This window comes from Cydia amplana, chromosome 3 (assembly GCF_948474715.1).
Source record: "Cydia amplana chromosome 3, ilCydAmpl1.1, whole genome shotgun sequence".
Lineage (NCBI taxonomy): Eukaryota > Metazoa > Arthropoda > Insecta > Lepidoptera > Tortricidae > Cydia > Cydia amplana.
Genome location: NC_086071.1, coordinates 6,200,862 through 6,271,439, shown reverse-complemented (window position 1 = coordinate 6,271,439; position 70,578 = coordinate 6,200,862). Strand labels below are relative to the sequence as shown.

Genomic DNA, 70,578 nt, shown 5'->3' with positions numbered 1-70,578 from the left:
GGACATACTGTTAATGAGCCAAAACATTAGTGCTACCAGTCTAACCGCACGCCTTGTTTAATTGAACATGCCATCTCACAGATTGAAACTAAAAAATAAAAATAGGTAAAACGTTGGTGAATAGGTATATACCAAGTAAGGTTTATCTGTAATCCCTACTTTATCCCTACTTATATAATTGAATATTCAAATTCTTAATGCGAAAGTAACTCTATCTGTCTGTCTGCCTGTTACCTCTTCACGCTTACACCTCTAAATCCTTTGAAACTTCTTAGAAATACATGAAAAGTAATTTCAGATTTTTTAAATTCATCCCATAAGTGGGTTAAAAATACCTACTCTGATATTTAGAAATACGTACCTATTATTAGAATAAAAAGTAAGCTATTACCTACATAGTTTCTGAAAACTCATCTCCAAATGGAGTTAAAAAGGGGTTGAAAGTTCAAATCGTTCCCCAAGAAGTTGAAAAGGAAGTGAAAATGTGTATGGGATACGAAAACTTTTATGAGTGCGAGACTTTTATTTTATTTGCTTTTCTTTATTGGAGAAACAACAGAAGTAAGTACAGTAAAAGTTAATGATAAGATATACAGTTCAGAAGATGTGCAACTACCTCCTAAAACACTCTCACTAAGAACTATACATAATATAGGTAAGGTAATGCTATAGTAAGCTTAACTAAACTTAACGCAGACTAGCGACTAGACGCTTTAAACTTCTAAGAAAATCATAATATTAGAATTACAAGAAAAAACATTCCAGCAGTATTGAATATTCATTCCTCGGGGGAGGTAAAATGGGGTTGAAATATTATTTTCAAACGAGATATTATGAACTTCGTAAAAAGGAATTACTTATATTGGAATATAATAATGTGAGCCCATATGCGTCCCACTGCTGGGCACAGGCCTCCTCTCATGCGCGAGAGGGCTTGAGCTATAGTCCCCACGCTAGCCCAATGCGGATATAAGAAAAACAATTTCAGCTGTTTGGAAAGTTCTTCTTCTAAAACAGGTTGAGGGATACTTCGGGACCATTTTTCAGCAAGGGTTCGTAAGCAACTTCGTACGTTGTGACTGACAAATGTGTTGTAAAATTATAAATAAATTCGGAACCCTACTGTTATTTTCAACTCAACAATGTTCTATGCTCATGTAACCTATATATAACAACCAACACACATTCTGGTAGGCTTCCGTAGCTCAGTTGGTTAAGAGCGATATGGACGGTTTCCAAAAGGTCGCAGGTTCAAGTCCTGCTGGAAGCGGTAAATTTTTCTGTTTTACCTTTAACATAAAATCTGTAAAACCAACATACAAAACTGTAAAACCAGCGTACGTAGTCTCAGGCAACAGCTAAAAGTAAATACTTAATAAAATAATGCAATGGCACTTTTGTATTCGGCAGACTGACGCAATCGAAAATGCCCATTGAAATAGGGTTTTATTTGTTTTCTGCGTCATATAAGTAAATAGGGACACAAACATTTATTTTTATTCTGTGTAGCTTTTTAGTAACGGCTCTGTAAACAAAGAGAGCCAAGGGGCAAATATTTGAGCATTCATGGTTTATGCACACATCATCTTTTAGTACTGAACTGAAAGCGTTGGTAAGAACTGCTTATCTTACACTCGCCTTGCATTTCTTACTTCAGATAAGAAATAGATATAAGTAGATAACATAATGTAACAATAAACAATAGGTAACTATCATTATGTTAACATTGTTTAATAAATGGTTAAACATTACTTGCTAACTCCGCTCCACTTGAAAGCGTTGCATGTTCGTCTACAACAAGTAGATATTACAGAACGGAACGGGGTGAATTTTAAATTGTACTTTTATGCAATACATGCTTTCTCTGAGTCCGGAAAAGCCACGAAAAATCGGAGTAAAATATAACACCTTCGCGTAAAGTATTTAGGAAGTAATTTCGGACTTTGTTTAAGTATAGGTTTTTATCTGAATGAGCTACACCTTATATTACTGGTTGTATTTATAGAAAATATAAAATGTAGGTATTAACTGCGTTTAGACTAAACCTTAAACCAAATCTAACACAACAACAACAAACAATCCATATGAAAGGTAAGACCATAAGACAACAGACAGGACACAATACAACCACTATTCATTATATTCGATACGCATATTATAAGTCCCTTTAACCGGGTGAACCTTGGGGTAAAGTTGATTTTAACTATCAATCACCTCGTACTAATTTTAGTAGTAGGTTTTTAAACCGAAAGTAATCATCAAACTATCCTCACAAATAGAGTCATCCATTTTAGCGTCACCGCACTATAGAGTTCATGTATATAGGGTACCTATGTCCCGCAATGAACGTATCAAATTCTTTTTTCGCACTTTTATTGTACGTCTATACAAGAGGACTAACCTCATGTTTTTGCAGTGGATAGGGTAGAGTGGAGCGCTCGCGGCGAGTGGAGTCCCGAAAGTGTCCGGCCGCACACTTGTCCACATTATGCAGATGAGGCCGCAGGTGCTCGTTATGCCCCTGCGCCGCGCGTATAAAAACTTCTACAGCCAAACGACCCAAGCTCACTATCTCTAGGTGATCCTTGTTTTCAGAAATACTTCAGATGTAACTAGACATTACCGACAAGTAAGAACTAACATAACAAGTTATTTAAGAACTAACATAAAGTATGTAATGTAAGTTAAAAGCTATACTTTCTGAAGTTATAACAAATTAAAGCGAACATTCCTCGTTCAAAGTCCTCGGGTAAAAATCTATTTTACACCTCACAAACCTGTGTGCACTCTTTAATGTAAGATTTTTTTACTAAGGATAATGAGGAACCAGTGAGTGTTTTTAATTTTATTCGACACCGCCGCCGCCGCCGGCCCTACTGCGTTTAATCACAATCACGCGCGCGCGTGTCTTCTTACGCGCGAATGAAGAGAAAACATCTAACGCATTATTTTTCCCCTTACTTACCCTCTGTATTAATCTTTTACCCGCTGCTTGATTTTCCTGTGCGATTATGATCTTCATTTTAATTTTACACTTTGTAATTTTAATAGGTAATTTTAGTAACCTACATACATACCTGCCTGTATGTAGCATATCTGCATAAGATATAATTATAGTTTGTATAGGTACACATTATAGGTCACTCATAACTTTAACTGAAAGAATACTACCCAATCATGATTTACCGTCAAGTTCACCTTGATTTTCTTATTGTGCAAAAAGTATAGGTAGAGGTTAAACGGCCCGGGGGCGACGGGGACGGGGATTTAAAAATATTAGTTTTGTAGAATCGACCTCCTGTACGGCTACCACCAGTTTGACACTAACACATTCGCTAACGTCTGCGTAACTTACTTTGTGTGGATGACGTATGTACTGGCATATTAGTGCGAGCGAGTCAGTTTGACACTGATAAGATCAGACTGGAGATCAGTCAGTCGTGGTAAGGCTACTGGAATTTAAAGTTTACCTACATTGAGAACTAGTATTTGCAAAGCACCGAATTCAAATGGTGTTTTATATCATTTATTGGGAGCAATATAATATTGCATTAGATTGTTTATTTTGTCCAGCGTATTCTGGCAGACGTTACCAGAGACGTTTCGTCTTATTCGCAACTTGTGCCGATTGAAAACACTCCCTTCGGTCGTGTTTTAATTTATCGCCACTCGTTGCGATTTTCCTATATTTCGCATTTGTATCGTAATGAATTAGTAAATTATTAAATTGTCTTTTCACAATAGCGATTTTTACTGACTTCAGTTTTAGATACTTAGTAGGCATTTTCTACTTTTACCTATTATGATTTTTTATTTATTTTGTTGTAGTATTATTTCTACTAAAGATATAAAAGAGTTGTTTCAAATTTAGTACCTACTAATTAAAAAAATACATCCAGTAGATCACAAATATCACGATTTTATCAAACATCGTATTTATATTAATAAGCTTAGCATAATAAAATAATAACTCAAATTCTACCACGAACCTGCCAAATATTTCTTAACTTTGTTACTTGGCGGTAAAGAAATAACGTAGTAATTAAATATTAACAATGTGTCAATCAAAGCTCTTTTTTCCGTCTGGAGTTCTAAAAATGTCTATCAGTCTTACTTAACAAAGTTACTTCGCAAATTTTGTTTGCACAAATTTCGCCGGACTCAGACACAGGTGACACGACTGACATTGATAAACGCTGTAGGTAGCTACACTTCCAATTCACTTTACAAAAGTTACTTCATTGACCTATAAAGCCTACACTAGTTAGGTAATTTATTATTGGTTGCTACTTATCTAGGTAGATATAAGTATATTATACCTATAGGCATATTATGCGTGATGCAATAGTGAAACTGAACGGTAAGACGTGGTTCCAACTTCTCAGGTCGTGGGTTCAATCCTGCTCGCCTAATGACTTTTTGGAGACTTATTTTTGGTGACGTCACATGCCAATTCTTGTTTAAAGCGAGCCTGTAACTTGCCTGTTAATGCGCATGTTTCACCTGCAGCAAGCACACTAACGGACCTACTTTAATATTTACATAAGGGAAATACAAACATCAAACTATTTGCGCATTTTCCCCAAAATGAAATTTCTTTGTTATGCGAACGATAAATATTACACGAACGATGTGACAAAGAAGTCAAACGCCCGGATTTTATACACGCATTGCATATTTAATGTTACGCGTCAAGAGATAGGCAAACGAAACTAAATACGCGTAGGAAAGAGGAACTAAATGTTTTAGAGTAATCAAGGAAGAGTACAATCGGCTCATTTGCATTTATACGAGGCGCTTACCCACGCTCGCTCAAGCCGCATCAATAATTTGTATTTGGGCCCTCCGCTGTAATAAACGTTAAAACTCTTAATAATTAGCTGCACTAGGTTCGCGATCCTTTGTAGAGCACACCGCGACATAACACCAATCAGCTTTGCAATACTAGATTTAACATCGCGTTAGAAAAAGCATGTAAGTAAATCAAAGTACATATTAAGTACTAACCATTCACTATTGAAATGATAAACAGGTACGTAGTAAATAAAATAACATCGATTTTTTTGTCTGTACGAACTGATTCGGTTGTTACATTCAACACTTATTGAAACTGTTCTTAAGTGTTGTCCTTTTATGTAGGTACTCTATAAATGTTTGATAGGGCCATCTCGGGAAATCTCTGTCTCCATTCGCAGAGGGTCTGCACTCAAATAAAACGGGAATCCCAAATATTATTCCCCGACATTTTCCCTGTTCCTTCGATGTGAACTTTTATTTTTATGTTCTTACGTATTCTTTCTTATCACGAGCAGAACACACTTCCAGTAAGATTTTGAGGCACCGACTTAAACCCTTTCTATGACGGTCATTTCGAACACACCTTCAAATGTGTTCAACTCTGTATAGAGTTTTATAACAAACTTGTCCCGTCAATCTAGACGCTGAAAAAATCTGCTGTTTCATACAAGCCATCGACATATGACCGGCCAAAACCCAGCAAGTTTTCCGCGATTTTGGGATTGTCCCGTAGTAAAAATTGGTCTGTATAACCCACGTATGAATTCATCTGTCATTGCTGAGTAATGGCTGGGCAAGTAGGCATAACAAAACAAAACAATCCAGTATACCAACCTACTTACTAAATACTCAGGTAAGTACCTACATACTTGTGTGCATTGCATTTATAACAAATAATCATTTGTCGAAATTCTTCCTTTATTTGGGCTTTACCTACATTCCAAATTAAATAATCTTTCATATCACAATTAATGAAAAACATTGTCGGAGTACAATAAGCCACATCTGTAAAATTATCCCGAACATATTTCGGCTTTACTTGCCTCATATTAGTATGCCGTACCGCAGTAACCGAAGTCGAATCACAAAAGATATCCGGAGCGAGACTTGCACAAGGGATGAAAGCCAACATTGTGTAATCAAAAGGGTCGCAATCTCACCTCACCCGCGCCGTCGAACACAGCTTCATCAACTACGACTCTTTCCACTCATTGTGACGTTTCGTTTTCAAAGCTTCATTACTAAACCTTTCGGGAACAACATACTATCTATATAAGACATCCTGTGCTCTCTATTAGGTGAATGTACTACGTGAATTTCCACAATTGAGATCGCATCGCAAATTTAGATCAAATCTCGACTTCGCGTGTAAATAGCGCATGTCATAAATAATGAGCGGCGCGAGCCGACAAAAACGTCAGCAAAATATTTTTTGGGCCAAACAATCTGATAACGCGACATTTCATCAAACATTCGAATACTCGTACGAGGACGAAATAAATATTCATATTGTTATGTTTCTATATCCCGACGATCGAATATTTGTGCAAATGCCTTGATAGGCGAAGGCGCGACTCAATATGGCGGAGACGTTTATGCCACACCGCGCACTCCTCACCTCACCAAGTGCCGCAATAGTTTTACGTTGAATTTCTTGAACAAACATTATTACTGCTCCACTGGCGAAATGTTCCTCTGAAACAATTCGCAATAGCGGGAACTTCACTGTCAAAGGAAAAGAAGAATAGCAAATCTCAACACGCGCGTTTAGTTCGCAATAAGGTTTTCGTTCAATAAACAAAACATGTGTGCGTTTACTTGGCTGACTTTTGTTCTATTCAGTATTGTTTAAGAATTTAGATAAATAAACGAACTCGTAAAAATACCTTTCGGACTTCGTATTTGGCGATAATATCATAGACTCCGTTATGAAATAGGAAATGGTCAACTGGCAACAGGCAGTCTCTGCGCAACGGCGTATTCCCCGAACTCGTTATTGTTTCGCATCATCTTGATAGTAGTTTATTTTTCTTTTAGTTAAGTACTATGATACAATACATCTCCTCTCAAGTCAGTATAGTAGGTACTTAAATAAATAAAAAATCCTAATCAAAGTAACAAAGTAAAACTGTTTTGCGTTTCATTATTTCTCTGAATTACGAGTAAAACCTTAATAAAGCAAATTAAAGGTACCAAACCAAAGGAGTTACTAAAGAAACGACTCGTCTTGCCACTGGCAGTAATTAAGATTTCGAAATACCCGGTCTTTGTGATATAGTTAACTCGCTCAGAGTTATTATTCAGTACTTCATACCAGCTTGAAAACATTTTATAAATGTTCTAATTTTATGTCAATTTTAAGAATAGGTATGGTAACTGTGGTGACTAAAATGAATTCGTCTCAGTCCATCTAAATGAATAGTTGTCTGTTTAAGGAAGGGGCAATGGGAAGCAATACCTACTATACCTAGATACAATTAAAATTACGTTGAACTTTAAGGAGACGAACGATTTTTGGCTCACTTTATCGCGATCACAGTTCATACTATTTTGTAATTAATATTATATGTGAGTATAGGTATTAAGTACACTAGTATGCAAACGAATACATAAGTATTATGGTTTTTACCATATTTAAGATAAACCGTAAAGATATTTTTTCATAGAATTAAATGACGCAAGAAAACAACGTATGTATAATCCAGCGTAGAACAATGTAGGTAAATTGTAAGAATGTATTTTGTAAAGATTGTTACTTCATTTACTTGAAAAGTAGCCACGGCGAAAATAATCAAGCTTTATTAAAAGCCGTTCGGATTAACCCGTGTTTTACGGTGCTCATTATTAACCACTGCTGTTATATTAGCCGCCCTAGCAAACCCCGACCCGGACTCCTTCCTTAGAGTCTCGAGAATCGACACAACTTCGATTGTAAGGAACAATATTGGACTCAAATGGCATATATTATTAGACTGTGGCATGGATAACGATGATAAGATCCACAAGCACGTAGTTAATGCGAGAGGGCTCATTACATTGTGTTGACACCGACAAATGCCCTTTTACATATTCTCAGTGAGATCCCGAAGATTGAGCCATGAAATTGAAAACGATCCCTTTGAAGAAATTTATTCCAGGCACGAACTGCTCTCCCACTCCGATGAGGAGGAGATTTGCTCGTTTATTTTTATGAAATTATTCAAGAAACACTCCATTCTTGTTGAGCTGTCGAAATAACTACGTGCGTACTCATTATGACACCGCAAATCACCGATTTTTGTATATTTTAAAAGATGTATTTATTATGTAATGTATTAGATGGATATTCAAATGTTAATAGCTGGTTTGCTATTGCACGACACCTTGCACTTTATGACTATGCTATGCACTGACCCTTGGCACTTTTATACATATATTTATAGGTCGTATTTACGCGTAGTTAGATATACTATTTGTATGGGTACATTATAAGAAATTATCAGGTAAATTTAATTCCCGGTTTTTATCTCAATTCACCCCACATTCCCTATTTACCCCGGATGACGGTATCGAATTCCCCACAAGATGGGCTTCCACTAAGAGCAACATTGATGTATAGTAACAGCACCAGTCATGGGACATTTAAGAGGAAATTTGGAGTATTTGTGATATTTCCCTGATACCGGCAAAAGTTCTACCGCTTAGCGTGTTTAAAGATGAAAATCCTATCCATCTTTTATGTTTCAGGCGTGTTATATCAAAGATACTGCAATTAGTTTCCACATAATTTACAAATTAAAACTATGCCTTTTTTCTCCAGTCATGGACACCAAAGCTCCAGTAATGGTACCCCGGTAATGGACGTGGATCCAGTAATGGGCCCCCTATAATGGACATACCCTATCAGTATAAGATATTGGAACAGGGAATAAATTTTTGGCAAAAAACTAGTTATTAGTCATATTTGGTATAAGCTTTTATGTAAGAATGTATTTTTCTTTTCAAGACAATTCTAACAAACCCAAACACAATAAGGTTGCGTTTATTACAGAGTTCCCATGGCCACCTCCTGTCTCCATCATGAGATCAGGTCCATGTTATCATAATATTGCATTGTCATCCGATTTGCTTACGTATCCAAAATTTCAACTCAATCGGAAATCCGAAAGTGGCTCAAATTCAACTTCCAAGATTTGAACCACACTAACTAACAGGCATGTTAAATAAAATTTTGTAAAAACGATATTAATTTTTTCTACTCCCGTACTTTTATTTGTCATTTAAAGGGTCGTGCACACACCTTTAAACCCCTCTCTTATAGTTGTCAAGACAAGTCTTTAGTCTATTCCCCAAAAAAGTATTTGTGCATACACGCAGTATCTTTTTGGCACTTTTACGATACTTCGTGTAATCACCACTTAAAAAATATTGTATGGAATACATTGTTGCCAACCTAATTTTAATTGTCATTTCTGCCAGATGAGTGAACCATAGACATGTTTTGGTCACATCATCATCATCATCATCAGTTTTCATCTTTATAGGGCTGTATCTCCTAAACCGTGCGTCGTAGCGCAAAAATAATCAAATTTTCGTTCCCCTTTGAATCCCGTAAGTAATATTTAAAAAACACGAAAAACAAAAAAAAATTATAAAAAAGAAAGAAAAATGTTTATGGGTTGTATCTCCTAAACCGTGCGTAGTAGCGCAAAAATATTAAAATGTTCATTCCACTGTAAGAAGCCCCTAATTAATATAAAAAAAACACAAAAGAGAAATAATAAAAAAAAAACAAAAAAAAAATTATAATGCTGTATCTCCTAAACCGTGCGTCGTAGCGCAAAAATAATAAAATGTTCATTCCTCTGTAAGAAACTCCTAATTAATATTTAAAAAAAACACAAAAGAGAAATAAATAAAAAACAAAAAAAAAACTTTATAATGCTGTATCTCCTAAACCGTGCGTCGTATCGCAAAAATAATAAAATGTTCATTCCTCTGTAAGAAACCCCTAATTAATATTATAAAAAAAAAAAATAAAAAAAAACAAAACAAAACTTTATAATACTGTATCTCCTAAACCGTGCGTCGTAGCGCAAAAATAATCAAATTTTCGTTTCCCTTTGAAACCCCAAAGTAATATTTAAAAAAACACGAAAAACAAAACAAAATAAAAAAAAAAGAAAGAAAAATGTTTATGGGTTACATCTCCTAAACCGTGCGTCGTAGCGCAAAAATAATAAAATGTTCATTCCTCTGTAAGAAACCCCTAATTAATATTAAAAAAACAAAAAAAATAGGTATATATATATTTATAAGGCTGTATCTCCTAAACCGTGCGTCGTGGCGCAAAAATAATAAAATTTTCGTTCCCCTTAAGAATCCCACGCACTGAACAACCTATCACATTAGGACATTAAACAATCATCATCATCTATTCTTATTATTATTTCATTGCATTTCAAAGTAAGTGCTTGGTCGTAGAAAAAGTATTGTATGCAACGTTGTTTAACTGAGTCAAAAAATACTCGTGGCGTCTTTATTAACAATTTTCGGCTTCACGCCACTCGCCTTTTTTGACCCCTCTTAAACAACGGTTGCATAAAATACTATATCCGAAGTCCGAGAAGACTTCCTGACATAGTTCGTAACTACATTATACCTACTTCTGTATTATTTAAACATGAAATTACGCCATGGCAAGCATCATTATGTAAATTGTAAGTTATCCCATCATAGGAGGTATGCAGTTTTAGAGCTCCTATAATGGGATTGGGCAAAATACCATTATTTTTTATACATCTCTAGAGACACAAAATAGTGTGTTGTATACCTTATTTCATGGTAAATGCAATTAACAAAACACATTCTAGTTTACACCAAGTTATAATTAATTACAATTTAATATATGAACTCACCTCTCTTAGCGAAGTTGTTAAGAATTCTTACTAGTTATATTTTTCGGTGACAGGACAACTTTTGGGTTGACGCCAATTTCTTAAAAAGTAACCGAAATTAATAAAAATTCAAACTTAAACAGCTCTATGACTCTTATTTATGGTAAAATATTGCCAGTGTTCATAAACTACTTTTAGATACTTATTTTAGAGGATTTGTGGTTTTATGTCCCATTACCGGTTCCACGTCCATTATAGGGTCCATTACATTATTGGTGTAAACTCCGCTCTAGACAATCGGCTAAGGCAAACTAGAAGCAAAGGGCCCTGTCCCGCCAACGCACCTTTCGAATGGCATAGCTCCTTCTGCAGCACTCTGGTACCTACGTGGACTCACTACTCCACAACAGTTTGATACGAGTTGCCCTGTATTGACTGATTGCAACACCTACGCCAATAACAATAACCTATTAAAAATTATAACAGTATAAACTAAAATACTTATGTATTTACTTTAATTCAAATTAACAACCTCTTGTTTAACGTTGACGTATAAAGTTTGACCTAATTTGACGAGAACATTTGTAATTATACGTATGTGTTATTAACTTATTCTCTACATATAACATTTGTTGCAGAACGTATTAAGATATTATATCGCATAATTACATTTATTAACTCTGAAGACATAAATTACTTTGTGAAAACTTGATCTAGGATTTCTCCAACTTTACAACAAAAAATCTGAGGAAAGTGCTCACTACTATTTTAAGCTTTTAACTTGCATTTAAGTTCGAAGAAGAATTAAGATCGAAACGAAGTAGTAAAGTAAAAGTTGAAGTTGAATATTATATGTAGTAAGAAATCCTGTTATTCAGTCGTTTTCAGACACGTCATACAATTACATGTCTAAATACGTGCATTTTGGGTCATACTATTTGGGTCTCCTGTAGGCACGTGACAACACCCTGGCTTCTTAAAGCCTAATTTACGAATTTAACTCTTTATATCCGCATAAAGAGGTACTCCTTTTTTGATAAATAATACCTACTTCTTTCATTCGAGTTATATATAAGAGTCTTAATATCGCTAAAAATAATTAATCATATTTACATACCGGTTTTGGCGTAGTAAATCGCTTTTACAAAGGTGGGTAAAATGACAAATTGCGCGATAAATGTGTTTATGTTCGCAGTCCGTTTTATACGGCGGCAACCACCAACTTTTGTACTTTTTCACACAGCTTGCCAGCCACACGTTCAGTGTTAGGCACTCGAAACTCCCCAACCTCCATTATCGCAGAGACCGAATTCATTTTAAATTTCCTCCAAACTTTTTTAAAACAAAACAAACCACTGCTGAGCTTCACTATCATTTATTTAGCGCCTTGCACTAAAATAAAAAGTTAGCCTGTGCCGCGTTTTTTTGTAGCGACAACTCGGTGAAATTTCAATCGACGTCTGCATCCTTAACTTTTTGTTGAAGGATTTTGTAACAAATAATTCGGAAGCACATTCCTCCCCGGCCTTTAACGTCATAACTGGCGCGTAATGACCTCATCGTATAAAGAAGCAAAAATATCGCGAACGCAATTCGTCATGTCATTATGCAAGGAAAGGGCGAACTTTACGACTATAATAACGCGAGATGTCTGACTCGCTGCGCTCATGAATGGCTAACGTTCTTTATTGTAGCGTGTTTTATGCTAACGATTAACCTTTTAATGTAAACCGACCGCGCGAAATGAAATCCCTCCCCTATCGAAAAATGATTTAATATTCACTGAAAAATATTTTCAACATCCGCTACATATGTAGTAGAAAATAAAATCATTTGCATTTTATATATTATATTTACGTTAATTTTAGTTCTGTTTTTATATTTAAATAAAAGTAATTTGTGTTAGAAAAATCCGAGTAACAAGTCAATTTAATTTGTTTCCAATGACTGGTAATGCGATGAGAGTGTTTTGTCAAATCATGCAGTTAATGAAAACTGTCTCCTTGTTTCGTTTGCCCACTCCCTCCACCCAAACCCATTTTGTTGCCATTTAAGTAGGTAGATACTTAAATTTGTTCGTATAAGCTTTGGTATATCTAAGGGTTCAATAAATAAAAACTACCACTTGTAAAGTTAATAGTATAGATGTGTAAAAAACTAAAAAATATTTTTGAAATAGTAATCATCAAATATGGCGGTCACATTGAGGAGTGCTCATCACGACACTTATTGTGTGACTACAATAACAGCAATCGCACGTCGTATTGGCACGTCCGTACGCGCAGCTTCTGCAGTATTATAGAGATCCGTACGAATATATTATATAACCAGGTATACATTTTGACATTCCTAAATATGGCTGGCTACGACGAATATATAAAACATTTTTTTTTACTAGTACTTAATTCCATCAGGTTGAAATATTTCGGGTTGTTCGCGTCTACCTTATATAGTTATTAATATCTGGGAGACCGAGAGCTTTGCTCAGAAAACATATAAAAACTCAAAAATGCGCGTTTTCCCAGAGATAAAACCTAGCTAGATCAATTTTTCGCCCCCGAGATCCCCGAAATATACGAGTATATACATATAAATAAATTAATAAATATACAAGAATTGCTCGCTTAAAGTTTAAGATAAGATAAGATTCACAAAATCACAAAAGCGTGCGTACCTAATGTTCAAATTTATGGGTGTCATTCTGAATCCCTAACAACGTTTGTCCTAAAGTCACTTGCCCTAACTGGTTTGTCCTAATGGGCACATGCCCTAACGATCAATTGTCATAACGATTATTTTCCATAATGTAAGGTTCTGAAAAATCGTTAGGTTTTAGAACTTGCTGCCACAAAAGTGGGTTAGGTTAGGGTTAGAACTGCGACCCTCGCTAAAAATAAAATATGCTTAATAACATTAGGATAAGTAATCAATAATTAGGGAAACCAAAATTAGGGTTTTTAGTGTTAGGACAACTGATCATTATGACAAACAATATTAGAGAATACAAAGATAGGAGAAAAGACTTTAGGGATTCAGATATAGATCCAAATTTATTTGGTAGGTAATCAATAGTTTACTCCAGTTTATAGCGTATAAGCATTATAGTTCCATAATATGATTACTGCACGTTGAGCTGTGATGTCCGTCGCCAAGTGAAAATTTCATTAACGCCGTACATGTTCAATTATCGAATAATATTGGCTACAGGCGCTGCAGCCTACTGATACCGCGATACGAAGCGACATGCCATGCACTCTGTGTATAGAGATATCTATCAGTACAGTCAGCAACAAAAGTAACTGATCAGACTACGCATCAAAGGTATTTACCATTCTCTAATATTGAGCTTAACAAAAGGATGGAAGTGCCTGTATATGTATAGAACAATTAAACTGTTTCAGATGGGTACCTACTTAAGAACGCGAACTGTAGAGATATAAGTACCTCTATCTGGAAAATAATCCAGGATGGCAGATACTTTTTCATGATGCTGAGTGCTGACTTACATGTTAAACTTATCCAACCTGTTAAACTAATACATATATATAGATTCCATTATCAATTTTATGTCCATCTGTGCGTCCGGCTAATGTTAGTCTGTAATTTCACAGCTATTTTACTTAGAATTCGGTGTATTTTGTAAGTTTCTGCATGTCAGTCGCTATACTTACGTTTTCTACGGCAAATTTCTAAATCTCTAAATTTCTAAAAAAATACCTGTTTTATTAAAAGTTGAAGTAGAAAAACGAAAGAGGTAGGGTAAAGGCACCAGTAGTCAGCTTTATAACGACTTTTTTAAGTTTGAACGTTCGGCATTTCTACAGGATTAGTCGGATAATTAAACAAATGACATGATTAGATCAATTGTTTATCATAGTTTTAAAACAAAATATTTAAAAAAATAACAATCCTCTTTGTAATGTCTAATTAAGTTTAAACAAAAAGTGGCACTTTTCTCCAGTAGTCAGCCTCCAAAATCCAGTAAGCAGCCTCTGTGTACCCAGTACTCAGCCTATATAAACTATTCATAATAATTAGATTAAAATCACTAATATTTATATCAAAATCAACAATATTATAATATTTATTTTTTCTTTATAATTTTTGTTATCGTTATTGTAGTTAGTTGTAGTTTTTAATTATTAGTTTATAATTTTTTGCATATATCAAAATTAACGATGTTATAATATTTATTTTTTATTTATAATTTTAGTTATTGTTATTGTAGTTAGTTGTAGTTTTTAATTTTAGTTTATAACTTTTTTGCATATAAGTAATAATAATAAAAATCTTATAGGTACATACAATTCTTATGACACGAAATTTTTTGGCAATAGGTACAATTAACTAACACTATTCTTGCAAACTAAGAATCGCAATATTTATTTTCTAATAATTAATCCGTCAAAAATTAACGAGGTACTTAAATTAGGTAATATATAATTATGTTCCTAGTAGGTATTCGGTAAAAAATAATTAATCGAGTCTATGCAGATCTAATCATCATTAATAAACAAAGTCATATACCGACCAGGAAAAAGCAAAATGATAGTTATGTATAGTTAACGTCAAAAATATGTATACTCTTTTGAACCTTATTTCAATGAGATAGGGTTTAAAAATGTGGGCATATTTTTGGCGGCCACGTACCAAGCAAGGTCAATGGCTGAGTACTGGATCCGCGAAACCCAGTGCTCAGCCGCATTAAAACGTTATTTCAAATGCGGCTGACTACTGGGTTTTACTTTAAATTGACTAGGGCATGCCTAACTAAATTTTAAAATGTAAATTTAACGGTCCTAACGGTCGCATTGGCTCGAAAATAATAAAATAAACGAATAACCCAAAGGTCAGCCGTGGGGGCTGGGCACTGGATTCTTTGGAAAAAAGTGTTATCCAGTGGCCAGCCCCCTCAATTTATAAGTGAAATATTGATATTTTCATTCAAATATAATGCCATTTAATAGATAAACTAATAAATAAACCAATCATTAACAAAAACAATTACTTTTAACATTAAAACATAGTTTTTTTGCCTGTTAAGAGAACACCACTTGCAATAAAAAAATATGGCGGACATGACACTATTGCACTCGTCGAAAAACAGCACCTGTATGAACGAGTATATTTCTTCCCCCCATTCCCTCACCGCACCTGTCGTGTGACGTATTAACAAATAAGGAATCAAAGCTCCTATTTGAGTACTCGCGATTTGTTTAAACGAATATACCAGATATTTATGGCCAATAAACGACTCAAAAGGCTGACCACTGGTACCTGGCTGGCCACTGGTGTTGTTACCCTACTCAAAGGCATGGTTGGGACACATTTTCTTATTACCTACGATCGAAAAAGCTGATTCTTATTACGAACATAAAAAAAGTGAAATCTTTTAAGTAATTTGAAATGAAGACGGTCAGTGATAAAATAAGACTTATTCTGGATGCAGATTTTAAGTTTCGAGCTTAGGACAGGTAGTAAAATATTATCCGAATGCAAAATGAGAACAACCTGAACAGGTATTGGCCGCCAGAACCGCTTGATGGTCATATAGTGGCTGATGATATAAATACCGGGCGCAGGCAAGCGTAAAATTAAACAACGCGTTGCCGACATGTTGATATTCATAGTCTTCATAATGCCAAATACCGGAAAATTTGATCAAATTTATCTATATTGGCTACCTATTTAAAAAAAATCAATTTGAATTTTACTCCAGCAAAGGTCGTCTTTGGTTTGATATTATTAAGAGAACTATTCCAAAGGAATAGCAGGCAGATCTGAGAATTTACCTAACATAAATTTTATCTTGACAAATTAACACATGGACACAAAGTAGAACGAAATAAATATTTATATCATATTTTAATTATTATACCTAGTATCTAATAAAAAAAAAATATACACGTTTATACGTGAATCTTTGTCAATGAATGCCACCTACGTTAGTAGTCGCGTCTGTCCTTGTACGAATGAGTGCAAGAACTAACTGCATTTTTCAATTAGAGCCACGTCGAGAGGGACTGTTGCACTCGTGCGGAAAACATTTCTGCGATTGTTACTTCACCACAGAATATTTACCCTTATTTACCTATTTAATGCTAAGGCCCTACTTAACTTTAAATTAATTACCGTCGTTGTAATTTATAATAACTAAACATGAAGTTGAATATTTTCTGTCAATATCATCTGTCATTCAGTGTGTAAAATAAAAACTAGAAAAAAAGGCCTTTAGGGTACTTACCTACCTCCCCTACACCTAAAGTAGGGGTGAAAATATTTTTTCACTACAACCCTATAAAGTAAAATGTGTATGTAAAAATCATTAAAGGAAATATTAGTAGAACCTTTCAATTAAAACTATAGGCAGCGATTGTGATCGGTTAAAACGAATGCCGACTCCCTTCCCGGTGTTGGTCGAAGGTTAAAACCGTTTATGAGGTTGCTGCAAAGGTACCTACTCCCTTTTGCTTGTTATGTACAGCGAGCTGCAAAATTCACATTATAACCAAATAATAATCAACTAGGACCTTTTTGACCTGTATCCAGCGACCTGTAATGACCATTTCTCAATCAATAAAATTTCTCTTCAATAAAATAAAATATATTTCAGTCATGAATAAAAACTAAATGTGTTTATGTCCGCTGTTCGCAACGCTAGCGCAATGCCCGTGGCATCAACGCGACTTCTCCGTCGCTGCCATTGGATAAATAATTCTGGTCGCGCGATCCACTTGAACTACAACTAAATTACGTTTGTCGCGGCTGTCTGCACTACCCGCTGATGTTCTTTTTATTAACACGTCCCGCTAGGATAACTGGATGCCAACGATACGACATGGAGCTAATTTACTCTCTTCCTATTTGTTCTATAAAAAATCGGAACGGAACGTGGCGGAAATGTACCTAAAAGAAACATTTTGAAAATATTGCTTTATCGGACGCAATACGACTTTGTGTTTTGACAGCTCCAGATCGCAAAACTTGAGACATTATCAACGCTGTAAGTCGGGGGCTCTTGAGGTAGGGTTGCCAGATCGAAAAGCGCTATTATCGGTAAAAAATTAATTTTTCGGGATTTTGGGACTTAGGCCGGGAAAAAAACATTCATTTAAAGTAATTGTATTAAAAACAACGATATTTTACATTATTGGCACTACGTCAGCTGCTCTGTCAATTACGGCTCGACTCGCTCGCTCGACGATAGTTCGGAACATGAAATTATTGTTTTATAACGTGAAGCTGTTTTTCGGGACAATTTTCACTTGGTCGGGAATCGGGAACACATGCTAAAAATCGGGAGAATCCCGCCAAATCCCGACCATCTGGCAACCCTATCTTGAGGGTAACGGCACGACTATTCAGCCTGGCAACATCGAGTTTCTTGAAGCCTAGGAACACCACTACAAGGATCAGAATTCAAATTGCGGTTTAATAATTATCCAAACGACACAGTTCTAGAGATCCTTTTGTAGTATGAGTTATTGTATTTCCAAACAATGAATAACTTTAGTTTCGTACATACCACCCACGTAGCTTTTTGTTTGATTAATAAACAAATAATTGTATGTCGTTCGTTCATCCTTAAACCTCACTTGGGTGCAGTTACGGGGCTTAAATTTCCAGTACAGTACCTACTTACACTGTCTGCGTAAGTGTGCACATAGGTGGGCTAAAGATATATTTATGTACGCTGATATTACAGGGGAAGGAATTTCAATAAAGACAAGATGATTTTAGTCATTTGTCTAAATGCGGCTGTGGTAGAGGAGATATATGTTACTAAACCCGATTACCTTCTTGGGCTTCCCTTGTGTTCAAAGCGTTTACTGGAGCGGAATGCTTCAGGAGGTAGGAGCAAGTATTCATGTTTAATTTCACCCCGTAAGAGGACCCGTAAAACCTTTTATCTGGACCCGAATTCCTCAAGAAGAATTATTTCTCCTCGTATGCGTCTTTAGGCAGGGTTATAAAAATTAATTGCAGACATTGTTCTTAAAGCTAATAAGAATTTAACTTCGAAATGATCCAATGTAGCTTTTATGTACTTAGTTTATTCTTCGCAAAGTATATCTATGTGCCTACTTATGTACGAGTACAATACCAACTGTAATGTAACCCTTGGTTTGGTACATATATGTAACTTAAATTTGTATACTATTTATTAAGGTGAGGTTGGAGCCGGTATGTCGTGTATTACATTCGATTGTATAACAAGCAAACTTTATTTAATCGAATCCGCCCTACATAGATAAGTCACTAATATCTGGGCGACCGAGCTTTGCTCGGAAAACATATAAAAACTCAAAAATGCCCGAAAACCCCCATATAGCAAATTGCATCGAAATCGTTAGAGCCGTTTTCGAGATCCCCGATATAAATATATATAGATATATATATATATATCTGGGTGACCGAGCTTCGCTCGGAAAACATAAAAAAACTCGAAAATGCGCGTTTTCCCAGAGATAAGACCTAGCTAGATCGATTTTTCGCCCCCAAAAACCCCCATACAGCAAATTTCATCGAAATCGTTAGAGAGATCCTCGAAATATATATATATATATATATATATAAACAAGAATTGTTCGTTTAAAGGTATTAGATAGATATATATATATATATAATATATACAAGAATTGCTCATTTAAAGGTATAAGATACTTAATATCTGGTAGACCGAGCTTTGCTCGGATAACATTTAAAAACTCAAAAATGAATAATATATAAATAAATAAATATACAAGAATTGCTCGTTTAAAGTTATAAGATAGTTTCAGTTCCAAAGTACCTACACCAAACCTACACGTACTTATTTTAGTGACATTAATGCCTACATTGACTAAGTTCATTCGATATAAAATCGAAACAAACATTTTAAGTCGGCCTTGGCGCACCACGCCTGAAACAATTCGTTACACGGATTGCGCTCAAAACACAACTTACTTATAGATGTAGTGCATAATCCTTTAGGTATTTTCACGGAAACGCACGAACGTGTTATGCTTTTTCAGTCGGTCTCAGTACTTTTTGACTGACTAGTCAAAAAGTACTGAGGTTGACTGAAGTAGTATGAGAAATACGAATTTCCGAGAAAGTACGATGGCAAAGGATCTATATATCTAAATCCCTAAAGTCTTTTCTCCTATCGATGCGTTCCTTAATATTGTTTGTCATAATGATCAGTTGTCCTAACACTAAAAACCCTAATTTTGGTTATCCTTATATTGATTACTTATCCTAATGTTATTATGCATATTTTCTTTTTTGCGAGGGTCGCGGTTGAACCCTAACCTAACCCACTTTTGTGGCAGCAAGTTCTAAAACCTAACCATTTTTCAGAACCTTACATTATGGAAAAGTATCGTTATGACAATTGATCGTTATGGCATGTGCCCATTAGGACAAACCAGTTAGGGCAAGTGACTTTAGGACAAACGTTGTTAGGGATTCAGAATGACACCCGATGACAAAGGATTATGCACTACATCTATACGAGTGGATAAGCTACACTAAGTTTGGTATATGTATTGTTTCAAAGAATTCCTAGTAGGTATCTAACAAGGTGATGGATGGATGGATAATTGGATATCCTTCGCACTAGCCATCACTAAAGCCAATTCCAATCCAAGTATCACTTTCTAACTCTTACTTTAATTAGAATTTTCCAAAATCCAATTTGGTTTGCAAACAAAAAGATGTATTGATGTTAGTATATCTAAGTCAAATTATTTTTCGCATTTGACAGTTAATGGTTAATGTAGAAGGAACTGTATTCTCTTTGCATTATGCGGTGCGTTTGACAATTCAGTTTGTTTGACGTCTGACAAAACATAGGGTCATTGTGCTAGTTTCCGTCCATGCTCTAGTTTTCGTCCACATGAGAGATTAGCAAATAACATATTTGATATTTAATTTGTTACTTGCCAAATACATTTTTTATGTAGATAGATATATTGTCTCGACGTTAAGGATTGCATTAAGTCCAAATTTATGCAGCAATGCAGATTTATATTCAATTTCGTCAAGTGGACGAAAACTAGAGCTGGACGAAAACTAACGCACCTACCCTATGCCGCCATGATGCCGCCATAAAGCGCCATCAAGTGTCCTGTCAAACTCGAAGCAATTTTTTTTTTCTTAGACTTTACAGGTTTACACACCTTATACAATCAATTAATCTTTGTTCTTAATATCCACGGTACGGTAAACATTAAAGCTACGTGTAAAAATTGTTGTAAGTATATTTTTATTAATTAAACATCGGCATTATTCATAAACGTCTGCTAAGTTAATCAGCTGATGAGCGTCGTTTGTCCCTCTGTATGGCATAACGACAGATAGGTATAAACGACGATCATCAACTGATTAAGTTAGCAGCTGTTTATGAATAACGCCATAAAAGTTTTGCAAATTATTTACAAGAGAAGTCCAAGATCGGGAAGAGCTGGTCTAAGAGTACTGGGCGGGGATTCCATCCTTGCTCCAGTCCAGGTCCACGGCCTTGCCGGTGCGGGCGGCCTGCTCCGTCGCCGTCGCTATCTTGCTGACGGCTAGTGTCTGCCAGCTGGTGACTTCCATTGGCACTTTGTCTGCAATTACAAGATATTTTAGAATCATCCTGTAAGTGTGTATACACAACACAATACATGGAAAAATATGCATATCTTTTTTTCATTCTGCCTGTATTTAAATTGTGGATTTCCTATAGGATAGGATACATATTACCTACTCAATTCTTTACCATCAGGCAATGTTGCCAGATAATGAAGTAAACACAGCGGGAGTAGACTTTGGAACCGCGGATTTCGGACAAATAACCGAAAAAAGCGAGGATTAAATGGTAAACTAGCCTTAACTAACTGATAATCTATATATATAAATGCAAGTGTCCTGACTGACTGACTGACTGACTGACTGACTGACTGATTCATCAACGCAGAGCCGAAACTACAAAAGATAGAAAGTTGAAATTTGCACACTAGGTTGCATTTATAAAGTGTACAAGAGATAAGAAGCGATTTTGAAAAATTCAACCCCTAAGGGGGTTAAAAAGGGGATGAAAGGTTGTATGGGGAACAAGTTTTATTTTAAGCTAAGAATTTGAAACTTTGTAAAAATGTATTATATTAAAAAACAAGAAAACTAATTTCAGCGTTTTTGAAAATTCATCCCCCAAGGTGGTGAAAAAGGGGTTAAAAGTTTGTATGGTGATCAAATATTTTTGTGAGTGTGGGACTTGAAACTTTGCATATGGGGATATTATTATAAGACAGGAAAAGTAATTTCAGCGTTTTTGAAAATTCATCCCCTAACAGGGTTAAAAAGGGGTTGAAAGTTTGAATCCATTACAAATGCTTTGAAACTTCTTAGATAGGCATAATAGCCGATTACAAAAAAAAAGTAATTGCAACATTTTTGGAAATTCAACCCCTAAGGGGGTTAAAAAGGGGATGAAAGTTCGTCTTGGGTTGCATATTTTATTTTGATCTAGGAACTTGAAACTTTGCAAAAAGGTATTAAATTAAAATACAAGAAAACTAATTTCATCGTTTTTGAAAATTGATCCCCCAAGGTGGTGAAAAAGGGGTTGAAAGTTTGTATGGAGATCAAATATTTTTGTGAGTGTGGGACTTGAAACTTTGTATATGGGGATATTATTATAAGACAGGAAAAGTAATTTCAGCGTTTTTGAAAATTCATCCCCTAACAGAGTTAAAAAGGGGTTGAAAGTTTGAATCCATTACAAATGCTTTGAAACTTCTTAGAAAGGCATAATAGCCGATTACAAAAAAAAGTAATTGCAACGTTTTTGGAACTCAACCCCTAAGGGGGTTAAAAAGGGGATGAAAGTTCGTCTTGGGGTGCAAATTTTATTTTGATCTAGGAACTTGAAACTTTGCAAAAAGGTGTTAAATTAAAATACAAGAAAACTAATTTCAGCGTTTTTGAAAATTCATCCCCTAAGGTGGTGAAAAAGGGGTTGAAAGTTTGTATGGATATCAAATATTTTTTCGAGCGCGGGACTTGAGTCTTTGTATTTGGGGATATTATTAGAAGACAGGAAAAGTAATTTCAGCGTTTTGTAAAATTCATCCCCTAACAGGGTTAAAAAAGGGTTGAAAATTCGTATAGGGTTCAAATTTTATTTTAAGCTAAGAACTTGAAACTTCGTAAAAAGATATATTTTTAATATGCAAGAAAACTAATTTCAGCGTTTTTGAAAATTCATCCCCTAAGGTGGTGAAAAAGGGGTTGAAAGTTTGTATGGATATCAAATATTTTTTCGAGCGCGGGACTTGAATCTTTGCATTTGGGGATATTATTAGAAGACAAGAGTAATTTCAGCGTTTTGTAAAATTCATCCCCTAATAGGGTTAAAAAGGGGTTGAAAGTTCGTATAGGGTTCAAATTTTATTTTAAGCTAGGAACTTGTAACTTTGTAAAAAGTTATTAAATTAAAATACAAGAAAACTAATTTCAGCGTTTTTGAAAATTCATCCCCTAAGGTGGTGAAAAAGGGGTTGAAAGTTTGTATGGATATCAAATATTTTTTCGAGCGCGGGACTTGAGTCTTTGTATTTGGGGATATTATTAGAAGACAGGAAAAGTAATTTCAGCGTTTTGTAAAATTTATCCCCTAACAGGGTTAAAAAGGGGTTGAAAATTTGTACGGGTTTCAAATTTTATTTTAAGCTAGGAACTTACAACTTCGTAAAAAGGTATTAAATTAAAATACAAGAAAACGAATTTCAGCGTGTTTGAAAATTCATCCTGTAAGGTGGTGAAAAAGGGGTTGAAAGTTTGTATTGATATCAAACATTTTTTCGAGCGCGGGACTTGAATCTTTGGATTTGGGGATATTATTAGAAGACAGGAAAAGTAATTTCAGCGTTTTGTAAAATTCATCCCCTAATAGGGTTTAAAAGGGGTTGAAGTTCGTATAGCGTTCAAATTTTATTTTAAGCTAGAAACTTGAAACTTTGTTAAAAGTTATTAAATTAAAATACAAGAAAACTAATTTCAGCGTTTTTGAAAATTCATCCTGTAAGGTGGTGAAAAAGGGGTTGAAAGTTTGTATTGATATCAAACATTTTTTCGAGCGCGGGACTTGAATCTTTGGATTTGGGGATATTATTAGAAGACAGGAAAAGTAATTTTAGCGTTTTGTAAAATTCATCCCCTAACAGGGTTAAAAAGGGGTTGAAAGTTTGTACGGGTTTCAAATTTTATTTTAAGCTAGGAACTTGAAACTTCGTAAAAAGGTATTAAATTAAAACTGCAAAAAATTTATTTCAGCGTTTTTGAAAATTCATATCTCAAGGTGGTGAAAAAGGGGTTGAAAGTTTGTATGGAGATCAGATATTTTTGTGAGTGCGGGGCTTGAATTTTTGTACAGAGGCATTTATTAGAATACAAGAAAAGTAATTTCAGCGTTTTTAAAAGTACATTCCTTAAAAGGGTTAAAAGGGGGTTGAAAGTTTTTATGGGGTTCAAATTTTATTTTAAGCTAGGAACTCGAGACTTCTTAAAAGGGTATTTTATTAAAAGAGAAGAAAACTTATTTCAGCGTTTTTGAAAATTCATCTCTCAAAGTGGTGAAAAAGGGTAAAAAGTTTGTATGGAGATCAAACATTTTTGTGAGTCTTTGTAAAATGGCATTTTATTAAAATACGAGAAAAGTAAATTCAGCGTTTTTAAAATTCATCTCTTAAAGGGTCGAAAGGGTGTTGAAAGTTTGTAAAGTTGCAAACAAACTTGAAACTTCGTAAAAAGGTATTTCATCAAAAGAGAAGAAAACTAATTTCAGAGTTTTTGATAATTCATCCCCATGGTGGTGAAAAAGGGGTTGAAGATTTGTATAGAGGTCAAACATTCATTTGAGTGCGGGACTTTAATCGTTGTAAACTTTGTATATAGGCATATTATTAAAATACAAGAAAAGTAATTTCAGCGTTTGTAAAAATTCATCCCCTAAAATGGTTAAAAAGGGGTTGAAAGTTTGTATAGGGTTCAAATTTTATTTAAAGCTAGGAACTTCAAACTTCGTAAATAGGTAGTTAAGTAGTAGGTTTTATTAAATAGAGGACATGAAAATCTTCTGGTTGAGAGGGATTATATCGAGAACAATTTTATTCAGTTAGGGGCTTGAAGCTTCGTAGGTTGTGAAAGACAAGTATCATGCGTTGTAATATTAATAATTAACAAATGATTAACCGTCTTACTGCGATCTTTTGCTGCATAATGTTCTAAGCTAATGTAGAATATATAACCACCAATATACAAATCCACGCGTACGAAGTCGCGGGCAACAGCTAGTTACATATATGTTTTAACTATAGCTAGGTATAAAGCTGATTGAAGACGATATCCAACCGCTAGCGCGGGGTAATTCATACCACTGCTTGCATTGTATGGATATTCGGTAACGCCAGGTACTAGCCCCAAATATTTTATCACAGATGGCTCTAAGAATTATCTAATACAAAAATCTTACATTGAATCACATCGAGGAAGTGCTCCAGCTCATTCTGGTAGGCGCGCTTGTAGCGGGAGGGGAAGGAGTAGAAGATGGGGCTCTGTTGGATGCCCTCGTGGCCGATGTACGCCTCGACGGCGGCGATGGGCCTCTCGTTTTCAACCTTAATCATTCCTGTAAACAAATGTTTCCATAAGGAGAAGAAAAGTTACATGCCAGAAAACTCAGTTTTTTTTTTTAATTAATTTTAATCGTATTGTTATCGTTAAAATTACAAATAAAAGAGCTTCATGTCTGTTTTCATATTTCAAGACCAACTATATATGTAATCTTTTATTTTTATAACCCAATAAAAGGCGCAGGTACTTAACGCCACTATAATCATCTACAGGGGTACAGGGCCAAAGTGGCCAAACAATTACATGTTTGGTGCTTGCTAGCGCCTAGGCGCAGGTTTATGAAAACGCGTATGAAATATTCACCCTTGTTTCCGAAAGCCTCGAGCCTCTGGTCGTAGCCATAGGCGGAGAAGCGGCTGTTGTCGCCGATGGCCACGGCACCCGACGGGAAGGACAGCAGGAAGGCGACGTTGTCGAAGTCGTCGATGGCCTTGATCTCGGGGACGAGGGCGGTGGCGTGCGCCTGCACGCGCGTCGGCAGCTCGCCGAGCACCCAGCACGTCACGTCAATGTCGTGCACCAGGCAGTCGTGGAAGATACCACCTGACGGGTTACAGGGCGTTATAGCGAGTTGGAAATGTAGTTACACGGAAAATTGACAAACTGGTACAACTAGCTGTCTTTAGTCAAGGTTAACTATCACAGGAGTAATAAATCAGGCACATGACAGTAAAATATCGTAATCATGAATGTAGACGTCATAGGTAAAGTGGGATCATATTATATCAAAGGAGGATGAGGGCACTATAAATGAAAAACTGCATTAAAAAACAAATATTAAACGGAATATTTAAACTGGTGACATGTTTAAATGTACGTAAGTCCTTTTTGGTAATGGAAAGTACCTGAAGTCTTGAGGTAGTCAATAGAGGGCAGAGGGGAATCTCTGGCGGTGACCTTCAGAATCTGAACGTGGCCAACCTCTCCCTTCCTAACTCTGTCCCTCAAGGCCCTGTATGACTCGTCGAAGCGACGGTTGAAGGCGGCGAACAGAGCTTTGCCCTTGATTTTAGCGGCTTCGTAGCACTTCTTAGTGTCTTCGATGTTCTCAGCAATTGGCTTTTCACAGTACACATCCTTATCGTTGGCGATGGAGTTGACTACGATGTCATGGTGGGTAAAGGTTGGGGAAGCGATGAAGACAACGTTGACACTGTAAATATTATTACACTTATATAGATACCTAAATAATAAGCGTCCAGGCGTAAATAGTAAACAAATTACTTTTATGATAATGGCGGGTTGATAACGTAAACCATGTAGGTACATTAAAAATAATGTATGTATTATCTGAATTTATTGCTTCAGACGAGCGCGGCTAAGTCAGTAAGTAGTAATAGGTAAATAAATAATTAAGACGATAATTTTTAAATTAAGTATGACTTTTTAAAATACAATTCAGTATTCATCAGATTTTCGATGAATCAGCCTAATTATACAAATCAATTAAATTATAGAAATAAGTTTATTTAGTCTTAGTATTTTATTGACAGTTTAAGAAATTTAAGAGTTGATAGTAACCGTAATGAGTTTTTCTACTCCAGCACTTAAATGTGTCAATTAAATGACTGACAGTGATATCTAAAGCAATGTCATTTGAATGATTTGTCTATAGGCTCATAAGATGACTGCTAGCAGTCATCTTATGAGTATAATACAACTGCTTTATTTTTTTTAAAGATACAAGTTCCGATCATCTTGATTGAAAGAGGTATGTTTTCATTTACAATAATAACTCTTTTTTTTTTGTATAATAACTCAATTTTTTTTAAATAATAACTCTTTTTTTTAATAATAAGATAAGATAAAGATAAAGATAAGATAAAAGATAGTTTATTCAAGTAGGCATAATTACAATGCGCTTATGAACGTCAAATAAAGCTAGGTAGACCGGCTCCAACCCTAATAACTCTTTGCTGCAGCTGTCATAGAAAAAGTAATGTATGCAACAGCTCATAATTGGTTCTTAAAATTCTCGGGTCTTTTTTTACAAAACTCGACTACGTCTCGTTTTGTAACTTCGACCCTTGAATTTTAAGAACCCTTATTATATCACTGTTGCATAAACTACTATAAGAGTACTGAAATTTGGAAACTTTAACTTTAAATATTGGAAATAAGAGATTAATAACGAAGAGGAAGAGGAAAAGTATCTTACGCCTTATCTTTGTAGACACGGTCAGCCTCCTTGGAGGTGATGAATTGCACATCGTCGCTGAGGCCCCAGTAGGCCCTGAGCTCGGCAAACCTCTCCTTGCGGTCGTCGACGATGTACTTGACGATGACTCGGGGGTTCCTGATGATGCTGGCCAGATGGATGGAACCAGCGCGGCCGAGACCGAAGATGGCGCCGACCACTTGGGTGACCTTCTTCTTGGTACTTGCGTCAGCAGTCACCGTTTCGACATACCTGTAAAATATGGGAGATTCAGTTTATTGATTTATGTAGTAACAACTGGAGTTTAAAATTAACATAAATATTCGGTCTCTGATGTAGTCTAGACGGTAGGTAATGGCCATGTCGGCGAAGCTGGTCCTGGATTCAAATCCCCTTAATAAAATATCTAGTTTAGGAGTAATTTTATAGTACCTAGTCAAAGTTGAATTATTATTATTTTTTTTCAAGACACCAAAACGAAAAACCGTCATGTACTAAGATCGGACTAATAATAGTTAATTCCAACTCTAAAGCAAGGAGAATAAGATTTTTATACGTTCGGTCTTTGTCATTAAAAATTAACTTTTCACACTTTCACGTTCGTAATACACGATGTCATGACTGATACCTACGACTGAGCGGTTACTACAAACAACAATGTGGCGAGAAAGGGTAGGGTGAAATGGCGTCACACATCAAATTGCATCACTGTATAGCTAGTGATGTGTATTTTGGTAGCAATTTGATCATACGATCTTACCCTCCATCCGATCTCACCTTACGTAACGGTGATGAAAAATATTTTGACTCAAATACGTATAGGGTCATTGCGCTAGTTTCCGTCCATGCTCTAGTTTTCGTCCACTTGTCAGATTAGCAGGAAAGGTGTAAGGAGAAGAACTTTGGTGGCAAAGGTTGACCCTTTAACCGCCAGAGTCTGACATATAAGACATTACATATCCAGCTCATTTCGCCACAGTCTGATAAATAAGACAAAGATCTGATTTGGTTTTTACAGCACATTTATAACTCCCGTAACTATGCCAACCTTACTCTGCGTGGTACAATTACTGTCGGTGGCGACACGAGCACGCTCGATCAAAAATTGCTGGCGGTTAAAAGGTTAACAATTCAGTTACCACAATTAAGTACTTAAATTAAAAACTTAAAAACCTCCTACGTTATATGCCATTATATCCATTTTATGCCAAAAATGCCTTACATAATTTTGACAAAGAGCTGATACTCTTCAAATTGTTGGAACGATTTCTATCAAGCATTGCAAAGAACCACCGCAAGGAAACTCGCTTTCACGTAAAAAAACCGCATCTAATTGGTCCATCCGTTAGAGAGCTACGATGCCACAGACAGACAGACATTGGCGTCAAACATATAAAACCCCTCTTTTTGCGTCGGGGGTTAAAAACATTATGGCGAAGTACAGCGCCAGCTGTCAGACTAGGGATTTTTTCATTTTCAGTAGTTAATATATAGTGCAGTAGTACTTAGAAGCTATCACTTACTCGGTATGCAAGAAGTCTTCAGCCGGGTATGAAGGTTTGAAGGTGTAAGGGGAAGGACCAGCAAACTTTTTGGTGGCCATTTTGAATTTTCTGAAAGTAAAATAAATCATGTTAAAACTATGTTCAAGTTGTCGATATCTAATTGAATTATCCCAAAATGCATTTAGAGTTTATTTATATGGATATTTTTTTATGAAACGATATAAAAACTGTATTATATAAAATACTGCTGCAATTGCATTATAAGTACCTATACTTCATGTCTTTAGCATTAGAAAGAACTCCCAGGAATTTAATCAAGCAAGCATAAGGATTTCAATGTGGCACTTTAATGCAGTAATTTAAGAAGTTTTGAACAATTAAATTATAGGTTAACTCAAATAACATTTTTATTTTACCAATGATAGTTGGATGCCCAAAAACGGAGGCAATGAAATTAAAATAATTTATTATCCGATTCCAATTGTAAATACTTTATGTGTGTACATGTTTAGCCAGTAACTCATAGTTATATTTAATAAATATGCAAAATAGAACTTAGTTATTTGTGCACAATACATATAGGGAATATTAGTTAGAATTGGGCAAATTAATCACGATGATTTCCAATCATCTCTTAACACAGGTAATGATTTACTTAAGAAAGGTACCAATTACTATATTTTACTACACTGTAAACTACTGTGGATTGAATAAATAATTTTTAATTAATTTAATAAATATAATTTGAAATTAAGAGCAAATGCGTGCTACTTACCCGTTCCGTCACCCGCCGAATCAGAGTGTAAGTCCAACATATCGACGGCCTTATAAGTAGCTGAACGATGCGATAACTACCTACTCAGAGTCATCAGCTGATATCAGAGGTCGTTTATGGTACTATTACATTTGTTTTTCTCACTCATTAACCTCCGGTTTGCGTTTAGGTACAGTTATAATAGGTACCCATTCTATAATTATAAGAGCCGAGAAACAATCTGTAATAATAAGTTTATCAACCTAGAGGTACCTAAAAAATACTCTTGGAGGCTTTGTAAAATCGTTGTCATATATCAGTAGGTACCAACTGTACCAAAGCATTAAATCTCAATCTGTGATCAAAGACTAAAAAATAAATTTAGCTGAACAAGGAATCTTATGGATCTGCCTCTCCCTGCAAAGTACCTAAACAGGTACCTATACCTATACGTACCCAAGGTTAGTGTGCAAAATACGGATTACTGTTTATGGTCATAATACTAATCGCGATAATACTTATTTTATTATGTAACAACAAAGTGTGTATCGTAATCAAAATACCTATAGTCATGAAATAAAACCATTTTATCGCGTAAGTACCTATAATGAATTTATAATAGGTACATTTATAGGTACATCATGATGTTTCGAACCCAAGTTTTATATGCCTGTTTTGCATGTAAAGCAATCTAAAGCCAGCCATAAACTTAAATTTTTAATTTAATTTTGCACATTGCAATTTCGACGGAGGGTAATATAGGCTCTGACCACGCTAACTTTGCACAAACTAGGCAGTAAGAATACACCCTATACATCCAAAATTGAACAGAAAAAAAAACAGTAAAAGGACAAATAAATAACTTATGAACTAAATACAAGTAATAGGGATGATGACACATGTTGAATTTTATAACAAAATCTAGTAAAATAGATATCAAACGAGCAGTTTATCACAATAATGTGGATATTAAAATAAAATATTGAAAAATTACAAAAATACAGGACCTGAAAGTTTCAAAATTTAAGTTTTTTTTAACTTCCAAAAACGATAAAAGTAAGGGTACCATTCGATTCCTTACATTTCATCCAAAAAAATATTGTATAGCAACTATATACATAAACGCAATATTTCACCGACAAAAACGCAATTTTCTTGTTTTGTCCATACTACAAGATGGGCGATGACGTCACGGCCCCTGGCCGTTTTGTATAGGGCGTTTCGCGAGTGAAGTGCGACTATCGGCCTTTGACTACAATTTCTGACTTTTGTGTTACTTTAATATGCAATGGGTCCTATATAGACATTTGATCCTAAAAACAAACCCGCTCGATTGATACCGTAAATGAAAATTAGTCATGTTGCCTATTGTCGTGGTTTGACTATATATTCCTCAATCTCCCGTTGACCATGAACGCCGTAAAGGATTTGTTACTTCGGGATGCATTTTAAATGCATTTTAATTAGTTTAAATAATTTTGTTCCATAATAACTATCAGTAAGCAAAGACAATATTACCTAGGTACATAGAGCAGCTAAATACTTAAGAGCCAACAGGAGCTGAGATTTAAATATTTTAGGTAAATATACCCGTCTCGCTAACGGAAGCGGCTCCTAAAACTAGTGCGATAAGGACAAGGCGAAAAATCCTGCGTAAAAATCTCAAAAATCGAGGTTTCGTACTCGACTGTTTCCTCCTCCAAAACTTAACCAATCGTAACCAAATTTGGAAATCTAAATGATTATGACATTATCTGTGTCGGACCGTTTTGCTTTTTTGGCTAATTGATATAAGTTTTGAATAGCGCGCCTCTCATTGCGGCATAGTCAATTAGGCCATTTTGGCCATTTTTGAAGGGCTCTAGCGCCTTAAAAAACAAAAATATCAAAAAAAGCAAAACGGTCCGACACAGATATTGACAATATTAATCTGTGTTGAAAAAATCATTGCTCTAGCTTCAAAACCCACGGAGGAAACAGTCGAGTACGTTTGTATGGAGAAATGACCACTCCTGTTGGCTCTTAAACTAAACTAGCGACCTACACCGGCTCCGCACGGGTTACACAAACCTTAACAAATTATTCTCCTAAACCTTCCTCAAGAATCACTATATTGAGGTGAAAACCGCATGAAGTTTTTGAGTTCATCGCGAACATACATACCTACATAGAAACAGGCGCGGCTGGGGACTTAAATTTGTTTTATAAGGTGTAGGTGATTCATATTTAGGTTGTATTTAGGTACACACATACGTAATTACCTATGTAAGTACTTATACTAAGTAGGTACATACTTGTATATTTTATTTAGCTACATATATTTGTGTTACTTATCAAACTTGTGCAGCTAAGCTCTTAATCGCAACAAGATTATTTATTGTGAACAGTTGTAATTGTTGTTGTTGTAGGTGCGTGCGCTGAGGTGGGGAATTAGCAACTTAGATTGGCGTCAGGAGTTTTTGCGGACCCTCCGGTGAAGTCCAATAAGGTAAACTCGTGCTTCCTCGTGCGATCAATTTGTTAAAGACTAATACCGAAACAATAATATACCTAGGTATACCACAGTCAAACACATGTAGTTTTTGTGGAGGTTTGTCCTTAACAAAAAAGTTGTAACTTTGTGTAATAAATAACAAAAATAAATAAAATAATAAATAATTTGTATGTTGTTTATAATTAACTTTTTTCTAGGTACTCTAGCACTTTTATTTGTCAATAAGATCGAAATCAACTTCATAAGACGCGCGGATTAGGATCCTAACAGCAGTGTTATTAGGGATTTTCATACAATATTAAGTATACAACGGTTGTTTTTTTTTTTTACAAATAGATCTTAAGTCGCAATCAATTTTATTGAACAAAGGGAGTTCATTAATGTTAACCGCTGTGTAAGTATCATGCACAGGCTATTAGTAATTATCTTGTACAGTCAGCTACAGAGAGACGTGACCCCCTATCTGCAAACAATTTTCTATGCAGGGGGGGTCACCTCTCTGTAGAACTGACTATACATTACAAGCATTAGGGAGTAACTTTGCAGCGCTTTCTACGTATTTTTACTTAAGACTGCGTAGATTAAGACTTTTTTGCAATAACTCAAATATGGCTGACAGTGGCGGATTTCCCATAAGGCACAGTAGGCTCGAGCCTAGGGCGGCGAGATATTAGGGGCGGCAAATTGTGGCAAAAAATCGCTGATGATAACAAGAAATAACACAAAATTATTCATATATAGGCAACGAATTCTCAAAAAAAGGTATAGAGAGAAACACAAACACAATGCTTGGAACACAATTTTTGACTTCGTAACTTTGTTTGAACTACTTAGGAGGTGAACATATCAAAAGTCCCCGGCCGTAGCTAATGAGCCGGGGAAAGAGGGAGATTTGAATGTCCCATTTTTCGGTTTTTCGCTTATACTTATCTCGGAAACTATGCGTTCTAACGACTGATCATTGTACAAAATGAAAGCTGATTAAATTTGCTACAAGTTTTATTTAGTACAGTTTTTCGATATCATAAGCATCAGCAATCATTGCCGTAGATAAATTACAGTTAAGTCGATCAGCTGATGCTTTTCAGCCATCTTGGCGCGAACTAAACTGCGAAATCACCGAGAACTTTGCGAGTGTGGAGTCATACGTCAACGTCGCGATATATTCGCTCCGCGAAGTCGAGCCACGATTCACGCGCCATAGTCTGAAGGGGGGCTTGTATAGGGCCCTCCACACTCGTGCACGAAGCCGCGAACGCGAGTGTGGAGTCAATTTCGCAGATCTGCTACACTGTTAAAATCTTTCGGGTTCCTTTCCTCGTGAGCAATGTGAATATTATTGATCTAAATTTAATGCAAAATTATAGACATTCAAGAGCGGCTTTCTCAAAAACTAAACAAGATACCTATCGAAAAACTCGACTGTATAAAACTTGTAGCAAATTTAATCAGCTTTCATTTTGTATAATGATCATGTCACAAGGACGCATAGTTTCTAAGATATTATAAGCGAAAAACCGAAAAATGGGACCTTTAAATCAAACCCCCTACCCCCGCTCAAGGGCTACGGCCGGCGACTTTTGATATTTTCACCTCTAACGAGTCCAAACAAAGTTACTTAGTAAAAAATGTGTCCAAGCATTTCCCTCTATACCTTTTCGTTGCCTAACCTAAATGCAGTCAGTATGATGGGTGCTGATACTGAGAAAGGGGCGGCTACAGGGTCTGAGCCTAGGGCGGCAAAGACTGCAAATCCGCCACTGATGGCTGAACCAATTTGTTCTGTTCTGTTGCCATGCATGATTTATGTATCCAAACCAAATTGCAGCTTTCTAGCACTAATGATGACGGAGCAAAGCCGCGGGCGGACGGACATGGCGAAACTATAAGGGTTCTTAGTTGACTATGGAACCCTAAAAATGCTTGTATTTCGAAAATTGACTTTGTCATAAGTAGTAAGTATAGCCCAAAAAGTCTTGTTGGTTAAGTACATGGATTCTTCTAATTATAGTACCTATGTAGCGGAAATTATTCCTAACTGGCCATTTGTCATTTTTGTTTACACATACCTACCTACCTACAAAAAAAATACGTTACCTACGTTTGAAAGAAACATTTGCACAAATTGCTGCCGATAGATACTTACCTTATTAGCCCCCCCCTACCTTACCCCCTCCTACCTACTTAATCATCGTGTTTATAAAAGTTATAATTGTCTTCAGTCATTTATCGCAAAGTTTATCATTCATTATTTTGTCGCTAAATCTACGAACAAATAACCCCCCCCCCCCCCCCCCATTCTTATGTAATACTCAATTTATCAATAATGGGGTGGTAAAACGAATAGGTATTTATTTCGATTCAAAACAATTTTCACCTCAAGGATCTACTAAATTCCGAGGCCCTATTTGACTCGAGAAAGTGACAGGTGACTTGGATCAATACTAATCATTACAATCACAATTAACCGAACCGAAAATAGCAATTCAAATAATATAATTAAGGAGTTGAAACTAAAATTGAAAAAATAGAAACTCATTTATTTGCAAAATATTAAATTGTCTACGAAATTTAAAAAATATAAATGTCGAATTTTTGTTATAATTATGGACAGACATAAATTTAACTCTACAAGTCTACACTAGATAAACGGAATTTGTCGAGTTGCCCTTAAATCTTTAAACTTATTTAAAATAGGTAGTAAATTGTTATTATGTATAATAATAAGCATATCTAGGAAATGGTACATAATTATCAAGTTATCAATACATAGGTACTTATACAGGCGTTATGTAAGCAAATATACGGTGATAGGTGTTTGCTGATCTTGAAGTTCTTGAACTCTCGCCGATAACATTTATTTAAATTAAGTAACTAACGACTGTAGATATTGTAATACAAAACAACTTGAAGTAATTGTTTAATATTTACTAATAACAATAACATCTACAGGGTGCTTCCTGTAACAGGAGCAATAAATTAAACTAAAGGCTGTACTCCTCAAACTGACCAACATTTGTTCAGCAACTTTTAAAAATTATAATTCTTTAGACTTCCTCTTTTTCATACAAAATAAATATTGCCTTCAATGTACGCTGACATCAGTGTGTTTGACGTTGCTTGTCACGCTTTAAACATAACAAAATTTGCAATACATTGCGTCTTAGAATAAACTTTAAAGTGTAATAAAAATCAAAACGTGAGTTATTTTCAAAAGTTGCTGAACAAATGTTGGTTAGTTTGAGGAGTACAGCCTACAGTTTAATTTATTGCTCCTGTTACAGGAAGCACCCTGTATATGAAGTGTAAGTTTATTCATTGCTATTCATTAAGGTAATATTATTAATGAAATTTTTACTCATTAGTAAATATTTATAGAAAAAATCGTGCTCCCTAGTCAAACAGCTGAAATAGATGGCGCTGTACTGCGCCATATATTTGGTGGTTACTGGATTTCCAAGTTTCCAACGTCAGCTATTGGCTTTAAATTTTCAGCTTCATCTTAAACTGGGAAGTGGGCAAATTTAACTTGCAAGATTTGATTACAGACAGACAACGGGACTGGTGAAAGTAAAAAAAACTTGTTTAAATATAGGCTTCCGTACATTATGCTGTTACTGTCTGTCAAAAAATGTACGGTACAGAATCCAGTTACCAAAAACTATATGGCCCTGTACAGTCAGCAGCAGAGTTGCTAAGCGGGCGAGGTGTTCAAAATTACCTTGACGTGCTCTTATTCTCTTAGCAATAAAGTCGCGTCAAGCTCATTTTGAACACCTCGCCCGCTTAGCAACTATTGCTGCTGACTGTACAAACAGCAACACTCCTGTCTGTACATCGATGGACCTTATAATAAAAGGCATAAGGTCCACCGATGTTCAATTAACAGCGTGGACGATCGGTGGTACAAGGCCTCCTCTTCTGCTGTCAAACACGGAGGCAATTTTTCCTACAATTGCGATCTGCCATCGAAAACTCTTTGTTAATTAGTGATAAAATTGAGACAAATATACGAAGCAAACAAATTTAATGGTTATTATGACGTCAATACGCTTTTATGTGACCAGCAAAAGCCATGATATTGTGGTGGGTTTATCTTATAGGTCAATATGGTCAATTAGTTTACATAAAGTTATCGGGCTGCAGACTAGGTACCTACTGTACGACACAACATCGATTAAACACATTCAGTGCCAGCGCGAGCTACGTGCTACGAGCGTAAAGTGTCATTCAATAGAACTTGCTAACTATGTAAACAAAAGTTACTAGTAAATTGACATTCAGTGTCAATTTTAGTATGGCGGTTTGTTTACATAGTTAGCAAGTTCTATTGAATGACACTTTAGCCGATAACACGGGAAAAACCGTATGTAGCGAAAAGCGCCTACGAACAGTGAACTCCCCTAGCGAGTCGCTGGCAGTTAATGTGTTAAAAGGGACCTTATTGTCGATGGCACTTACGCCATTATTAACGATGCTGCGATATAAATACAATGCCGCGCGACGCTGTACGGCGTAAGCGCCATCGACAATAAGGTCCCTTTTCATAGATAATGACCCAATTTATTTTCTATATGGGACATTTGCGCTCGACTACCTACCTAACCAAAATCCCTCAAAGGGATAAGTTCGCTTTATACAGTCGAGGTTAAAGATATCTTTACAATTGAAAGTTAAAAAAATATTTTATAAATATTTATATAATTAAATAAGTTTAAATAAGTTTACACACAGCATGCCAAATAGTCTATGTGCGAAAAGAGAAGGGTCGTGAAGTTTATGGGGCCCGATACATTCCACAACTCTTCTTTCCTCACAGACTCTACTACCTACATGCTTACAACCAGCTTACACGTAGGTACCTACTAATTATGTACAGTCACCACACAGGATTGTTATGCCATTTAGGGTTCTTGCTATTATAAATTGGAAATTCTATAGCGTAAATATTGAACAACCAATTTAGCTAGGACCCTAAATTCGCAAATTGCGGGCACCTTCCTCTTTTACTCCAATGAAGGCGTAATTAGAGCGACTGAGAAATATTTCCCGCAATTTGCGAACTTCGATTTTTGCGGTTATAGCTCTGTTTTTCTCATAAGCCCCCTCCAAACCATGAGTGTGGAGGGGGCTATAGATGGTAGGATCCTATGATGAGATCCAGATGTGCTATACGCGTGCGTCCGTGAGGGACAAAACATACCTACGCAATGTGAGACTATGATTGGTCGAATTTATTTGTTGCCCACCATAATCCATACTATAGCTGGTCAACCAAATCTTATCAGTAAAAAAAGGCGCGAAATTCAAATTTTCTATGGGACGATATCCCTTTGCGCCTAAATTTTTCAAATTTGACGCCTTTTTCTACTGTCAAGATCTGGTTGACCAAGTATAAATTTACGGTGGGGAATTAAAAAAAAAGTGAGACTGTGGCATGGACAAATGATAATAGCGCTTTCGCAGCTACTCCTACTGAAAGATACATAAGACTATCCCGTTCGGTCATTTCCCCCCACCCCTCATGCCTGATCCAGTTATATATACTATACTTGGTCAACCAGATCTTGACAGTAGAAAAAGGCGGCAAATTTGAAAAATGTAGGCGCGAAGGGATATCGTCCCATAGAAAATTTGAATTTCGCGCCTTTTTTAGGGTTCCGTACCTCAAAAGGAAAAAACGGAACCCTAATAGGACCACTCGTGCGTCTGTCTGTCCGTCCGTCTGTCACAGCCTATTTTCTCCGAAACTACTTGGCCAATTAAGTTAAAATTTGGCACATATATGTAAGTTTGTGACCCAAAGATGAACGTGTAACGTAAATAAATGAATTTTAAATATGGAGGCCATTTTTAGGAGGTAAATGAGAAAATTAAAAAATAAAGTTTTTCAAACTATATCCTGTTACATATCAAATGAAAGAGCTTATTGTAAGGATTTCAAATATATATTTTTTATAATTTTAGGATTAATAGTTTAGCAGTTATTCAAGAAAATAGGCAAAAAATGACCATTCCCGCCTTATCTCGCGGCTCGTCTCGTGCCAGTCGTGGCTCGCGCGAGAGTCTAAATCGCTTTTTAGAAATGTGCAGTCAAGCGTGAGTCGGACCTAATGTACGGAACCCTTGGAACCCTTGGTTTTTACTGACAAGATTTGGTTGACCAGCTATAGATTCACGGTTTTTCTGGACCTACATCTACAGTGAGCACAAAAACGGTAGCCCTCATTGTGTCAAATCATGGATCTAGTATTAAGTATGGATTGGGCATGAGTGGTGGGGAGAACTGACAGAACGGGATAGTCATATGTATCTTTCAGTAGGAGTAGCAGAGAAAGCGCTTTTGTCTTTGTCATAGTCTCACATTTTTAAGTCCCCTCCACACTCGTGCGCGAATCGTGGCGAATTTGATTTTATCTTTTCTAAACGTACCCATGACATTCAAATGACAGATGACAAATTTGACAATTCCAAATTATTGTTCTAAGTGGTTCTAATCTAACCTGTAAAATATTATATTGATTTTCTTTGCAGAGCTTTTACCAAAGGCTTTTTACGTATTGAATACAATTAATTTATAGTAACTTATCTTGACATTCAGGAATTTAAGAGAAAATAACAATGGAAACTACTACAACAATAATATATTTCTTAGGATTACTAAATTTATCCGTAAGTTCTAATTTTTATATTTTTATTTATCTTACAGTCAAAAACACAAAATGCTTTCTTAAATTTAATTAGTGAGCGCTGGTGGCCTAGCGGAAAAACAGCTTTTACAAACAGGAGCTTGGAGGAGGAACGGATTTATTCCAATAATGTTTATTTTCCCCTCTATGTTAAAAAGTCAGTTTCGTGTAAACGAATGCCTCTGATATTTCTTGGGATAAGGCTTGATTTCCTACAACACTGACATTGGTCATGCGAACCTCCCGTCGTCACCACCGTTATCACTCCTGTAGAGTGTAGTGGCACCACATACTTATTATTTTGTCATTACAGGTTTGCATTGATTTTGATGGCTGGCTCAATATAAAAATACAGCACACGTTGAATTGCAAGGGTGAGCAATATTGTTCTCGAGGAAATATTGCTTTGAAAAGTATTCGGTCTGGGACTTCTGTTATTGACCAAATACACTTTAACAAACAACATATTGAAGATCTGCAGGTATAAAACATTTTCGTTTTTTTTCTTAATGATACTGCTGTGTGAAACTGTTGAGATAATAGACACAAAGAAACTCAATATTATTTTAGCAATCATCTTCATTTTGACCCCCTAACCTACACTCCTGGAAATTTAATTTCAGAAATTGGCTGAAGTAGATGGATTCTACTCAATAAAATCATTGGTGACATCTGCTGATAACAAAGAGACAGAATTTCTTTCATCAGTAAAAGCCCAAGCATTTCTGGACAATGGCCTGTCTGATGTGATCAATGCATGGATCCTCCCAAATGGAGCTGTGATTGCTGTTAACTTCCAAGTTGCCAATGGGACCCAGCCAATAGAGCAAGGCAGCCAAAATGAGTACAAATTGAAGTCTAATTTCTACCTTCGACACATAGATCAAGCACCAGTGTATGTATTCTACTTTTCATTTGTTTAATCCAAATTCCGACACATTTAAATTGGAGGATGGGGCATTCATATCTAGCCCTTCAGTGGAACTTGATGCCTAGAAATGGAGCAAAATTTTACCCTGAAGGGCTGAATGGGAGGTGGGATTATAACAAAATTAAAAAAAAAATTAATCAATGCTTTGCACTCCTGTTCAATGTTGAATATCCATTTAGTTCTAGTTATTAATTTTTTACTTTATCCCGTCTTTGTTCCTAGGTACCTACCCAAATTCTTAACTTGAATTTTGGAAAAATGCTTTAATAGTTACACACTTTTTTATTTCATAACAGACCAGACACGGCATCCTACATACAGAAGCTCGAGCGTGAAAGAGAAGCCAGAGAAAAGGGCGAGCTGAAAGACAACAGATCATTTTTAGCTAAATATGTAAGTATGTTCATGTACCCTAGATATTCGCAATTTTGCTAGGGTCTGCGTAATCTCGAGATTTAAAGCCCCGTCTCCATATCGCGCGGCAACTCGCTGGCTCGCGAGCCAATCCGATATCCATTGCGTGCGGCTGCCGCGCGAGCCAATGTTCGATAGCTTGCCGCGCGATATGGAGATGGGGCTTAAAGTAGATAACTAATTATTATACTTACCTATTACTTTCCAGTGGATGTACATTGTGCCTGTCGCCATCTTCGTCATGATCTCGGGAGCCAGCAATCCAGAAGCAGGAGCACCAGCGGCGCGTTAATAACAGTGTTGTAGTATAAATAAATATTTGACACTTTAGACAGTGACTGGTCTATTGTAGTTACATTAATTTTACCAAGTTTTTTTGTTCCCAATAGGCAGGTACAATTAGCTAATCTACTACCCAATTTGACTGGTTTGGAACTAAAACTAGCCTGCATATATTAGTTGTTTAAAACTTTCAACCCCATTTACATTTCTTAGTATAGCTCTCTGATGACTGAAATGGTTTATATATGACACCGTAAGATTGTGAACCCGTTAGTTTATAATCTAACGTAGGTTAGGTTAGATTATAATCACCCTACCGTCAGTTTATAATGTAACTAGCGAGATTATAATATGATGAGTGTTTACAATTTTACGGTGACATATACAATACAGACCGATCAAAGGCAAATTGGGTAGCAAAGTAAAAACAAACATCAGGAGGAAATCACTGGCATTGCCTTAATTAGTCACTCCAAAAATAGAAAGTGTCCAAATTGTAGGAAAAGATTGTCATATTCAGACACCTTAAAAAATCCAACTATTTAATAATTACTAGAAAAAAATAAAGCCATTATTTATAATAAATGTTTTAATATTAGTTACAATCTTATTGACAGTGGAAAGTGGTACTACATAACATAACTTGTATTTAATACAGGAAAAAATATATACCGTCAATATGTGTAGTGTTTAATGAACAAGGAAACAATTAATATAAAAAAGCGGCCAAGTGCGAGTCGGACTCGCTCATGAAGGGTTCCGTATTTAGGCGATTTATGACGTATTAAAAAAAAACTACTTACTAGATCTCGTTCAAACCAATTTTCGGTGGACGTTTACATGGTAATGTACATCATATATTTTTTTTAGTTTTATCATTCTCTTATTTTAGAAGTTACAGGGGGGGGGGACACACATTTTACCACTTTGGAAGTGTCTCTCGCGCAAACTATTCAGTTTAGAAAAAAATGATATTAGAAACCTCAATATCATTTTTGAAGAGCTATCCATAGATACCCCACACGTATGGGTTTGATGAAAAAAATTTTTTTGAGTTTCAGTTCGAAGTATGGGGAACCCCAAAAATTTATTGTTTTTTTTCTATTTTTGTGTGAAAATCTTAATGCGGTTAACAGAATACATTTACTTACCAAGTTTCAACAGTATAGTTCTTATAGTTTCGGAGAAAAGTGGCTGTGACATACGGACGGACAGACAGACGGACAGACGGACAGACGGACAGACAGACAGACAGACATGACGAATCTATAAGGGTTCCGTTTTTTGCCATTTGGCTACGGAACCCTAAAAAGATTATTCTTATCATCACATAACAAGAGGCCTTAGGCTCCAATCTTCTCAATTTCTTCAGCATCTTCAATGTCAAGTAACTGAATCTTTTTGCCAAAATGTTTTTCAATAGCCAAGCAAATTTGCATAGCCAGAGGAGAGTCAATTAAATTGATTGCTATTCCGGCTTTTCCAAATCTTCCTGTGCGCCCAATCCTGTGCAGATATGTTTCACAGTCTGCTCTCTTCTCCACATCCATGGGCATATCAAAGTTAACTACCAAAGTAACCTGCTCCACATCAATGCCTCTAGACAGCACATTAGTTGTGATAAGAACTTTCTCCAGACCAGCTCTGAAGCGGTCAAGGACTGCTATTCTTTGCTCCACAGTCAGCTCCCCAGACAACACTGCCACAGAGTGCCCATCTTTAGACATTTTCTCAGACAACCAACCAGCAGTTTTTCTTGTGTGACAAAATATGATTGCTTGCCCAATAGTAATAACACCATAAATGTTGCAAATAGCCCTATATTTCTCCTCTGGGGTTTTGCATTTTACATAATACTGCTTTATGTTGTCTAAAGATTCTTCCTCCCTCAATAATCTGATAATGATTGGATTGGGCACTATGATCTCTGCAAATTCCATGACAGCAGCATCATATGTAGCAGAGAAGAACATCATTTGACAAGTGGAAGGTAAACACTTGTGGATTCTAATGCATTGGTCTTGGTGCCCCTGCCGGTCAATCATCACATCAGCTTCGTCCAATACAAACACTTTAATTTTACTCAGATCGAACATGCCAAACTTGACACCCCAATCCAACATTTTACCAGGAGTCCCAATAATGATGTGGTCTGTGATCTTGGTGCCCCTTGGCACTTCTTCTCCTCGGACAGCATATTTCAGTTTAATCTCAGGGCAGAACTTTGCCATTTTGGCTGCTACTTCACCTGTCTGGATAGCCAGCTCATATGTTGGGCTGAGACACAAGACTTGAGGATAGTTATGGTTTGTGTCCACTCTACTCAACATTGCCAACACAAATGCTGCAGTCTTTCCTGTTCCTGACTGAGACTGGGCAATCATGTTCTGAGGAGGATCAGCTAAGAGAGTAGGTAGAGCAGTTTCTTGAATTTTTGAAGGTGCATTGAAACCCATAGAATAAACACCTTTAAGCAAATTTGGTTTCAAATGCAGAGCCTCAAAAGTCTTAACAGAGTATAAAGGTGAATTAGGATCTTTTCTTTGCACCTCAATGTCCAACTTGGATTCAACTAGACCCTGCCGGATAATTTTCATCAGCAACGAAGTTTCTGCTGGATTTGCTGCATCACCTGATTCTTCAGATTCTGTAGTTTGATTATGTGGCTCTTGCTTCAATCCTAAACCTGCAACTTTGTTGGAAATCTCCAACTCCTCGGCTTTTTGACCCCACTGATTCGCCATGTTGTACCTGAAAACATTGTTGAAAGAATGTAACAATAATGTAGTACACTAATAAATACAATTTCATAATATTATTCAATACTCTCTTTGCAAACTAGAAATTCAAGTATCTTTTCAATAGCATGGTGTATAGAATAAACCCTTAAACAAGGACTTACCAGCAAAGTTGTTTTGAGATAACAAATAAAAATACAGTTGCAAACCAAAAGCCGCTTAACCTTACGCCTCAACTTTAAATCTTTCAGATTATCAATCGAGTCGAACTTATCCAGACATTATTATAAATTTTTAGCTTTACGACTATGCGAAATCAATTTCAACAAAGTACACGAGAAATAAAATAACAAATTCACGTTTACGAATCTTGATTCGCCGATATTCACGAAAAAAAGTTCTAGTCTAGTTCACAGATTATTAATATGTTGCTCGGTACACAGATAATATCCTCCAAGATAATATAGGATTGGTAGAAATGACTCCCATAATAGTGCCAGCACACGGACGTACTGGACTGTGTCCTTGGTCCGGTCAGCTTATCTCTTTCTCGCTTTCACTTACAGCTGCGTCCTTTACGGACGTACGGCGAACCACTCGACCCATACGAAGATCACAGTCGTATTCGTGGTGCGCAAACATGTACTGGGGCCTTTACTGTCATGTTGAAGGCAGTATGGCTTAGAGCTTTAGCCTGTCCAGATGGACGAATAAAAAAAAAATTGTGTCATTTCATTTTGACAGTCATGACAGTTGCTTCCCCCATTTGGGAGAATGCCGAGGATGGTCATTTGGTCAAATAGGATTTCTTTGTTGTTTTTTTATTGAAATGCAACCATTTCAAAATAAGCAAGAATAAAAAGATTCTGAGCAGAATTAACTATTACTAGAAAATATTTATTTGACGTGAATTTGTTTTTATTGTATTTGTTTCGGACACAGAAGTATTCTTAACTTCAAACCACGATAAACTTATTTCGTGGTTCCGTGTATTTACAATAATCACATCTTGAGGGAAATAACATCGGAAAGCTTTTTTAAACAAATACATTAATCATGGAAGAAGTTGATTCTATTATATTACATTTTCTCCGTCAGCTGAATGTGTAAGTAAATTCTCACAACCTATTGATTTGTTATAAAGTAATAATATAAATGCTTTGATATGTGTCATTAAACTTTTCAGAAATATTGATGAAGGTGTCAAGAACATTTGTGAGCTCCCAGTGGAAGTAATCATTGAGTCTGCATCAAAATGCCTGAGTGCTATCAGTACATCTATAAAAGTCCCAACTAAATTACCAACAGGAATATCCCACAGAATTGAGGTAGCAGCACACATAGCTTTGATCTGCAAGGTAACTAATTTATAATTATATTATTCTGCATTTTATTTGTTTCACTTTTTCTTCCGATTTCCTCTGCTAGTAAAAATCAGACTATCTGATAAGACTACAAATATAGAATTTATAGCATTCTTGCATTTATATATTATTGACAATAGCAAATGGATAATAATGTTTCAGCACAGAGAATGCCTTGGTCATGTTGTTGGGGGTGAGAATTTTATTATTTTGTTCTATTTATTCCATTTATCATAAATTATACTTCCATATAGTCTCCACTCTCAGTGGGTACAAATTGATTTATTACTTAGGAGGTTTTTTGAAATATTAACAGGATTTGGGATACAAAAATGATGTAGGATACCAAACCTTTCTATACTACAATGAAGCCGAGTTGCGACAAGTTTTTATGTTCCTCATAGAGCGGTTGCCAACAGAAAACAAAGCAGTCAAATCTGCTCCTGGAAGTTGTAAGTCCTCTCTTATGCAAGCCATAAGTAATAGGATCCAGGAGGAGCTTGCTGCTGTGTGGATCCCTCCATGTTGCAATCCTTCCCATACACAGCCTATTGGAGATTGTGTGCAAAGTCCCTTAGGTAAGATATTGCTTTATGTTAGATGTTAAATGTAGTTGTATAAGTTGAGTCTATTAGTTAGCTATACAATTATGACATTATTCTCTCAAAAATAAACTATGGCTGATCTATCCAATATTTTTTTTTTTTAGTTATTCATAAATTACCAAGAACTGGTCTTAATGAACAAGAAATAATATTGAAATTGAAGGAAATGAAAGAATTTAACCAGAAAAGTACTATTGTGCAGAAAAGTACTGAAATCAAGAATGACTTGGAGATAGCTTGTGAAGAAAAGCCTAGTACACCTGTTAGTTATGATACCAATAAACCATTGAAGGAGTTAAAGGAAACTGCAGTCATTCTGAGGCAAAAGTTAGATGAACTTAAAAGTGATAGCAACCTTATGGAAGCTGAGTTTTTACAGGTATTAGTTCTTATTTAAACACCAGCAACAAGGTGGAGAAGATAGACTAACTTATTAATTTAACAAATTACTAGTGAATACTTACAACCTACATAACAAGTAATGGTTGTCCAGTTGCTTGTTCAAGTTAATTATCTCTCATTTTATCTCATTTGAATGGTTTCAGATCCAAAAATCAAAAGACAGAATTGAAGCAGATTTAAGAAATGTACAAAATATCCTACACAGCATTGGTATAAGCAACAATGATAATGAAGATGCAACTAATGTACTAGAAAAAGTACAAAAAGGCATGAATGTGTTACACAGGAAGAGTGAGGAGCTTACTTCTAAAAACTTATCCCTAAAAGTTGAGATTGACAAAATCCAAAGCAGCATTCATAATTCTGAGGTAAATACACTATAATTAATTAAATTACCTATCATATATTTTTGTTTTCATTCTTATATTTAGTTATTATTTTACAGTCTGAAAGGAATAGAGCCAGAAACACCCTGATTACATTAAAGGAATCTGCAAAAGCTATGAAAGATGAATATGACAAAAAGGAACAGAACAAAAACCAATTGAAGCATAACTATGAAAAATTAAAGGGAGGTAATAAAAGGTAAATATGGGACAAAATGTTTTACAACAGTATTTAATATTTGGAATAGGTAACATATTTCGTAATTAATTTTCTTAGGTCACTTTATACTAAAAGAATCCTTGAAATAATCAGCAATGTAGACAAACAAAACATGGAAATAAAAAAAATACTGGATGATACAAGAGAATTACAAAAAGAGATTAACACACTGGAAGGGCAACTTGACAGATGTTTTGCAATTGCTGATGAAACACTTTTTAAGGTATGTTTATAGAATGCAAAGTGATTTGAGAATCAGGATGGTGGAGAGACAAGAATAATTCTTTTTAATTCTAATTTCAATTACTGCTGTAGATAATAACAGGAGCAAGTTTAGAATAAGTGTTAAAAGTCTCATTAGCTTTGGCTAACCTAGCCTAGCTTTTTCTGGGAATGTTTGCATTGTACAGTTTAGCAGGTATATAATTATATTTAATGGCATACACCCTCTATCCTGATTCTGACAATATTTAATTGTTTTCACATAGGATATTTTCATAATTTTCAAAACGAATTTTCAGGATGCTAAAAAAGATGACCAAGCCAAGAAAGCTTACAAGTTACTGGCCCTGTTACATTCAGAGTGCAATACCATTGTTTCACTTGTTAATGACACTGGTACTTTTGCTAGGGATATTGTAGACATTGAAGACAATATCAAAACTGAAAAAGCAAAACGGACTGAAGATACACTAGAGAAAATCCAACTGGATCTTAAAATGATGCTAGAACAACATTGTTAATAGTATGGACTTTATTCTTTAAAAAGTGTATGTTTTAGAATTCAAATGTGTTGTTTTAAAATACTACATTATACTTATTATCTTCGTTTTGGTAATATCTCAGGTGGAATATAATTCTCATCAGATTTCTCCAATGCTTTCTTTTTAGTTACACTTTTATCCTCCAACTTCTCTTTTTCCTCAATTTGTAGGTCAATATTTTCTTCATTTTCAAAGAACCACAGTTTCTGCTCTTCCTCAGCCATTTGTGTCTGACTCTTTTGGATGAATTCAAGCCGTTTTGCTCTATCAAGGCGCTTTGTTTGTTCTTGAAGTTTCTTTTCCCGTATTTCTACCCAAGACTTGAATAGCTGAAACAATACAAATAGCTTAATTAGTGGATAACTTTCAGAAATATAACCCTACAACCCCATGTAATAGAGCTGCCATACCCATACCTGTTCCTGGGAAGCTATGTCCTTATTTTGATTCTTATTGATAGCATTTTCAATAGCTATCTTCAAGGAGTCTTCTAAAGATGTTTCCACTGTTCCAACTGAGCTTAGAACAGAAAGACACTGGTCTAATGTTGTTTTTGCTTCTGCTTCAACATTTATAGATTCCTTTTTAAGTATTTCAAGAACTTCAGCATATGTCTTGAATGAAGATTTACTGAGGTTTTCACTTAGAACAAGTAATTTGTCATATTTTCTATATACAATCAAACCAATGATTTGCAGATTGTTATTGAGATTGTCACCAGATTTTTCAGAAATCCATGCTAGTGTTTTTCCAGATGCGGTTAAAGTATCTTTGATGTCAAAGTGATCATCAAAATAAGGATTTCTTAAATATTTTATTCTTATCTTCACTTCTTCTACTTTCTTTGGTTTTTCTTGTGGAGGACTAGGCTCCGGTGGAGTATATCCTGAGATATACTTGTAGCAAGCATATTGGCAGAGAGTACAAGTAATTTCATTGCTAAAGTCTTCCTGAAGCATCACCAAAGATGCAACATTAGCAGCTTGCTCATAGTTTTGCGCTGTTATTAACTTATTTAACAATATGTTTGCAGTATATGCATCAAGAAATACGCCAAAGTTAAGAGGATCCTGCAATATTTTTACCAAATCTTCAATATTGCCAAACTCGATGTAATTCCTGATGGTGGCATGATGAGTAGACTCTAAAGTATTCCCAGTTTCTGCAGACAATCTCAACTTGTGGAGAAGTTCTTTAAGTTCGTCAAGGTAAACCGACTCCTTTAAAGAATTTGCGAATACATCCACGTCTATGGCGCTAATAACGCCTTTGGTGGAATAGTTCTGGTCCACGGTATTAAAAAAGTCATGTAGATTGACTTTGCTGAGCACCGACGATGAAACCTGGTCGTTCCAAGCGCCATTACACTGATAGTCATTAGTTAAAAAAGTTTGCCTTTGAATAAAAAGTGAGTAGTTTTGTTTCAACGGAATTCTTCTTAGATTTCTTATCATCATTCCAGACAGATTTTCCTTTATAGACGATAAGCAAATTAATAATGCAAAATGCAAGCTTGAACCTAACCTCATTCACAACCGTCTTGCTCAAATGTCGAATATGATATATGACATTGACAATTTGTATTTGTCATTCCCATTCATGACGGATAGCTTAGTCGGCTTGCCAGGCAAGAAAATAACAAAAAACAGGGCCTACCGCGAACCACGTTCGTCGTGTTGCCTCTCTGGCGCACTTGTGAATTCGTACTGTATTACTCAATAAAATAAATCTAGTATGTTTTCTATAGATGTGCTAGATAACAATATATTATGCTGATATTATGTATATCATGCGGAGTTTCACTGCATGCTCATCAAGACTTAAAGATTTGATTAGGGCGCACACTAAAGTAGTATGTAAGTAATGACATGAAATAATCCCATAAGTTTATTGACAGGTTACTATTTTTAAGGTAAGTATATTTTTAACACTCAGACAGAATTAGAAAGTGTAGAAACAGCATTTTGGCATTTACTTGTTAAAATGTCCATGAGGAATACAGCTAAAAATATAACAATAAATTTAACTGATAGGGGTCTTCCATTAATTACATCACACGTTTATTGGTCAAGAAAATGTGACATGTTGTGACAGGGGAAGGGGGGAGTCACAAACTTTGTGACGTAACTTCTTTAAAATACTTAATTCGCTGTTACAGTTAAATAGCAAATTTTTGGAAAAATAATCATTTTATTCGTTTAATTTTCTTTCTTAATCAGTTTTGGGATATAAAATTGCTAATATTTCTTTTTACAAAAATATTTTGGTAAAATATTAATAATAGGTACATTGTACAACATACTTCATTCGATTTGCCGATTTCGTTGAAAAAATGTGACGTCACACCAGGGGGGAAGGGTTTGCCGAATGCCAAATGTGACCAAGTGAGACAAAAGGGGTCAAAAAACCTAGAAATTCGTGTGATGTAATTAATGGATGACCCCATACAATAAATAAGACTATGGTAAAGTTTTTGCTGAAAAGTGTATTTTAGAGAAACACCAATAACTCCTTTTCATTCAAACTTTGAACAAGTAAGATGAAAACAAACATTGGTTGTAGGTACTTTTATTTCAATTCATAACAATTAATCTACAATAAATTAAAGTAGTGAGGTTACTCTATGATTATTTATTGATCATTTTCAAAATCAGCAGGATTCTTGCGGCTGAGCCTATGGTGTTCACGTTCCACTCCCTCATAAACCAAGTATCCAATGATGAAAGCTGCAACAAAAAAAGTGATTAACTTACTGATACCTATCATTATACTATTGCCTAAGGATTTGGCATTTGGTTTTGGATGAAAAATGGGCATTGTAATCCATCATCACAGTTAATTTTGTTGGAACTGCCACCTACAAGGCTGGCAATCCCATAGGACGCATACAGCAAGTAGCAGTTGGGACATAAAAGTTGCTTCACCACCAGCCTGCAACTATACATTTCTATTGTCTACTTCTATTTATTACTACTATAAATTAAATAATTGATATAAATAAAATAAAATAAATATTATAGGACATTATTACACAAATTGACTAAGCCCCACGGTAAGCTCAAGAAAGCTTGTGTTGTGGGTACTCAGACAACGATATATATATAATATACAAATACTTAAATACATAGAAAACAACCATGACTCAGGAACAAATATCTGTGCTCATCACACAAATAAATGCCCTTACTGGGATTCGAACCCAGGACCGCGGCTTCACAGGCAGGGTCACTACCCACTAGGCCAGACCGGTCGGTCATACTTAAACTTGGGATATACTTAAAGAATGTGCGAGAACTCGCATAAGAGTTTCGTTTCATATCATATACAAGTTCTGACACCGTTTAATTGAGCGTTCTTTAGTGGAAAACAAGTTCTAGTTGATTAAATGGGTGGGTGACTTAAGTCTTAGTATTTTAAGTAACGTTCACTATAATAAATAAGAAGAATGAAACTTACGAGGTGCAACCCTGAATACGCTTTCACGGAACCTACGGAAGATATTGGGGAGGCCGTTGGAGATTGCGCCAGCATAAGCTCGTTGCTCATGGGCAGACAACTTGTAGGTTATCAAACCCCTGATTTTTGCAAGCTCTCCAAAATGCTTTCCCATTTTTGCTGTAAATTATATAATTGCTGCAGCGTAACACTACACACACTGTGCAACCATAGACTAACCTATAAAGTATAAATCCAGAAATGTCAAAATATTTTTTTAATGGCCTCTACAACCTTACATACATCGAGCGTGCGCTAGACTACACCAAGGTCGCAGTCCGGTGCGGCCGTCTATAAATACTACCGCCGCACCAATGTGAGAGCGAGAGTGGCGTACCAGGGTCGAGTGCGATGCGGTAGTCTGTTATGGCTTTAAAACGCGTTTACCGAGCAGCCAACGAGTGAGTATTATAGCTGGTCAAGCAATCTTGTCAGTAAAAAAGGCGTGAAATTCAAATTTTCTATCTATGGGACGATATCCCTTCGCGCCTACATTTTTGAAAGCCGCCTTTTTCTACAGACAAGATCTGCTTGACCAAGTATATATTCTTTGAGCCAACGTCATCTTTCTGTTGATTGGCGTTTTGAGTCAAAACTTTTGACACTTTTCCTCTGTCTGAGTCTTCTGACATTTACTTGTGCTGTGCAGTGCTTGTGCCGCTAAACATCTTAAATACTCCACAATAATTTTATTTTTTTACGTAGTTTAGATACATATTTAAGAACTATGCTATTCACGGTTTAATAAAATGTACATTGCTAATATCGTGTTCAAATTGTGACCGGCTTTTCCTCGTCATTGGTAAGTAAATCTGCGTATATTTCCTCCGTTTTTATAGTATCGGAAAGAGAGGAAGTAAGCTTTATTTAATAGGTACCATGTTGGACGCAATCAAGCATATAGCCCTGCCTGATGGAAAGCAGCCACTACAGCCTATGGCCATCTGCCGTTCGCCCCAGAGAGCTTATCATATACATGTACTTCTCTCTAACTCCAACGACTCCAACTTTCCTCATTTTCCAACTTAAAATTGTATTCATATGAGCTACATTCCTGGCAAATTTTATGAAAGAAGAAGAAGAAACGTACCATATGAACCTTACGACCCCCCCGCGAAAAACCTGTTTACGGAGTCAAAAATACTTACGCTGCCGGGAGTTTACATCTTGAATGCATGTAAATACGTTCGAGCCAACTTACACAACTTCGACATGACTCACGCACACAACAGGAGCACTTGCAGGCGTAATATTCTATTGATTCCCAAATGTAGACTCACTAAATCTCTGAAGTCCCTTGGTGTCATGGGGGCTAAACTACACAACTTACTTGCACTAGAAATAACGGAAGTACAGAGTGATAGATTGTTTGCAAACAAACTTAAATTATTATTAACAGACCTAGCGTGTTATAATATTGATGAATTCGTCGGCAGCGGTTGCTGACCCAAAATAAATAAGTACCTTATGAAATTATAAGAATACAAAATATTTAAACTAAGAGTTGTAAAATATTATAAGTTAGTCTCCCAAATTAGGCAGCCACCCAAGGCTTTTTTTTTTTCAAGTTAAGTGTGTAACATGTAATACTAATTAATACCTATAAAAAATATTGTATCTCTGGCTTGTCAAATAAATAAATACTAAGTTAACCAAACCTATGTAGTTAGTTATAACATTTGAGTTTGTTATAACTGAGGATACCTTAGTCTTACCTAAGCATTACAGTTGCAGAAATATATATACAACATATATATATATATTATTTTCAGATATAATAAAACATCAAGAGGCAAAACTAGCATTATGGATGAAATGAAGAAATCAATTCTTGCACCAAGTAGCAACAGACGGGTGAATAATGGTATGTTAAATCTTACTCTCTCTAAGCATTTATCCTGGTTGCATCTTCAGCAACTGCATTGGAGCCGAGGGTCCACATTCCGACTTTGTTAGTCCACATGGTCTTGGGCATCCTCTTTTCTGAGACCATTAGCAAGGATTAATTCTCACAACTCCCAGCCAAGCATTCTACTGGACTTAAGTGTCTTCATAGACAGCATAGCCAGGCATTTGTTACCCACTATTTAGCCGGTTTTGCATAGGCACTTTCGCACTTGCTGCTTTCTCTCAAACATGAAGGGTGCCACATGTGGGAAAGATCCTGCCACGCCTGCACTCAACCACCGGCCACGCTTCACTGTCATATACGTAACGTGGTGGTATAGTCTTATGGACCAGCCAGCCAGATCAGTCGAAATCTAAAGCCTCACACATGAAGCATTGATCCCAATATTCTGTAGTCCTGACCACGTCTTTGCTTATGCGTAGTAAGCGTACGAATACGGACAGGGGACCCGTTCCGGCCGTTACGTTGCAGGCCGCGTACGCTGTCACTAAATTTAGGGGTATCATCTTGGGTCGTCCCATTCGTTTTTCGTCAAGTTCTTAAATTAGTCCTATTCTACTTTCGTCACCCATTCTACATTCGTCACAATCGTCGGTGGCTTTCAATGTAGAATGCGTGACGAAAGCAGAATAGGACTAATTTAAGAACTTGACGAAAAACGAATGGGACGACCCAAGACGATACCAATTTAGGGGCTGATGAAAGAGTTTGTGTCCCTATATCCGTCTCGATATAGAGGTCGTTGGCATTCCATGAATCGCCCTTCATCGTACCCGAGATGGCAGCTTCTGTCACACTGGTCCACCTGCGTCACTTGTGGCCAGTGAACTCTTGGGAAACGGTACCGTTCAACCGCTACCATCTGAGTTGGCGTTTGCAGCATTTAGTGAATTTGTCAAAAAATCTTACGCGGAGATAATGATAGAGGTTTATAATTTTGAGTAGTGGGAATCACCGGGTATGACCTTGCGCTCGATTACTTCATTAACGTGGGGCTCGAATTCGTAGCGTGCCTCAATTTCTGTAGGTAAGGCGCGTTTTATTAAAATAAAATAGTTATAGGTACTCACAATAGCTAGGTCGACAGCCGCACACGTTGTTAGAATATCTTCCCCTCCATATTGCGAACTCCATAAACAAAATCGTGAACACGTCCAGGTCGCCGCCCAAGACGATCCCTTACTACAACGGGATTCCACGCATACCAAGTAGATTCCAGAACCTCATCCTGGTTGTATCGCTACAACCATCCAGCGACGCGTGGCCTATTAAGTGAGTTACAAGCCCCAGAATGAGCACCTTTACAACTATCGTTGCTAGACAACACGACGCGTCTCACATCCAGGACGTTGCTCTGAAACACTAACATACTCTCTCATCTGTGCACCTGTGTAGATTAGCTTGGATTAGCCATTCCCAATGGACCGGGTTCCTGCCATTTCTATTAAAGTATTCTGCAAGACGGTCTCCTCCTGGACAGTATACGTACGCCAGCTCCCTCGTACCTCACGTATCCGGTTAAGGTGCCATGTTCCAGCTTGTGAAGTGGATTTACGTTGGGTTTCGCCTTTTTTAGGGTTCCGTACCTCAAAAGGAAAAAACGGAACCCTAATAGGATCACTCGTCTGTCTGTCTGTCCGTCTATCACAGCCTATTTTCTCCGAAACTACTGGACCTATTAAGTTGAAATTTGGCACACATATGTAAGTTTGTGACCCAAAGATGGACGTGTAACGTAAATAAATTAATTTTAAATATGGAGGCCATTTTGATGATGATTTGAAATGAGAAAATTTAAAAATTAAGTGTTTCAAACTATATCGTGTTACATATCAAATGAAAGAGCTCATTGTAAGAATCTCAAATATTTTTTTTTTATAATTTTAGGATTAATAGTTTAGCAGTTATTCATAAAAATAGGGAAAAAATTACCGCCCCCCCCCCCCCTCCCCTATCTCCGAAATCTCCTCTCCTTAGACCCGGTACTAAGATTTTGAAAAAAAATCCGCAAAATAGTTCTTTACCTATAGATGACAGGAAAACCAAAAAAAATGTGCAGTCAAGCGTGAGTCGGCCTTAATGTACGGAACCCTTGGAACGCGAGTCCGACTCGCACTTGGCCGGTTTTTTTCTCTAGCCAAAAACCCCCAGAAACACCCACTTGACGTTGTTTTGCGGCGGCTGCACACTATCTGCCTTTCCAGAACAATATTTTTAAATGAGAGTAGTTTACTTAACGGACGTTTGCGACCTTTCAATCCCAAATGGGATGGCCTTCGCCATCCTCTCGTCTCCTACGATGTGCAGCAGGCAGGTGGTGGGGGTACCCAAAGATGGTGGCCTTCCTCCGTCCCTAGTCCCTACGGTCTCATATTATCAACTGAATATTGGTGTGTTGATTGGTAGGTATGTTACAAACCGTAGGTAACGTTGTAGTTTGAAAAGTCAGATGATAGTCGCTTTCGTAGACACTATTATTTGGACGAGGATTGTTGATATGGACTTTTTTTAATATTAAATCAAATGATTTAACGTACCCAACGTAAATACCGAAAAACCCATTGGTACGAACCGTGGGGTTTGAACTCGTAACCTCTGGCTTGAAAGTCGCACGTTCTTACCGTACCGCTAGACTACCAGCGTTTATTAGTTTAAACCACCCTTGAAATGGAATTATTTAATAAGTATAATAAAAAATATAAAATTATAAAAACTTCTATTGGTTTCAGGATATCTTAAATATGCAAGTTTAGTCATATTAACGGTCCAGAATGCCATCCTGGGTCTCAGTATGCGATATGCCCGCACCCGAGATGTGGAGATGTTTTCCTCGGCAGCTGGTAGGTTTATCTGTGACCTATACATATTAATTACAAAAAACATACTTCCGAATGCGAATCTCAGCGAAGTGATTTTTTATACTCGTTTATCACCATTTACTCGAAGGCCACGGGACGCACGCACCAAGCCTGCACGCTCAGGTCGTGCGTTTCGTGGGCGAGGCGTCATGGATGATGTTATATTAGGAAGTTCTAAGTATTTTTTATGTATTTTTTTAATTACCTACTATTTACTAATGTAATATATTTTTTTCTTCTGACACACTAACAATTATTATATTTTTCAGCCGTACTTTTAGCAGAGTTAGTAAAGTTTATAATCTGTACCGTTCTTGTGATGCACGAGTCGGGCAGTATTAAGGGAGGTGCCCACTCAATATATGCCACAGTGATATTAAACCTGGAAGACACTCTGCGAGTCTGTGTCCCATCCTTCTTGTATATAGTGCAAAATAATCTACTTTATGTCTCCGCGTCCAACTTGGATGCTGCAACATACCAGGTACATTTTGATTCGATTAACAAATTAAAAAAAAGGAGGAGGTTCTCAACTCGTCGTTTTTAGGGTTCCGTACACAAAGGGTAAAAACGAGACCCTATTACAAAGACTCCGCTGTCCGTCCGTCTGTCTGTCTGTCACCAGGTCATGAACCGTGATAGCTAGACAGTTGAAATGTTCACAGATGATGTACCTATTTCTGTTGCCGCTATAACAACAAATGCTAAAAACAAAATAAAAAAATATGTAAGTGGGGCTCCCATCTGTTTTTTGCGTAACGGTACAGAACCCTTCGTGCGCTAGTTCGACTCGCACTTGGCCGCTTTTTTTTTAATGTATGTTCACCGATTACATTAGACCGATCCAAAAAAAATTTTTTTGTTCGAATGATATTAATAACGGTTTCTAAATGAATTCGAGTAGATATGTTTTCTTTTTCAGGTCACATATCAGTTAAAAATATTAACAACGGCATTCTTTGCCGTAGTTGTATTAAAACGGACTTTAAAAAGATGGCAGTGGTGTGCTTTGGCATTACTAGCCAGTGGCATAGCGCTGGTCCAACTTTCATCTGATAATGGATCGGGAAAAGTAGCAGCTACACACTTACCACAGCAATCCCGGATTCTAGGATTCGGAGCTGCTTTAGCAGCTTGTTTTATATCAGGATTTGCTGGTATCTATTTTGAGAAAGTCTTGAAAGAATCAGACATATCAGTAAGTATTATAATATTTTTCATATCTAATCAGAAAATAGTCCTAAACTACATCTAAGTATCTTATCAATTTAAAAAAATAGTGTGCTAATTAGACGCCGCGATAAGACTAAGATCTTCTGTGACCTATTTAATAAAGCTACAAGTTACAATTTACAAGCGGAATTCTCTTTCTAACCTTATGTGTTAGAGTCTTCCGCTTGTAAATTGTAACTCGTATACAGCTTTATTAAATACGAGTAGGCCACATGGTTCACCTTTCGATATTCAGCAAGGACTAAAGCAAGGAGATGCGTTATCGCCGAAACTTTTCACTATCACACTGCTGGCAACGTCTTCTGGAAATTTGCTCCATCTTACCTTTGCCTGGGTCGAGAACACAGAACATATTAAAGAGGTTAGAACGGCTATCGCGCGCGATTAGTATCGGAACCGGTGTCGCCGCTCGTTCCTCTCCACATTTCCACATTTCTCGCGCAACGGTAGTAAAAACTTGTGTGCCTGGTGAATGGATACGCCTCCTTTAGATAGATTTGATGTCTGGCTTCTTAATCTGAACGTTATTGTGGCGCAAAAGGCATGTTTACGTTTTTCGGTCAGCGCGGGCGAGTACTAGCATGCGAGCGTTTGCTCATAACCGGCGGCGACACGTACCCTGCTCGCATCGCCATTCTACTTGTTCTGTGGTCGAGAAGTTCTGCCCATCTGCGACAAGACAATATAGTCGAAAGACGGTTTGATAACACCTGGAGAACCGGAAAGTGGAAACTTGAGCGCCTTTGCTTCATACGCCTGTAGAGAATAGATACTAGTTAGGTAGGTATGTACGTATTAAAAGAGAATTGGTCCAGTGGTCCTTATTCCTTAAGCGCCACTTGCACCATCCCACTAACCGGTTAAACCATTAACCCAGTGTCAACTTGTACTGGTAACCCCAGATTTAACCAGTTAACCCCGGGTTAGTGAATGGTGCAACCGGCCTTAAGCCATATCATGAAAGGGTCATACTTTCTTTCACTTACCTTTCGTTTCGAGTGCCGCGTTTTTTTTTTTTAATTAGTTTAGGTACTCGTACGCGGATCCGCCTTGTAGCGAGGATACAGAGCTCAAATGGAGACTCATAACTAGGTGAATTGCAACAAAGTTGTATACAGGGTTACTTTTTAGTCAGTTAACAAACTTCGTATAAATGATCGCTAAGGTAAATGAAATATACGTTTTGTTTTATTTTTATCCCTTCTCAAATGAGAAAAAAGAAAAGTGCACCCAAATGATTCCACAGAAACAGTAGAAGACTTGGTCACCCTACTTTCTGACGGCCGTGGCGGGGGCGAGGAGTGAGCGGGGCACCCGCTCGCGGCCAGTGGCAGCGCTTGCGCAGGGGGTAAGAGTGGTGGGCGGGCGGGGAGCTGTGCGGTGTGGGCAGAGTTCAAAGATGGCCGCTTTTATTCTTCGCCGCGCAGGCGGAGGGTCCCCCCCCCTCCCCTGTCTTGGACGGGTCGATGCCCGGCGGTTTTAAATTGATTCCAAATCTTCCTTCATACTTTCACGGGCTTAGGACCGTCAAAACCCATGTCGATAGTCAATAAAAAACAAACATTTAACATTTTAAGACAAATTAATTCTCAGATCATAAGAAGACGATAAAGTGAAAAACGACATGTGCTTAGGCGTATTTAAAAATTGGAATCAGCTATTTACAATAATTGTTTAATTTACTTACAAATGGAGTCCATTTCTCCTCACTTTACTCACTTACACTAATTGTATTTTAATAATTGTTCAAAATGCAGTCCATTTTGCTGCAAGCACAGTCTAGCACGTTTTAGGACATTTCCACTAATGTTCCTTAACACGCGTTGTTTATTTTTCACTTGATCAAATGCTAAAATAATTTTGTTTTTCAAATCATCGATATTCTGAGCTTCTTTGACGTAAACTCTACGTTTCACTTCACCCCACAAATAAAAGTCACAAGGAGTTAGGTCAGGTGATCTAGCTGGCCAGGGCACCGGTCCACCGCGCCCTAACCAGCGGTTTCCATACCTCTCATCGAGGTACTCGCGCACGATACGGCTGTGAGGAGGCAATGAGGAGGGGCGCCGTCGTGCATGAAATAAAACTCGCGTAGGTAGCGCAGAGGCACGTTTTCCTCGATGTGGTCCTCAATTACGCCCCGGTATGTACAACCGGTATTTCTTAACACAGGCAGAATCTCTGCCTCGTACAACCTACGAGCCGCTCGCAGATTGTTATCGGCTCTGGCGTACACTCTCACCATTTCATAAAACTCGCGGTTTGAGTACATCGTTTCGCTTTAGCTCAGCGGCGAGCGAGGAGAACATGAAACGACTGTCCGTCAGAGAGCGCGGCGTGAGACTGAGCGGCGCGCGCGGTGGCTTTTGTGTGGCGGCGCGCGCGCTCCCCCGCCGCGCGCACTCCCCCGTCGCACACACTCATGCGTCGTGCGCCTTCCATGACCAGCTGTGTGGTGTAGGGTGTGCGTAAATTGTAAAAATTATTAGGGATAAAAATAATAAATCGTAAAAATAAAAAGTACATGTTTTTTTATTGAAATGGGTTCTATTAACGATACTGAATTCAGGGTTTTTTTTTGTAAGCTGACTAAAAATTAACCCTGTATAGTTAAGCTCTGTAATTACACTTAATTTAATTCCATTGTGTTATGATAATTAGTATAAGTACCACTAAAATGTTTATTTGTTTCAGGTGTGGATGAGAAACGTTCAGCTAAGTTTGCTGTCGCTGCCATTTGGGACAGTAACTTATCTAATAAATGAAGGCTCGTTGAACCACCTTCTCAAGGGTTTCGATGGATTCGTCTGGTACTTGGTAATATTGCAAGCGGCGGGAGGGCTTATAGTCGCCGTGGTTGTTAAATACGCTGACAATATATTAAAAGGTTTTGCCACTTCCGTGGCCATAGTAATATCTTGTGTAGCGTCTATGTACATATTTGATTTCCACTTGACTTTACAGTTTACGTTTGGTACTGTATTAGTTATTTCATCTATATTTCTTTATGGATATGTACCTAAAAATAAAACTGAAGTTCGGACTTCGCTGAGTGTTTAATCATTAATCTAAACCTTAAGTACGTAACGTTATTTAAAAGCTCATAGCTCATAGGCCCTTGTGCTAAGAAATTAATACTGGAATTTAGTTAATAATAAATGCCACTATGTAATATTTACTTAGTAATTAAAGTAAGTATTTTATAAGTTTAACTTTATTTCTTGTATTGATGTTTATATAGTTTTGATAGAAAGAAAACAGGTATCGTATTTTAATAGATTCCACGCCTAGTCGTCGAAAGTTTTGTGATTTGCGCGTAGGAGATCTATTAGGCGGTTATCCACCTAATAGAAGTGGAGTGTAGAAATTACTGCTCAAGCAAAGGCATCCCTGGCAGTAGATATTGTAGATAATAAAATAACCATAATCTTGACAAGCTGTTAGTTTTAATTATGCCGCAATGCAGAAAATTATTTTTTTCTTATCAATAGCCATAAAATGCGACTATAATGTCATTCGAATTCTTATCTGGATTTTTATACATATAACAATCATGCATGTAGCAATAGTTTGTGTAGCTTTAGAATTCTTTGTAGATCCCGAGTATTCGTTTTATTTTTTTTACTAATAGGCTAAGTTGATTGATGTTTAACTTCTTATGCTAATATTGATAGCCGAACAATCGAAAGATTCCAAAATAATTAGAAGTACAATACACTACTTATTTTAATTGCCATATTTTAGTATCTTGTTTGATTTCAATTACAGTAAAATAGGTATTGTAATATGTATCTTAGAATCATAAACTCGTCATAATTACTTTTAAAGTACACGTAAAAATTCTAGATTCGTATTTTTTAGGTACATGACATGAGATTATTGATTTATAATTAATAATGTATACTCTTTCTGTCTGTGACCTCTGCTCACTTAAAGCTGAACCGATTTAGATGAAATTTGGTATGAGAATAGTTGCCCAATGAAGGACATAGGATAATTTTAATCAATCATCATTTCATGTAGGCGAAATTGCGGGCAGAAGCTGTTAGTAGTTAGTATTATTATGAGTTAAATAAAGTGTAATTGAAAGATATTATTTATTACTAAGGTATACTATTTATTTAATTAGATTATGTTTACATGTACTTAAATTGTACTATGAAATTTTAATTTGTATTTTTTAATATTATATTCCATTTATAAAGAGTTAGTAACTTTTCTTTTTCTCATATTTTCCAACCAACTGTCCAGTTGTTGTTGCGGTGTCTGAGGGTTCAACTTGTAGTAATCTTTGGGTGGTTTCCCTTCCTCTAGACGCACAAAGTAATGTGAGTACTTGTAGCGCACTTCACCGAGCCTGCCGCGAGCATGCCTCCGTATTCCTTTGATGACATTCCCCAGACCAGAATATGATTCAGCTGAAATAGAAAAGATAATAAGATGAGTAAATTATGATTTGATCAAATTGTAAATAGAAAGCTCAGGCAAATTATTGTTTGGGAATATTATATTCAATCTTGTATCCACACTGCCAAACTCAATACATAAAAGTAAACAAGTACAGGTCATTTTAGAGATAAATACCTATCCATAAATTACTTCTAAATTCAACATTGTGCTGAGTAACAGCGAGCTCCTGTGCCTCAAGGATAGCCTTCTTGACATATTCAGCTCCCTTTTTGTTGACAAAGCTTAACTGTTTAACTGCTTCATCCACTGTCATGCCCCGCACAAGACATGCAATATACCATAGTTTGTCAGGACTATATTTTATATTGGTGATTTGGTGGCAAACAAACTGAAAAGGAAAAAGTATCTTCATCAAATTAAGACTGTAAATGTGCATATTTGAAAAATGTTACGGTATAAAACATAAGGTTTACAAACTTATTATTTGGGTAGAACAACTTTTTTGTGTTGTTATCCTGTCCTGTTGTTCAAGGGACAAGAATGGTATAGTTCCATAACATCCTACTAACATGCTTAGTAGACAGCGCATTATGGAAATGGCTTATATATTAATATGTCTACCACAAATATGCATGCTTGGTAAAAATAAATTGTTTATTGCAAAATTGCGAACCATGGCATACCTAGTTGTTACAATAAAAACATAGAATCACATGGCACCCTATAAAGGGTATATACTTAGCAAGTATTCTTATAGCTTCTAGCTAGGTAGGACTAATTTGTATAAATAAAATGTCATTCAATAGAACTTGCTAACTATGTAAACAAACCACCATACTAAAATTGAGATGAATGTCAATTTACTAGTAACTTTTGTTTACATAGTTAGCAAGTTCTATTGAATGACACTTTACCATAAAATGAGGGTTTTAAGAGTTGTCCGGGGTAATGTATCAATGCTGGGTGGCAGTAAAAACTTGATTCACCCATTTAATAAGCTAGGAATTATATTTTGTTTACTTATAATTTGATTCCATTATAATTTATTCAATGTTTTTGTAAATTAATAACTTGCTCGATTATGGTTTTTGGTACATTAATCAAAAAATACAATAAACTAAATAGTTAATTAAAATATGTTTAAAACTTGTTCACTACACTCACAGCCGGTCGCCGTTCTTCGCCGATTTCCTGTGGGGGATACACTTTCTTATTGTGTGACAAAAAATTCTTCGGCAATGTAGATTTGGTCCATGCTAACGATGGAGCAGAAGTATGGATGGAATTGATTTGAATTGTTTTAAGACCTGACGCGCAGAGATTTCTAAAAATGTTCATGTTTCTAACGTATTTTTTTAATAGGTGATAATGCAAAACTCCATGAATAAGATTAATTCTCACGATAATCAGAATTTTAATTTAACCTCTCAATTGTTGTTTGACAGGTGACACTTGTCGTTGTCGCTTTTTTTTTTTTCATTCGTCCTTCTGGACAGGCTAAGACCATAGGCCATACTGCCTCGTCTTCGGTAATTTTGACAAGAGCTTTCGTTTCTTATCACAAAGGGCTCCACAGACAAATTTGTCAACACAACATAGCGAGATGCGACCTTAGTGCGGTTCGGCGCACGTTCGATCGTGTGTACGTGGTACATCCATTAAGGACGCAGTTATAAGTGAGAGCGAAAAGGAGATATTTTGACCGCACCAAGGTCGCCGTCCGGTACGTCCGTCTGTAATGGCCTAGTTGAAAATCGCAAACAAAATGCGACCTTGGCGCGGTGCGGTAGTGTGTTATGGCTTTAAGTGGAGCCCGAAGCTAAGAGTATGTAGGAAGACTAGACGAGACCGGAGCAACCATCTAGCATGAGGGGTGCGGAAATGACCGAACGGGATTACCCACCGTAAATTATGGATTATGGTGGGCAACAGATAAATTAGACCAATCATAGTATTGCATTGCGTATGTTTAGTACCTCTTGGACGTACGCGTATATCACATCTATGGATCCTACCATCTATAGATGGTCAAACCAATTTGTCAGTAAATAGGAACAAAAAAACTATACTCGTCCTTTTCTTTTGGGTGCTAGTACAAGTGTAAGACAAAGATAGTATGAATCTCTTTGACACACTATGTCGTGAACAAAACGAAATGTCATCGCCAAAATCGCCAAATCGGAACGTAAACGTAATCTAACCTCATTTCTCCAAACGTTTATAATATTATAATTATTATAAGTAAAAACAAAGTATTAGGAAACAAGTAATTTAATTGAAGCGCGTGAGAATAGACTATTCCTAAAAATGATTAAATGAACATTCTGTCTCAAGCTAAGGAATTTATCATACGAGTTTGAACTGAGGCAGTCGCAGAGCAACAATGGCAGATTTATTTGTTGCTGTCGTCTGTTCTTCGAACATGAACCGTAGCATGGAAGCTCACGCATTCCTGGCTAAGAAAGGGTTCAAAGTGAAATCATTTGGTACGGGAGAAAAAGTGAAACTGCCGGGTGCATCGGCCGATCGACCTAATTGTTATGAGTTTGGAGTTCCGTACGATGAAATCTATAACGACTTATTGGACAAAGATAAGACATACTACACTCAAAATGGATTGCTACACATGTTAGATAGAAATCGAAGAATCAAGCCATGCCCAGAGAGGTTCCAGGATTGCAATGACCGCTTTGATGTGATAATCACATGTGAAGAAAGAGTATATGATCAAGTAATTGAATGGTTCGGGTCGAGGAGGTCCATCCACAACCAGCCTGTGCATGTGATCAACATCGACATACAGGACAACCATGAGGAAGCTACCATCGGTGCATTTCTCATCAGCGACATGGTTTCTAAGATGGCACAGAGTGATGACTTGGACAATGATATTGATGAATTATTACATGACTTTGAGGGCAAATGCCATAGACCCATTTTGAATTGTATTATGTTTTATTGATATAGTACTTTAAATCCATACCCAATTGATTATGACATTTATTACTGCAATGAATTCATACTTACACACAATTTATAATTTGTATTGTTGCTAATATTTAACAATTTTTATATTCCAGATAACTATTACTGATTATTTTAGGAATTGCAACTCAAACATATTAACAGCCTTGCATACAATTAGGAACAGCTAAATTTGCTGTTATACTATTTCCATAATTTTGAACAATGAAATAAGAATTTTGAGGAGCACATCCTATACTATTCTCTCCTTCCCATGTTCATTTAATACCTATGTATACAAGGATTCATCCACATAATTTAATAAAGGCAAAATGTTACTATCTAGCTGCCAAGGTCCAATAGGATAGGATTTTTTTTTACCTAGGGAGTTATTCCAATAGCTTATTGAGTGCAGCTAATTAAAGTCATTTTTGACAAATACAGCCTCCAATTATGCTCAGTTGTTACAGATCTTGGGGTCATGTTATATTGGATTGCCCAGAAACTTGCAAGCCAATGGGAATACACTGCCAGTATAGAATTAATTTAGATAGGTACTGGCTAATTACAATACAATTAGAGTCCATCTAAATTACTCTGTGCTGGCTTTGACATGGCGAAGTATGAAGTGCCATTATAAAGGCAATGTCTTTAGTCATAGTAATATAATGATGTCTATGGTAACACTTCCACACTATCACTGCAATGTCTGTGAAGAGTTAGTGTAGTACGACACTAGATGACACTACCATAATAATACCACCAAAGCATATGTGCCTTTCCTTTATGCTCATTTCAAAGCTGGTAGAAATCCGCTGTAAACAGGTAAGTTTCGGTAGCTCAGTTGGTTCCGAGATTCGCGAGTTCGAGTCTCGCGCGAGACGATGATTTTTCCTTTATTTCTAAGCATCAGCAGATGTCTCTGCATAATGCAAAATGAATTCAGAAGTTGCACTGTCCATTGCATTTGAAAAAATTGCATGGACAAGTGCGTGCGTGGGATACAAAAGTTGACGTTCAATATTTCAGACGAAAATTCAACATTAATTCTGTATGTAGACGTAAATCTTCTATTATCTTATTTTTACTTTGTTTTATTTAATTTAGTTAGGGCCTTGTATAGGAACGACGTTGTAGTTGGCGTGCAGTTCCCACGTAGTGATTATTTATGCTCTTTGGTTCCCATACAAATTGCAGTCGGGTCGCAGTCCGTCTGTATCGGCCCTCACACGTGAGTTAGGTACACTTTGAATTTTAGTACCCCTTCATTTGTCTGTATTCTAGAGACTGTTATTCTTAAATAAATTTCATGCCCAATCTACTATACCAAGTCCAATCCTGTCATTTCATTAGTACAAAATCAGAGAGATTCTATCTTATTGGATAATAAGTATTAGATTGGTAATACTACCTTATACAGGGTGTCCCAAGAAGTAGTGATATACTGAAGCTGGGAGGTAGAGGACTTAGAGGGCTATCTGAATCACCCCCATGTATGTTCCGCGATTTTTCGTATTTTCGGAGTTATGCTTTTTTTTAATTTTTCACCTATCGCCGAGTACGATGAGATTTTTATTTATGGTGACGTGAATTATTGCGGTAGATGCTTGATTTTTTTTGTGTGCTAAGCTGATAGATAGGCCAATTCAGTATGGTAACATTTACTATCGTTAGATCTTTGAATGGAATTAAAAAAAAAATAATGCCAAGAAAGATAAAATTACCCAGTATGTTCACAACTTCAAGGGCGCTTAGAAAAATAAAACATACTGGGTAATTTTATCTTTCTTGGCGTTACATTTTTTTTTAATTCCATTCAAAGATCTAACGATAGTAAATGTTACCATACTGAATTGGCCTATCTATCAGCTTAGCACACAAAAAAAAATCAAGCATCTACCGCAATAATTCACGTCACCATAAATAAAAATCTCATCGTACTCGGCGATAGGTGAAAAATTAAAAAAAATCATAACTCCGAAAATACGAAAAATCGCGGAACATACATGGGGGTGATTCAGATAGCCCTCTAGGTCCTCTACCTCCCAGCTTCAGTATATCACTACTTCTTGGGACACCCTGTATGTAAGTATAGTATCTGGGATATAAAAAATAGAGCTTTCAATGTACAGCGTGCTGCAAAAAACATACCCACTTTATTCATTAATTTTAATTTACTGGGTGTACAGTCAGCATCAATAATAGAGTATGAAACTACGCGACAAAAGTATCTGCCACCCTTGATTACTTTTCCAAATTCTAATGTTAAATTACAAATTGTACCTAATTGATTTTTATATGTACTACTATGTTTGTGAGTGCCTCTACAAACCTCACCGATAACTGCATTGCATTCAGTATTGTATTATGTTTGCGTTACATTGATTTGATTGAATCCTTTACGCCACTAGCCGGCAACCGGCAATCATCTAAAATCGGTTACAATTTGTTGCGAGGTCTGTAGGGGCTTGAAAGAGATTGGCTACTTAATGAATGAAAGTTGAACCTGAAAAAACGCGGCAATTTCAAAAAATCTGTAGCAGGCGGCTCTTTGATTGCATAATTTTTGTTTTTAATGATTTCTAGAATATAAAAATTACGCCTGCTACAGATTTTTCTCAGGGTCAACTTTCATTAGCCAGACTTAAGACATAATAAGAGTAGAGATTATTACCATCACAAGTAATGCGCAATAACTATGTATATTATATATATCGTGTTTTAATTAAACAATCTGGCTTATGATATTAACATACTGAGCAGTGTTCATTACGCAACGCGGAAAATAAATATGTTATACCTACCATGTAGCAACTAGTTTTATTATTGGCGTTTTTTTAACGTAGGTAAACATTTAGCATAGCCAAAAATTTTTGAAGTGAAAACTTGTTTAGCGGCGCTGTGCACTTTTTGTGATGGGGAAAAAATGTTAAACTCGTAACAGGTGTCACGTGACCGCAAGACGTAAAAGACGGACACGTGACCTGAATTGCCATCTAGTGAGTTTCGCTCTAACTGGTATTAATACATAATTAACTCGAGTACTAACAGTGATGTGCTTAGGGGTTTCAAGTAATGCGACGAAATAACGCTAGATGGCGTTAACCTCAATTATACATAGTGCTGCAGACATTTTGCAAGTGATTGAGTTTTCACTTCTGCCGGCACTCCCTGAGTGCAACCCGTTGTTTTTTTAGGGTTCCGTACCCAAAGGGTAAAAACGGGACCCTATTACTAAGACTCCGCTGTCCGTCCGTCCGTCCGTCCGTCTGTCACCAGGCTTTATCTCACGAACCGTGATAGCTAGACAGTTGAAATTTTCACAGATCATGTATTTCTGTTGCCGCTATAACAACAAATACTAAAAACAGAATAAAATAAAGATTTAAGTGGGGCTCCCATACAACAAACGTGATTTTTGACCGAAGTTAAGCAACGTCGGGCGGGGTCAGTACTTGGATGGGTGACCGTTTTATTGCTTGTTTTGCTCTATTTTTTGTTGATGGTGCGGAACCCTCCGTGCGCGAGTCCGACTCGCACTTGGCCGGTTTTTTTTAAAGATTTCATATAGGCACTTAATTATCGGCGTGATTGGTATGCCTAAGGACTATTGTAAATTTATATATTTCGTCGTGCCTAATTACAGCTGTATAATAATTAAGTACCTACCTACCGGCCATTACTAGTATTTGCTAGTATGTACATATTACTAAGTAATATGTTACATACCCTTTAAGGTGAGGTCCTACCACTTCAAGGTGATCAAGGTTTTCCCAAACAGGATGGCTAAAAAATAACTGCATTCCCGTTGCCTGGGAGGTTTTGGGATTATACAGAGCAACTTTTACTATGGGACCAACCCCGAATTCGCGAAAAAAAATTTGGGTGTTTCATACATTTGGGCGGGTCCATTTTGTATGGAACTAAAGGTAATTTTTAGGGTTCCGTACCCAAAGGGTAAAAACGGGACCCTATTACTAAGACGCTGTCCGTCCGTCCGTCTGTCACCAGGCTGTATCTCACGAACCGTGATAGCTATACCGTTGAAATTTTCACAGATGATGTATTTCTGTTGCCGCTATAACAACAAATACTAAAAACAGAATGAAATAAAGATTTAAGTGGGGCTCCCATACAACAAACGTGATTTTTGACCGAAGTTAAGCAACGTCGGGCGGGGTCAGTACTTGGATGGGTGACCGTTTTTTTGCTTGATTTGCTCTATTTTTTGTTAATGGTGTAGAACCCTCCGTGCGCGAGTCCTACTCGCACTTGGCCGGTTTTTTAAAGTCTTGTATGCTGCTTAGATATTTTTTCTCGTACGGGTGGTAGGCAGTTATTTGTAAAGTAAGAGGACGCTTGTTTCATCTCTATATACCTATCTTGAAGGCGGCGTGAGTCAGTTAATGCCACTGTGAGAGCGAGACAGCAATATAATCATGCGTGTGCGATAGAGATAGGAACAGACGGCTCAGTGTACGAAATTCTTCGTGTTTAACCTTTTGGCCGCCGGACCTAGTCCGCAAAGACGCTCACTCACACGCCAGAGCAAATTTTAAGTAAACAACTAATAAAAAGTTTAGGGATTGCAAATAGTGATATCGATATCTACAATTTATGGTAAAAATCTTCTCAATTTGGCTTTGTTCTTATCCAACTTTAATTTATTTCGAAAATGCCAAAAATTAACATATTTTTTACACACGACAATGTTAAAAATAAAGGTCTTTATCATTAAAAACAACCACTAAACAATATCGATTCATGACGTAATATCACCGCACTAGGCTGTACAAGAAGTCGTTTATACAAGACAACGGCGCGCATGGACTGTCCGCAGTGCAGACCGACAAGGACTGTTTCCGCGCGGATTAAGTAATAATAGTCTCTAGGTCAACGGCGTAAGCGCTTGTCGGTACGTAAACTTTATAAGCGTAACGTTAGAGCCGCGCATCGTGTGTCGATAATATAAATGTAAGTACCGGAACTGCATTGGGGAAAATTGCACGTGGGTTAATTGAATTGTCAGTGAGTGAAGAACAATAATATTGGAAAAGGGTGGGGATCGGAAATGTTCGGGAATGCATGTTTCACATTCGACATGTTCCTTAGATGAGCTTCTCAGTTCCCGTATTACATCCATACCATGACAATTTTTCATCAATTTCAAATATATAACATTCTCATAGTTAGGCGACACTGACTATATAGTCCTAGCGTCCGCCTGTACCATTCTTGTGCGAAGCTGTCACTGCAGGGTATCACTCCCCACTACACTATCATCTTAAAATGAATCTTTTGTTCTGCAAATAAACCACAAGGACAGATTTACTTGTCTGACTCTACTATCAACAGCTGAAGAAGCTCCCTGAACTTCAGCTATAGTTAATGCCTGTCTCTCTCGTCTCGTTTTACGTATTCTAGTTACTAGTTACCACCAATTGGCATTTAACAAGTGTTCAAATGCTTAACCCTTAAATGCATAGTGCTGCCAAATGTCTACAAAACATTCGACAGCTCACAGATTAAGGGTTAAACAAATTCTATTTGTTCCTGTATATTATTTCAATAGTAAAACTAATAAATTTTCCGAATCATTACATAAATTTACGCAGTATTTTAATTTATAAAAATTACATTTGTTTAAAGACGAAATGTCGGAAAACTTGGAAAAACCTGGAAGTTGATGATTTTTAGTATGTCATTTTGGGCAGATTTTTCGGGGTTTGTAATTATTTTATATTTAAAAACTTTATCATAGGTATATCACAAATAGTGTACCTTTCTAATGGTAGTAAAAAATTTCATATATCTATTACTGAAAATTACATATTTACATAAATATGATTTAGCCAATTCAACTTCTAACACTGATTACGCAGTAAAAATCGAAGTTATATTTTTTTTACTATTTTTCCTAGAATCGGCAAACAATTATGTGATACATATATTAATTTCGGGTAAAAAGAAAAAGTCATGCATTTAAGGGTTAAATAAAACCAGATTTGCGATTTGATATTTATTTTGAATATTCTCATATCGAGTTAACATCCCATCCCTAGCTGTCTTGTATACAAGACAACGGCGATGAGGAACAAGAAAAACGTTGAAATCTGGAGCAATTTTTTTGAGAGACTTATTATAAAAGAATGGATTTCTATAGGTGCAATAAATGCAATTTTTTTTAAACAAGGACCTAAAACATTAACATGAGTGTAAAAAAAATTATAATTGATATTTTTTCCACATTTACCGAGCGGTTGAATTTTTGTCTTGTATACAAGACAGCGGCGCCAGTGTATCGTTCTATCGTTGTCTTGTATACATGCCAACGGCGGTCAAAGGGTTAACGTCCTACTTGGTATAGGCACGGTATAGGTATCTAATTCTATAAAATATTGTAAGTAACTAAAAAAGGACAAAGGGAACGTTTCAAGTAAAAAAAAAAAAACAAAGTTTAATAATGCTTTGCATTGTATTGATGTTTATATTATACCTACCTAATATAATTTTATATATTAATATTTCTTAAAACAGGTAACAAATAACTAAGGTACTAAAGGTAATTGGTATTGGTACACTGCCAAGTTGGTGCAGAGTTAGCTTAGACATCAGGCTATAGTAGAGAAAAAAAAATAAGGCGCCACTGATCTTCGACAGTCAACATTAGCT

At 36.5% G+C, this 70,578-nt stretch overlaps 9 protein-coding genes across 9 annotated transcripts; 4 read left to right on the top strand and 5 right to left on the bottom strand.

Annotated features, from left to right (window-relative positions):
* Window positions 1–21,072: 21,072 nt before the first annotated feature.
* On the bottom strand, window positions 21,073–29,939 carry LOC134662424 (uncharacterized oxidoreductase YrbE-like). The gene is made up of 7 exons (XM_063518639.1): window positions 29,770–29,939; window positions 29,013–29,102; window positions 27,490–27,741; window positions 26,177–26,484; window positions 25,635–25,874; window positions 25,171–25,326; window positions 21,073–21,265 (listed from the first exon to the last, which is right to left on the bottom strand). Exons 2-7 carry the CDS (start codon window positions 29,090–29,092, stop codon window positions 21,126–21,128), a joined length of 1,176 nt encoding a protein of 391 aa, XP_063374709.1. The 5' UTR covers window positions 29,093–29,102; window positions 29,770–29,939; the 3' UTR covers window positions 21,073–21,125.
* An 8,854-nt stretch (window positions 29,940–38,793) lies between these two features.
* On the top strand, window positions 38,794–40,606 carry LOC134662448 (ER membrane protein complex subunit 10). Its single transcript, XM_063518677.1, has 5 exons — window positions 38,794–38,914; window positions 39,245–39,412; window positions 39,555–39,826; window positions 40,159–40,255; window positions 40,485–40,606. Exons 1-5 carry the CDS (start codon window positions 38,864–38,866, stop codon window positions 40,566–40,568), a joined length of 672 nt encoding a protein of 223 aa, XP_063374747.1. The 5' UTR covers window positions 38,794–38,863; the 3' UTR covers window positions 40,569–40,606.
* A 1,265-nt stretch (window positions 40,607–41,871) lies between these two features.
* LOC134662422 (DEAD-box helicase Dbp80) lies at window positions 41,872–43,695 on the bottom strand. The gene is made up of 2 exons (XM_063518638.1): window positions 43,461–43,695; window positions 41,872–43,309 (listed from the first exon to the last, which is right to left on the bottom strand). Exon 2 carries the CDS (start codon window positions 43,300–43,302, stop codon window positions 41,902–41,904), a length of 1,401 nt encoding a protein of 466 aa, XP_063374708.1. The 5' UTR covers window positions 43,303–43,309; window positions 43,461–43,695; the 3' UTR covers window positions 41,872–41,901.
* Window positions 43,696–44,248: 553 nt separating this feature from the next.
* Window positions 44,249–47,068, top strand: LOC134662420 (coiled-coil domain-containing protein 22). The gene is made up of 8 exons (XM_063518636.1): window positions 44,249–44,402; window positions 44,483–44,654; window positions 44,977–45,238; window positions 45,370–45,644; window positions 45,811–46,035; window positions 46,113–46,252; window positions 46,331–46,496; window positions 46,795–47,068. Exons 1-8 carry the CDS (start codon window positions 44,353–44,355, stop codon window positions 47,014–47,016), a joined length of 1,512 nt encoding a protein of 503 aa, XP_063374706.1. The 5' UTR covers window positions 44,249–44,352; the 3' UTR covers window positions 47,017–47,068.
* An 11-nt stretch (window positions 47,069–47,079) lies between these two features.
* LOC134662421 (uncharacterized) lies at window positions 47,080–48,535 on the bottom strand. The gene is made up of 2 exons (XM_063518637.1): window positions 47,454–48,535; window positions 47,080–47,366 (listed from the first exon to the last, which is right to left on the bottom strand). The coding sequence occupies exons 1-2, from the start codon at window positions 48,492–48,494 to the stop codon at window positions 47,094–47,096; spliced, it is 1,314 nt and encodes a 437-aa protein (XP_063374707.1). The 5' UTR covers window positions 48,495–48,535; the 3' UTR covers window positions 47,080–47,093.
* Window positions 48,536–49,502: 967 nt separating this feature from the next.
* On the bottom strand, window positions 49,503–50,713 carry LOC134662908 (cytochrome b-c1 complex subunit 8). Its single transcript, XM_063519213.1, has 2 exons — window positions 50,494–50,713; window positions 49,503–49,763 (listed from the first exon to the last, which is right to left on the bottom strand). The coding sequence occupies exons 1-2, from the start codon at window positions 50,645–50,647 to the stop codon at window positions 49,669–49,671; spliced, it is 249 nt and encodes an 82-aa protein (XP_063375283.1). The 5' UTR covers window positions 50,648–50,713; the 3' UTR covers window positions 49,503–49,668.
* A 1,601-nt stretch (window positions 50,714–52,314) lies between these two features.
* On the top strand, window positions 52,315–59,706 carry LOC134662907 (UDP-N-acetylglucosamine transporter). Its single transcript, XM_063519212.1, has 5 exons — window positions 52,315–52,396; window positions 55,171–55,281; window positions 55,569–55,783; window positions 56,222–56,497; window positions 59,227–59,706. The coding sequence occupies exons 1-5, from the start codon at window positions 52,339–52,341 to the stop codon at window positions 59,590–59,592; spliced, it is 1,026 nt and encodes a 341-aa protein (XP_063375282.1). The 5' UTR covers window positions 52,315–52,338; the 3' UTR covers window positions 59,593–59,706.
* A 976-nt stretch (window positions 59,707–60,682) lies between these two features.
* LOC134662419 (large ribosomal subunit protein uL22m) lies at window positions 60,683–62,342 on the bottom strand. The gene is made up of 3 exons (XM_063518635.1): window positions 62,107–62,342; window positions 61,117–61,330; window positions 60,683–60,950 (listed from the first exon to the last, which is right to left on the bottom strand). The coding sequence occupies exons 1-3, from the start codon at window positions 62,278–62,280 to the stop codon at window positions 60,730–60,732; spliced, it is 609 nt and encodes a 202-aa protein (XP_063374705.1). The 5' UTR covers window positions 62,281–62,342; the 3' UTR covers window positions 60,683–60,729.
* A 791-nt stretch (window positions 62,343–63,133) lies between these two features.
* On the top strand, window positions 63,134–63,964 carry LOC134662906 (RNA polymerase II subunit A C-terminal domain phosphatase SSU72). Its single transcript, XM_063519211.1, has one exon. It carries the CDS (start codon window positions 63,326–63,328, stop codon window positions 63,902–63,904), a length of 579 nt encoding a protein of 192 aa, XP_063375281.1. The 5' UTR covers window positions 63,134–63,325; the 3' UTR covers window positions 63,905–63,964.
* Window positions 63,965–70,578: the final 6,614 nt, after the last annotated feature.

Bases quoted from the DNA above. Each gene is read 5' to 3' on its own strand.
- LOC134662424 (XM_063518639.1), bottom strand. From the start codon at position 29,092: ATGGCCACCAAAAAGTTTGCTGGTCCTTCCCCTTACACCTTCAAACCT. The intron at 26,485-27,489 runs GTAAGATACTTT...TAATATTTACAG, and splicing joins CGTGTCTACAAAGATAAGGC to TGTCAACGTTGTCTTCATCG. The intron at 25,327-25,634 runs GTGAATATTTCA...ATTTGTTTACAG, and splicing joins CGAGGCTTTCGGAAACAAGG to GAATGATTAAGGTTGAAAAC.
- LOC134662906 (XM_063519211.1), top strand. From the start codon at position 63,326: ATGGCAGATTTATTTGTTGCTGTCGTCTGTTCTTCGAACATGAACCGT.
- LOC134662908 (XM_063519213.1), bottom strand. From the start codon at position 50,647: ATGGGAAAGCATTTTGGAGAGCTTGCAAAAATCAGGGGTTTGATAACC. The intron at 49,764-50,493 runs GTAAGTTTCATT...TTTTTGTTGCAG, and splicing joins CGTATTCAGGGTTGCACCTC to CTTTCATCATTGGATACTTG.
- LOC134662419 (XM_063518635.1), bottom strand. From the start codon at position 62,280: ATGAACATTTTTAGAAATCTCTGCGCGTCAGGTCTTAAAACAATTCAA. The intron at 61,331-62,106 runs GTGAGTGTAGTG...TTTCCTTTTCAG, and splicing joins GCGAAGAACGGCGACCGGCT to TTTGTTTGCCACCAAATCAC. The intron at 60,951-61,116 runs GTATTTATCTCT...TTTCTATTTCAG, and splicing joins TAGAAGTAATTTATGGATAG to CTGAATCATATTCTGGTCTG.
- LOC134662420 (XM_063518636.1), top strand. From the start codon at position 44,353: ATGGAAGAAGTTGATTCTATTATATTACATTTTCTCCGTCAGCTGAAT. The intron at 44,403-44,482 runs GTAAGTAAATTC...TAAACTTTTCAG, and splicing joins TTTCTCCGTCAGCTGAATGT to AAATATTGATGAAGGTGTCA. The intron at 44,655-44,976 runs GTAACTAATTTA...AAATATTAACAG, and splicing joins ACATAGCTTTGATCTGCAAG to GATTTGGGATACAAAAATGA.
- LOC134662907 (XM_063519212.1), top strand. From the start codon at position 52,339: ATGGATGAAATGAAGAAATCAATTCTTGCACCAAGTAGCAACAGACGG. The intron at 52,397-55,170 runs GTATGTTAAATC...TATTGGTTTCAG, and splicing joins CAACAGACGGGTGAATAATG to GATATCTTAAATATGCAAGT. The intron at 56,498-59,226 runs GTAAGTATTATA...TATTTGTTTCAG, and splicing joins TGAAAGAATCAGACATATCA to GTGTGGATGAGAAACGTTCA.
- LOC134662448 (XM_063518677.1), top strand. From the start codon at position 38,864: ATGGAAACTACTACAACAATAATATATTTCTTAGGATTACTAAATTTA. The intron at 38,915-39,244 runs GTAAGTTCTAAT...TTGTCATTACAG, and splicing joins TAGGATTACTAAATTTATCC to GTTTGCATTGATTTTGATGG. The intron at 39,827-40,158 runs GTATGTATTCTA...ATTTCATAACAG, and splicing joins CACATAGATCAAGCACCAGT to ACCAGACACGGCATCCTACA.
- LOC134662421 (XM_063518637.1), bottom strand. From the start codon at position 48,494: ATGATGATAAGAAATCTAAGAAGAATTCCGTTGAAACAAAACTACTCA. The intron at 47,367-47,453 runs GTATGGGTATGG...GTATTGTTTCAG, and splicing joins ACATAGCTTCCCAGGAACAG to CTATTCAAGTCTTGGGTAGA.
- LOC134662422 (XM_063518638.1), bottom strand. From the start codon at position 43,302: ATGGCGAATCAGTGGGGTCAAAAAGCCGAGGAGTTGGAGATTTCCAAC.